Source organism: Ranitomeya variabilis, chromosome 6, assembly GCF_051348905.1.
Source record: "Ranitomeya variabilis isolate aRanVar5 chromosome 6, aRanVar5.hap1, whole genome shotgun sequence".
NCBI lineage: Eukaryota > Metazoa > Chordata > Amphibia > Anura > Dendrobatidae > Ranitomeya > Ranitomeya variabilis.
This window is the reverse complement of record NC_135237.1, coordinates 537554581-537626669: the sequence shown is the minus strand read 5'-3', so window position 1 is coordinate 537626669 and position 72089 is coordinate 537554581. Positions and strand designations below refer to the sequence as shown.

At 45.1% G+C, this 72089-nt stretch overlaps 1 protein-coding gene across 1 annotated transcript; it reads left to right on the top strand.

The window, feature by feature from the left end:
* Positions 1 to 56644: 56644 nt before the first annotated feature.
* Positions 56645 to 63798, top strand: CCN3 (cellular communication network factor 3). Its single transcript, XM_077271149.1, has 5 exons — positions 56645 to 56888; positions 58212 to 58431; positions 58530 to 58781; positions 61160 to 61365; positions 62076 to 63798. Exons 1-5 carry the CDS (start codon positions 56751 to 56753, stop codon positions 62370 to 62372), a joined length of 1113 nt encoding a protein of 370 aa, XP_077127264.1. The 5' UTR covers positions 56645 to 56750; the 3' UTR covers positions 62373 to 63798.
* Positions 63799 to 72089: the final 8291 nt, after the last annotated feature.

Genomic DNA, 72089 nt, shown 5'->3' with positions numbered 1-72089 from the left:
GGGTCCAGCTCTAATGAGAAGAGGCAGGAAAGGTCCTACTGTCAGAGGGGGCTGCTGACACAATATAGTAGGACCCAGCTCTGTTGATCTGGTGCAGGAAGGGTCCTACTGTCAGAAGTGACTGCTGGCACAATGAAGGAGGGCCCAGCTCTGATGAACAGTTGCAGTAAGGGTCTTACGGTCAGAGTGTATGACTGGCACAATGTAGGAGGGTCCAGCTCTAATGAGAAGAGGCAGGAAAGGTCCTACCGTCAGAGGGGGCTGCTGACACAATATAGTAGGACCCAGCTCTGATGAGCGGGTGCAGGAAGGGTCCTACTATCAGAGCTGATTGCTAGCACAATGTAAGAGGGCCCAGCTGTGGTGAGCAGGTGCAGAAAGGGCCTTACTGTCAGAGCAGGCTGCTGGCACAATGTAGGAGGGCCCAGCTTTAATGAGTGAGTGTAGGAAGGGTCTTACTGCCCCCCCCATAGAATATACTGAATCCCCATCTTACAGCATAATGCAGCCCCCCTCATATAGTATTATGTAGCCCCCCAGAATATAATGTAGCCCCCTGAGAGAATAATGAATCTCCCACACAGAATATAATGTAGCCCCCTCAAGGTATAATGCAGCTCCCCTCATAGGGTATAATGCAGCCCCCTCACCCACAACACATATCATTGCCCATTCCACCACCTCCATCATTGCTTTCTTCCCCATTACTCCCATCATTGCCCATTCCACCACCTCCATCATTGCCTCCTCCCCCACAACCACCATTGTCTTTTTCACCACTACCATCATTGTCCTTTCCACCACCCCCATCATTGCTGCTTGCTCCCCCTCCACCCCATCATTGCCCATTCCAACTCCTCCATCATTGCCTTCTCCCCCACCACCCCATCATTGCCCATTCCACCACCTCCATCATTGCCTCCTCCCCACCACCTCCATCATTCTTTCCACCACGACCAACATTGCCTTCTTCCCCACGATTCCCATCACTGCTCTCTTCATCACCCACACCATTGCCAATCTTCAATAAACACATCTCCAATATACAGAGCACCGCACCACTCTCACACACACAGCACCACACACACAAACGCAACACCACACATTACACACTAAACACAGACAGACAAACAGAGACCCAGCAACACTCACCTATCCACATGTTCCCCGCAGCCGCAGCACATCCAGGAAGCAGCATCTTTGGCGCTGGCAGCTTTCTCTCTGAAACCGCCACGCTGAATGATGATGTCATCCAGCCACGCTGTGTCAGACAGGAAGTGCCGGGCAGCGGATAGGAAGCAGGATGGCATCGGATCCCTGCAGCTCCGCTTCACTGCCAAGCTGCAGGCATTAGCTACCTGGCAGGAGCCCACCTCCGGGGCCCCAAAGCAGCCGCTCTAGATTTACATGCAGGCAGTGTTAGCCGCAGCCTGTGTCTAACACTGGCTGCTATGTGAAATGAATACTCACTCCTCTCCACGCCCATGTGGGCATGGGGAAGCATGAATATTCATTTCTTGTTAGCAGCGGGGACAGGCTCCTGTCTCCAGCTGCTGCTCAGCTGACACGTGACTCAGGGGCCCCATAGCTGCTGGGAGTATCGCTATTAGTAACACACCACTGGCTGGGGGCCCCTGGAGCAGTGGGGACCCTAGGCAGCTGCTGGCCAGTATGCCAGCAGCTGTCAGTGCCTGGTTCTCCGGTGGGCCAGTCCGACCCTGGACAGCACAATAGTTTTTAATGGAAAATAATCTCAAGTTTCCAAACGTCTGAACTTGCCCCTTCCCCCCGAATAAAAATGAAATACCCCAAAATGCACATATTTAACTGTGACTGCCTACCTCACAAAGTGTGTGTGTTGCAAACATTTTTTTTTAGTTTGCATCTCTATTAAAAATCAATTTTTTAATCTGTATAGCCACACTAATACAAAGCTCTATTGCAGCAGCTGGCTTTTTGGATCTGTCTAGCATTTCTTAGGGGTTGAATTTTGCTTAACAAAAATAGAAAAAAAAGTTTTAAAAATGTAGACATTTAACTTTGCATGTCTGTTTTTCGACACCTGTTTTACTAGTCCAGTTTCCTAACCATACATGCCACACCTATACTGCAGCCAGATGCCATACTTTGAGTGAAATGACTGGGGTTGAAAAGATTGTCAAAAGTTAATAACAGTTTGTACTAAAATGTGCGATAAAAGAAAAAATAACCATGAATGGTTTAGTGTAAAAGAAAAAAAGAAAAACACACCACACATAAGAATTGAGGAGACGCGAGCAGCAGATAAAGCACCACTGTCACCAACCATCCAATCAGTAATACTGGTAATTGCATGCCACAATTAGTCTGATTTGCCTCCGGCATGCATAGTAGTGGGGAGAAAGTGTAGCGTTATATAGAATATATGGCACAACCTTTATCTCATTCACACCAGGATGATGTTACCTCTGACAGCGACACTGTCAGTTTGAGTCAGTGTTCTGCAAGGAATGATCTGTCTGATCACAAATGATTAAGAGTGATAATTTGACAATGAAACCTCAATAAACTTAAAGGGGTATTCTCAAGTTTGAAAATTATCTACCATCCAAAAGGGTGGTGCACAACTTTCCGATCGCTGGGGGTCCAATTGCTATGGCCCCCATCAATCCCCAAAACTAGGGCTCTTCAGAACAGGGAAGAGGCCGACCATACACACTGCCTCTCCATTCTAACAGAAGCATTGAAATTTAACATTATTTTTCAAAATATTGTGCTGTCTTGCTGCTGCTTTCTAGTGTATTAGGAATGAAGACAAAAAACGCAAGCTAGACCATATCACTGCACTGATCAATCACATTGAGTCTGGCATTGCTACTGGAACCTCTCTCCCTATGAATGAAATCTCTGTTTCAAACACAGGCTACTACATTCACTGTTGCAGTTTATCACATTAGAGACTAGAATATTTGTCCAACGCTTTGGAGCTTTTTCTTCCTATCTCTGCTGCAAAGCTGTTAGCTATTTCATACTCCTATCCTAAATCACCATAAAATGGCTGCTGCTTTCCCTGCCTCTGCTTTTATACAGGCTATGATAGTCCATTCTGATTGGCTGCACTATACCACTTTACTATGACTGAAAGAATTAGAGCACATTTAGTGAACCACTTGTCGCAATAATTGTTTGTGCCAAGAGATATAAGAGCTACTGTCATTGCACACATGATACCCATAACATGGCACATGCATTATTTATTGCATTTTCGGTATGTGTACAGAACTGACAGCGTGGGAACCAATGTAAGCCAATGTTCCCATTTAGATGAATACTTTTTTTCACAAAGACCCACAGTCTGTATGAAAATAATCACAGCATGCCCCAGTCGTGTCCTAGTTACTCAATCACTGAACCCAATGGGTGCAGCAAAAATCAGAGAGACCATACGGACACTATCTATATGTCATCTGTTTTTCATGGATAAATTGTAAAGCAAATAGGGCGGCGTGATTCCAGTCCACAGCACCCCAAAGGCACAGCACTACAACAACAATGGCTGCGACACAGCACCAACACCAGGTGAATAGAGGAACAAAAACTCACCTTCTACAAACTCTTAGACTGTGAGCTGAGAGCAAAAATAGGTGGCGCCCCACTCGCAGTCTGTCGCTAATTTAGAAATACCTGAGTCAAATGGGAGACCAGCATGGTCCAAGTAAAACAAAAAGAAAGAGGAAGGGGAGGTTTTTTTTCCATCCATTCACTTGGTGTTGGTGCTGTGTGGTGGCCATTGTTGCTGTGGGTTTGTGCATCTGGGGTGGTGCGGCCTGGAGTCATGGGGATTCAGCCTCGCAGCATGGGGGCTGTACCAGGTTGTCAACCATGCCGATGCAATGTGAAGGTGGATTGTGCATGACGCCGCACCATTTAGGCTAGGGATCCACTGGTATTGCACTTCATACAGTTTGATCAGAATGTTAAACTAAGAACCTCATGTTCAGTTTTGTAATTTTTTGCCTAGCAGCATTAAGCATTATCATTGTATGATTTTTGGATATGCAGTCCAAGTCATTTTTCTACAATTCTCAGATCAAGAAGAACTTTGAATACTGAACCCTGCATAACCCCGCCCACACCACTGATTGGCAGATTTCTGTGTACACTGTGCATAGGCAGAAATCTGATAAAATCAGTGGTGAGGGAGTGGATGGACCAGGAGGCACGAAACACCTAGTCCTGTAGTGTAGTGTAATCTCCTGCTGATTTTATTAAAACAGCAACACAGCCAATAAAGAGACACATCGCTGGAATCAGAGTCTTAGCTCCTAGCTCATGCTGCTCTCAGATTACAGAGCAAAAACCTACTGATAGCTCGGGTCCAGTCACGTCTGCAAAATCCCATACACATCCCCTGGATAAAAGTGGTGCTATTTCTAGCTAGCCATATTTTAAAGTCATATAACTCCTTTCTACGGCATCAGGCAGTGAAGCCTTCACGTTTGTAGCCCTGTTTTTGCTATTCTCATACATCATATGGAAACACTGATAAATAGATGGAAAATTCCATGAATCTCTTCTTCATTCTCCGATGTGAGGTCATGACAGCAGCATCACAATAGCGTCAGCCCTCCGGTCTTTCTCCCTTGTACTTTTCCACCTCAAGTCTTAATAAATCAGCCCCCTAGGGATGTATAAAGGCGTCTTGTTTGAGGTGTTTGCAGAATGTTCTGTTTTTGGAACATTATTTTCACATTTTTTTTCCAGCTTTAGAAAGTCCCTTCTTCTGACATTCTCATCGACCAAGAGTTTAAGCAGCTACCGGGGGGAAAGGAAACATTTCTCTCATTGAGCAGGAATGTCTACAAGACACGGCGCTTCGTAGACTCGACCTTATCTGCAGCTGAATTTCCGGAAGAATACAGACATATAATATATGGACGCAGAGTGCACCACTCGCTAGGTCATCGCTCGGCCAAAAGTGTCATAATCTGGATCCTGGCGTTCCTGTGGGGATGGAACATTGTTTGCTGCCACATACCAGCATTTCGCCTTGTTCTTTGTTTCCACAAGTTATCACCAGTCCAGAACATGTGTTTCTACATAACACATGACAGAATACATTCATTATACCTAATAATGACATCACTACCAAAGGCACGGGAGCCTGAGACAGGGGGGCGCACACTTGTCCAATATAGGAATAAACAGTGCTAACCCAAGAATTGGAATACAAGACCAAGTCGCTGCCCATCCATGATACCTGAGGTGGCCTAAATCCCATCTGCCACATAAGAGGTATTGGCATTATAAACAACACACATTAGTTTTTGCATTGTGCCCCAGAAGCTTCTCTTTGTACCATTGGATTTCCATATGCTTTACCATTTTTTACATTACACCTTATAGCTGTGTACTCCTACCAAGGTTTCCAGCAACTTTTTGGGAGCTCTGGTCGGGATTTCACAGACCATAACACCAACCTGTCAATTTTTGCAATAGTGAACTCAAACTTATAGGGTTACTCTTAAAAGATGAGAAAGTTCTGGCGCCTTTGACTGTGAATGAATGAACAAAAATAAATCCACAGGTCTAAAGTAGAGATGAGCAGGACGCACAGATGACGTCCTGCCGGCCATGGCTAATGAAAAGCCACATTGGGGACACTGGAAGGTAAGAGATTTGAGGGTCTCCTGATGAGTCACCCTGGTACCACTGACTTGGACGCCGGACCTGAGTCCCGTGAATTGATCCCCTCATCTCTAATCCTAAGCATCCTAGACAGTCCCGGATTTAGGTCTACGCGCTGCAGTCTTGGGTGTCTACTGAATGTCCTGCACTGCCACCACCTCTTTGACATCTCTTCCTGCCAGGGTAGAATGAAATGGTAAATGGGCATGGATTTGGGTGTGGCCAGGGGCACGGCCAAAATTTGAAACAGCGCGTACTGCTTTCTGTTCTCGAAAAGATAGGAGGCATGTTAATAGCCATTTAACATTTGACCAGTCCTGCCACAGTGCCAGTACTCCTTGCAGATCATAGGCAGTCCAGTTTGTCACAGGTGGTTTTTCTCTTGTCCTTTTCCTTTTTGTCTACACACAAAAGACATCCTCCTTGGTGCTGCTGGGGTTTTTTTTGGCCTAAAAGGAGCTCCTGCATGATACTTAAGATTTCCTTAAGATTTCATTTATGCCCATTGTATTAATTAGAGATTCAAGCTGACACCTGTTTTTTGCTTCCCAACTGGAAATCTCTGTGAGAGGGAAGAAGGGATGGGGGGTGAGAGCCCGCTTCATTAGGCAGTTTATTCACCGACAATTTATTTCATGTTAATCCCCTTATCCTGCCTGAAGTGAATGATCCTAGACTCCTATCCATATCCAGAGGAATCTTATTGTGCTGCACAGTGTGACTGGCTAGATAGAGGAAAGATTTCCAAGATAGCTTGGAGCTGCACATCAAAGAAATTAGATTTCTCCATTCTGGCTATTTCTTCATATACTAGCCTCACCTTTTTACTGAACTAGGATAGAGCTGCCAACTACTTTCACAGTTGAGCACAGCTACAGTGACAGTAGACTGACTGCACATGCTCAGCTTAATGTCACCCAAAATCTGTATGAAGTTATTGGAGAAACAAACAAAAATCATTTTGACGAAGAAGAAAAAAATATAACAAAACTAGAATGGTAAATAGTGAGTTATCATTTAAAGTCTAACTGTTCTAGGAGGATCTTACTGACATTTTCTTAGTTGCATTTTACAATAGAAGCCATAGTCGATAAACAGCTTACAACACAGCAAAGGGATCTCATTGTTGAAAGTTACAAGGGTACAAAAACATTTCCAAGCCATTAAATGTACCATGGAACACTGTGAAGACTTCATCAAGAAGTGCCTTAAATTTGGCATCACAGTGACATTAGTTTAGAACTCGACGTCCCTCAAAAATTCATGAAAAGACAAAAAGAAAATTGGTTCAGGAGACTGCCCAAAGGCCTACAGCAACATTAAAGGAGCTGCAGGAATTTCTGGCAAATATTGGTTGTGTACTGCATGTGACAACAATCTCCTGTATTCTTCACATCTCTGGCCTGTGGGATAGTCTGGCAAGATGGAAGCCTTCCTTGCAGAGAAAAAAAATTAAGGCCTCGCTTAGTGATGAGTGAGCATGCTCGGATAAGCTTATCTCAGCATGCTCAAGTGCTAACAGAGTATCTTCGGCGTGCTCTAATGTTATGCTCAAGTCGCCATGGCTGCATGTCTCGCAGCTGTTCGACAGCCACAATACATGCAGTGATTGCCTGTTTGTTAGTCAATCTCTGTATGTGTTGTGGCTGTCGAACAGCTGAGAGACATGCAGCTACGTCTCAAACATAGAGCATGCTGAAGATACCCTATTAACACTCACTAGTGCTCAGACAACAGCTTATCCGAGCATGCTCGCGCATCACTACCGGCTATGTTTGCAGAAACCTACATAAAATCTGCCAAAACCATGTGGGAAAATGTGTTATGGTCTGATGAAACCAAGGGTGAACCTTTTGGCTATAATTCCACAAAGTATTTTGTCAAAAATCCAATTTTGCGCATCACCTAAAGAACACAAAGCATGGTGGAGGCAGAATTGTTCTTTGGGGCTGTTTTTCAGCAACTGGAATTGGGGCTTTGGTCAAGGTGATGGGAATTATGAACAGTTCGAAATATTAGATCATTTTGCAACAAAACCTTCAGGCCTCTGCTAAAAAGCTGTAGATGAAGCGGAGAACAAGAATCACCCAAAGCATACCTTCAAATCAACAAAATCAACAAAAAATGGTTGACCAAAGCAAAGATCAGAGTTTTGGAATGGCCCAGCCAGAGATCATACCCGAATCCAATAAAAAATCTATGGGTGACCTGATGAGGGCACTTTATATAGGAGATACCCACGAAATCTGACAGATTTGGAGTTAGCAAGGAAGAGTGGGCAAAGATTGTCAATTCTAGATAGACTCCTACCCAAAAAGACCAAATGCTGACATAAACTCATAGGGTACTTCAACAAAGCATCGTAATTCTTCTTTTTCCACCTAAACAAAATTTAGTATGTTTTCCAATTGAACAAATTATGGTCGACTTTAAAGGTGGAATAAAAAATCTGAAATGATTCTTCTTGGTATGATTTTTTTTACATGAAAAAAAGCCTGGCATTTTAACAGGGGTAAACTTTTAACTTTTTATATTCCCTGTATATATATTGAACATATGCAGTGCTCAGCATAACTGAGTACACCCCTTTTGAAAAGTATCAATATCTCAAAGAAAACAAGGACAATTTTCAAAATTTTTACAAGACTGAATATAATTTCAGAGAACATTTTTTCTTTTCTCGAATTAGTTGATGCAAAAATGAATACACCGTACATTAAATCTACAACTTCTAGTATTTTGTATGACCTCCATGATTTTTAAGGACAGCATGAAGTCTTCTAGGCCTAGAATGAACAAGTTGGCGACATTGCAACATATATCTTTTCCCATTCTTCAAGAAATCCTGGATGCTGGACGGAGAATGACGACTAGTGTTGAGCGATACCTTCCGATATCGGAAAGTATCGGTATCGGAAAGTATCGGCCGATACCGTCAAAGTATCGGATCTAATCCGATACCGATACCCGATCCCAATGCAAGTCAATGGGACGAAAATATCGGAATTAACCCCTTCCCGACATGTGACGGTATAGTACGTCACATGTCGGGACCCCCGCTTTGATGTGCGCTCCGGCGGTGAGCGCACATCAAAGTCGCGACATGTCAGCTGTTTTTTACAGCTGACATGTGCGCGCAATAGCGGCGGGTGAAATCGCGATCACCCGCCGCTATTAACTAGTTAAATGCCGCTGTCAAACTCAGACAGCGGCATTTAACTACCGCATCCGGCCGTGCGGCCGGATATGAGCGCATCGCCGACCCCCGTCACATGATCGGGGGTCGGCGATGTGTCAGGAAGGTAACCATAGAGGTCCTTGAGACCTCTATGGTTACTGATTGCCGGTGGCTGTGAGCGCCCCCCTGTGGTCGGCGCTCACAGCACACCTGCAAATCTGCTGTGTAGCAGCGATCTTATGATCACTGCTGCATAGCAGAGCCGATCGGGCTGTGCCTGCTTCTAGCCTCCCATGGAGGCTATAGAAGCATGGCAAAAGTAAAAAAAAAAAGTTTTTAAAAATGTGAAAAAAATAAAAAAAATATAAAAGTTTAAATCACCCCCCTTTCGCCCCAATCAAAATAAATCAATAAAAAAAAAACCCAACCTACACATATTTGGTATCGCCGCGTTCAGAATCGCCCGATCTATCAATTAAAAAAAAGCATTAACCTGATCGCTAAATGGCGTAATGAGAAAAAAATTCGAAACGCCAGATTTACGTTTTTTTGGTCGCCACGACATTGCATTAAAATGCAATAACGGGCGATCAAAAGAACGTATCTACACCAAAATGCTATCATTAAAAACGCCAGCTCGGCACGCAAAAAATAAGCCCTCACCTGACCCCAGATCACGAAAAATGGAGACGCTACGAGTATCGGAAAATGGCGCAATTTTGTTTTGTTTTGTTTTTTGCAAAGTTTGGAATTTTTTTTCACCACTTAGGTGAAAAATAACCTAGTCATGTTAGGTGTCTATAAACTCGTAGTGACCTGGAGAATCATAATGGCAGGTCAGTTTTAGCATTTAGTGAACCTAGCAAAATAGGCAAGCAAAAAACAAGTGTGGGATTGCACTTTTTTTGCAATTTCACTGCACTTGGAATTTTTTTCCCGTTTTCTAGTACACGACATGCTAAAACCAATGATGTCGTTCAAAAGTACAACTCGTCCCGCAAAAAATAAGCCCTCACATGGCCAAATTGACGGAAAAATAAAAAAGTTATGGCTCTGGGAAGGAGGGTAGCGAAAAACGAAAATGGAAAAACGGAAAAAGCTCCGGGGGTGAAGGGGTTAAAATAAACCCTTTCTTTCCTTGTAGGTTAATTCTACATGAAGGAAAACAACTAAGAATAATGTAGGATGTATTGGGGGAGGTGGCGGAGACATTAAAGGCACAGAGGTTTAGCCCAAACAAATAGAATAGCAGGTTTTTTTTTTTTTTTTTTATGACGGTCGGCGTTAGAAAGATTTTGACTATTTTTTTATTTTTATTTTGTCAGATATTGATGTTTCACTACTTCCACGTCCTTCACCTTCTTTTTTACTTCTCCCACACTTTCTTCTTCATTATCCTCATCATCAGCTTCTTTGACATCAACTATCTTCACCTTATTCATCTTCTTCTACCTCTAATTTTTTTTTTTTTACATTGTTCATATTCTTTTTATTTAACTATTATCTTTTTCATATTCAACTTCTTCATCATATTCTTATTTGTGACAGGCATTCCCGTAGTTGTTATCTATAAAAGTTTGAAGATTACACCTTCCGTTCTGCCTGTCACAAAAGAGTTACATTTGTCCGCGTTCAGTTTGGCCTGCAGCATCAGGCTTTATCCAGGGGCACCACGAGGAGGAACGGACTCACCCCCATACACTGCTTAGTCTTCTTCTGCTTATAATTTAGATAATATCTTTTGCTCTGATATTTAGTGTTATGCTTAATGTTCTTCTGCTCTTTGTTCTGCAGCCTCTTGTTCTTCTGCTTCTCGGTCTCCCATGTCGTCGTCGTCTCCAGGGTTGTCGTCTCCGGGGTCGTCGTCATCGGGGTCGTCGTCATTGGGGTCGTCTTCAGGGTCATCGTCTCCAGGGTCGTCGTCATCTCGGTGGTTGTCGTCTCTGGTGTCGTCATCATCTTAGGGGTGGTCTTCCGGGTCATCGTCTTTAGGGTCTTGAACTTGGAAATGTAGCAGAAGGTACAAGAAGGCTGAGAAAATGCCGAGAAACAGCTGATGGATCTGGAACTCGGATGGCTACCCGAAGGTCCAAGAGCCAATGGAACTACCGTGGACCAGCTGACTTTACTGGAACCCGGTTACTAAGCAGGAGGTACCCGTGCCTGAAAGCACTACCAAGGACCACCTGACGTTGGTGGAACTCGGATACCCAGAGGGAGGCACCTAAGCCAAAGGCTCTGCCCGGAACCAGCTGACGGTACTGGAACCAGGATGGGGAGCAGAAGGTACAAGAGCAAAAGACACTGCCGAGAACCAGCTGACGGTACTGGAACCCGGATGGGTAGCCGAAGGTCCAAGAGCCAATGGAACTACCGAGGACCAGCTGACGTTACTGGAACCCGGTTACTAAGCAGGAGGTACCCGTGCCTGAAAGCACTACCAAGGACCACCTGACGTTGGTGGAACTCGGATACCCAGAGGGAGGCACCTAAGCCAAAGGCTCTGCCCGGAACCAGCTGACGGTACTGGAACCAGGATGGGGAGCAGAAGGTACAAGAGCAAAAGACACTGCCGAGAACCAGCTGACGGTACTGGAACCCGGATGGGTAGCCGAAGGTCCAAGAGCCAATGGAACTACCGAGGACCAGCTGACATTACTGGAACCCGGTTACTAAGCAGGAGGTACCCGTGCCTGAAAGCACTACCAAGGACCACCTGACGTTGGTGGAACTCGGATACCCAGAGGGAGGCACCTAAGCCAAAGGCTCTGCCCGGAACCAGCTGACGGTACTGGAACCAGGATGGGGACCTATTCAAGCTTGTCTACCTAGAGCCCCAACTGGCGGTGTTAGAGCCCAGGGTCAGCAGAAGGAGGAGCAGGGGGAGGGGAGTGTAGGCCGAAGCCTGCACTGGCAGCAGCTTTGGGTCTGTTGTGCCTGCGTGGCGGTCGCAGGACACGTTGCCGGCTACACAGCAGGGGAACAGCTGGCGGTGCTGAACCCCACTGACACATTGGCGAGGTGTTTGGCTCTGTGCAGCCAGCACTTCCGGACAGCAACTAGCGTTGTTGGAGCCCGGGCTCTGCCGGTGGAGCAGAGTGTAGGCTGAAGCCTAATTGAACCGATTTCAAAGGTAACCTTTAACCCCCCCTCAGGGGTTACAAACTAGAAGAGCCACAGCTTATGCAGCAGTAGTGCCGCACAAGTCAAAGGTTGCTCTTTTAATTTTTCTCCTTGCACACGCCGAATGAAACACGTATAACATTTAGCCCTTTATACAGTCAAACTGTGTTGGAGGCGCGAGTTCCCTTCGTAATGAGACGCAGCACAGATGTCAAGAATCCCACCTTGGTGCTGGGTGCAGCCTCCTGAGCGTTGTTATTTGCTGTACAGGAGTCTGCGCTGTCGTGTTATCCCATGGCCTAGCGCTGTTAGCGCTGCCCATCTTCTGACATCATGTAATGTCGGCCGGTGCGTTTCGCGATGACCATGAATCCCAGCCCCGCAGTGTCTTAACATTGTTAAAACACTGCGGGTCTGGGATTCATGGCCTGGCGCAGCACATATGTTCGCCTCTCGCACTCGGGTCCTTACACCCGCTTCAGACTGTGCGGCGTCAGCTGATCCCTTATCGCATGCCACGGCCATGAAGCCGCACAGTCTGAAGAAGGCGGAAGGAGATGAGTGACAACAGGCGAAGATATGCACCGCTCATGCCCATCAATCACACCCTCGCAGTCCCAAGAAATAAGACACCGAGGGGCGTTGTGTGGGTCAGGGCGGCCGCAGAGGCGCAGGCAGCCAAACAATGATGCCAGAAGACGGGCAGCGCTACCAAGGGGGTTGCAGCGTGTCATTACAAAGGAAAGTCACACCACCGGGACGGTTAAATGGTCACACAGAGGACACATTTTAGACGTGTTTTCCGTTCCACATGTGCGAGGAGAATACGTTTATGAGCCACCTTGCACACATGCAGCATTACCGCTGTACAAGGTGGCCTTAAAAACGTACAAACGCCTGGGGGAGGGGGGACAGGTTCCCTTCAATTTCAGTTCTTGTGTCCGCGTGGCTTTTGCAGGACACGATGCCGGCTGCACAGCAGGGGAACAGCTGGCGGTGCTGAACCCCACTGACACATTGGCTGGTGTTTTTCTCTGTGCAGCTAGCAGTACCGGGCCCCAACTGGCGGTGTTAGAGCCCGGGGTCAGCAGGAGGAGGAGATGGAGCAGAGTGTAGGCCGAAGCCTGCACTGGCGGCAGCTTTGGGTCTGTTGTGCCTGCGTGGCAGTTGCAGGACACGTTGCCGGCTGCACAGCAGGGGAACAGCTGGCGGTGCTGAACCCCACTGACACATTGGCTGGTGTTTGGCTCTGTGCAGCTAGCAGTACCGGGCCCCAACTGGCGGTGTTGGAGCCCGGGCTCTGCAGGGGGAGCAGAGTGTAGGCCGAAGCCTACTTGAACCAATTTCAAAGGTAACCTTTAACCCCCCCTCAGGGGTTACAAAGTAGAAGAGCCACAGCTTAAGCAGCAGTAGTGCCGCACAAGTCAAAGGTTGCTCTTTTAATTTTTCTCCTTGCACACGCCGAATGAAACACGTATAACATTTAGCCCTTTATACAGTCAAACTGTGTTGGAGGCGCGAGTTCCCTTCGTAATGAGACGCAGCACAGATGTCAAGAATCCCACCTTGGTGCTGGGTGCAGCCTCCTGAGCGTTGTTATTTGCTGTACAGGAGTCTGCGCTGTCGTGTTATCCCCTGGCCTAGCGCTGTTAGCGCTGCCCATCTTCTGACCTCATTTAATGTCGGCCGGTGCGGTTCGCGATGACCATGAATCCCAGCCCCGCAGTGTCTTAACATTGTTAAAACACTGCGGGTCTGGGATTCATGGCCTGGCGCAGCACATATGTTCGCCTCTCGCACTCGGGTCCTTACACCCGCTTCAGACTGTGCGGCGTCAGCTGATCCCTTATCGCATGCCGCGGCCATGAAGCCGCACAGTCTGAAGAAGGCGGAAGGAGATGAGGGACAGGCGAAGTGATGCACCGCTCATGCCCATCAATCACACCCTCGCAGTCCCAAGAAATAAGACACCGAGGGGCGTTGTGTGGGTCAGGGCGGCCGCAGAGGCGCAGGCAGCCAAACAATGATGCCAGAAGACGGGCAGCGCTACCAAGGGGGTTGCAGCGTGTCATTACAAAGGAAAGTCACACCACCGGGACGGTTAAATGGTCACACAGAGGACACATTTTAGACGTGTTTTCAGTTCCACATGTGCGAGGAGAATACGTTTATGAGCCACCTTGCACACATGCAGCATTACCGCTGTACAAGGTGGCCTTAAAAACGTACAAACGCCTGGGGGAGGGGGGACAGGTTCCCTTCAATTTCAGTTCTTGTGTCCGCGTGGCTTTTGCAGGACACGATGCCGGCTGCACAGCAGGGGAACAGCTGGCGGTGCTGAACCCCACTGACACATTGGCTGGTGTTTTTCTCTGTGCAGCTAGCAGTACCGGGCCCCAACTGGCGGTGTTAGAGCCCGGGGTCAGCAGGAGGAGGAGATGGAGCAGAGTGTAGGCCGAAGCCTGCACTGGCGGCAGCTTTGGGTCTGTTGTGCCTGCGTGGCAGTTGCAGGACACGTTGCCGGCTGCACAGCAGGGGAACAGCTGGCGGTGCTGAACCCCACTGACACATTGGCTGGTGTTTGGCTCTGTGCAGCTAGCAGTACCGGGCCCCAACTGGCGGTGTTGGAGCCCGGGCTCTGCAGGGGGAGCAGAGTGTAGGCTGAAGCCTACTTGAACCAATTTCAAAGGTAACCTTTAACCCCCCCTCAGGTGTTCCAAACTAGAAGAGCCACAGCTTATGCAGCAGTAGTGCCGCACAAGTCAAAGGTTGCTCTTTTAATTTTTCTCCTTGCACACGCCGAATGAAACACGTATAACATTTAGCCCTTTATACAGTCAAACTGTGTTGGAGGCGCGAGTTCCCTTCGTAATGAGACGCAGCACAGATGTCAAGAATCCCACCTTGGTGCTGGGTGCAGCCTCCTGAGCGTTGTTATTTGCTGTACAGGAGTCTGCGCTGTCGTGTTATCCCCTGGCCTAGCGCTGTTAGCGCTGCCCATCTTCTGACATCATGTAATGTCGGCCGGTGCGTTTCGCGATGACCATGAATCCCAGCCCCGCAGTGTCTTAACATTGTTAAAACACTGCGGGTCTGGGATTCATGGCCTGGCGCAGCACATATGTTCGCCTCTCGCACTCGGGTCCTTACACCCGCTTCAGACTGTGCGGCGTCAGCTGATCCCTTATCGCATGCCACGGCCATGAAGCCGCACAGTCCGAAGAAGGCGGAAGGAGATGAGGGACAGGCGAAGAAATGCACCGTTCATGCCCATCAATCACACCCTTGCAGTTCAAATAAATAAGACACCGAGGGGCGTTGGGTGGGGCAAGGCGGCCGCAGAGGCGCAGGCAGCCAAACAATGATGCCAGAAGACGGGCAGCGCTACCAAGGAGCTTGTTGCGTGTCAATACAAAGGAAAATCACACCTGAGGGACGTTTTAATGGTCGCAGAGGACTCATTTTAGACGTGTTCAGTTCAACATGGGCAAGGAGAATAAGTTTCTGAGCCACCTTGCACACATGCAGCATTACTGTCGTACAAGGTGGCTGTAAAACGTAGAAACACCTGGGGGAGGGGGGACAGGTTTCCTTCAATTCCAGTTCTTGTGTCTGCGTGGCTGTTGCAGGACACGTTGCTGGCTGCACAGCAGGGGAACAGCTGGCGGTGCTGAACCCCACTGACACATTGGCTGGTGTTTTTCTCTGTGCAGCTAGCACATCTGGGCCCCAACTGGTGGTGTTAGAGCCCAGGGTCAGCAGGAGGAGGAGAGGGAGCAGAGTGTAGGCCGAAGCCTGCACTGGAGCAAGTTGAAAGGGAAACTTTAACCCCCCCCCCAGGCGTTTGTAGCTGAAAGAGCCATCGTGTACAGCACTAATGCTGGAAAAGGTAAACTTAGCTCTTTTAATTATGGTCCTTGCACATGCTGAACCTAACACTTATGAAAAGTGTCCCCTCCTACCGTGATACCGTACGGTTGGTGGAACTTTCCTTTGTGATGTGACGCAGCACAGCCGTCATTCTTACCCCCTTGGAGCCGTGCGCCGCCTCCTCAGCGTTGTTTGAATCAGTCCCGGAGCCTGCGCTGTTAGGTTAGCCCTTGGCCATGCACACATTTTGCGCTGCCCGTCTTCTGACATCATTTGGTGTCAGGCTGGCTGCGCCTGTGCGGCCGCGCTGGCCGAGATCCCGCCTCGTACTGTCTTCTGATTTAATCCCACTGGGGGCCTGAGATCCGTGGCCATGCGCAGTGCATATCCTCGCCTCTCACTCCCCTCCCTACGGCTTCTTCAGACTGTGCGGTGTCACGGCCGTGGCATGCTATTAGGGACCAGCTGACACCGCACAGTTTGAAGAAGCCGTAGGGAGATGAGTGAGAGGTGGAGGTTCAGATATGCACTGCGCATGTCCATGGATCTCAGGCCCCCAGTGGGATGAAATCAGAAGACAGTACGAGGCGGGATCTCGGCCAGCGCGGCCGCACAGGCGCAGCCAGCCTGACACCAAATGATGTCAGAAGACGGGCAGCGCAAAATGTGTGCATGGCCAAGGGCTAACCTAACAGCGCAGGCTCCGGGACTGATTCAAACAACGCTGAGGAGGCGGCGCACGGCTCCAAGGGGGTAAGAATGACGGCTGTGCTGCGTCACATCACAAAGGAAAGTTCCACCAACCGTACGGTATCACGGTAGGAGGGGACACTTTTCATAAGTGTTAGGATCAGCATGTGCAAGGAGCACCACGAAAAGAGGCACTTTTTCCCTTTGCATCATTACTGCTGCACAAGGTGGCTCCTTCAGTAACAAACGCCTGGGGGGGGGGACAGGTTCCCTTAAATTTAACTTGTTGTGCCTGCGTGGCGGTCGCAGTACACGATGCCGGCTGCACAGCAGGGGAACAGCTGGCGGTGCTGAACCCCACTAACACATTGGCGAGGTGTTTGGCTCTGTGTGGACAGCACTTCTGGACGGCAACTAGCGGTGTTGGAGCCCAGGGACAGGTGGAGGAGGAGGAGGTGGAGGAGGTAGGAGGGATTGCCACACACACAGCAGGGGAACAGCTGACGTTACTGAACCCCAATAACAGAGGAGGGACTGTTGGGACTGTGCGTACAGCACTACCAGGCAACAACTAGCGGTGTTGGAGCCCAGGGACAGGTGGAGGAGGTGGAGGAGGTAGGAGGAGGTAGGAGGGATTGCCACACACACAGCAGGGGAACAGCTGACATTACTGAACCCCAATAACAGAGGAGGGACTGTTGACTGTGCGTACAGCACTACCAGGCAACAACTAGCGGTGTTGGAGCCCAGGGACAGGTGGAGGAGGAGGTGGAGGAGATAGGAGGGATTGCCACACACACAGCAGGGGAACAGCTGACGTTACTGATCCCCAATAACAGAGGAGGGACTGTCGGGACTGCGCGTACAGCACTACCAGGCAACAACTAGCGGTGTTGGAGCCCAGGGACAGGTGGAGGAGGAGGTGGAGGAGATAGGAGGGATTGCCACACACACAGCAGGGGAACAGCTGACGTTACTGATCCCCAATAACAGAGGAGGGACTGTCGGGACTGCGCGTACAGCACTACCAGGCAACAACTAGCGGTGGTGGAGCCCAGGGACAGGTGGAAGAGGTGGAGGAGGTAGGAGGAGGTAGGAGGGATTGCCACACACACAGCAGGGGAACAGCTGACATTACTGAACCCCAATAACAGAGGAGGGACTGTTGACTGTGCGTACAGCACTACCAGGCAACAACTAGCGGTGTTGGAGCCCAGGGACAGGTGGAGGAGGAGGTGGAGGAGATAGGAGGGATTGCCACACACACAGCAGGGGAACAGCTGACGTTACTGAACCCCAATAACAGAGGAGGGACTGTCGGGACTGCGCGTACAGCACTACCAGGCAACAACTAGCGGTGTTGGAGCCCAGGGACAGGTGGAGGAGGAGGTGGAGGAGATAGGAGGGATTGCCACACACACAGCAGGGGAACAGCTGACGTTACTGAACCCCAATAACAGAGGAGGGACTGTCGGGACTGCGCGTACAGCACTACCAGGCAACAACTAGCGGTGTTGGAGCCCAGGGACAGGTGGAGGAGGTGGAGGAGGTAGGAGGAGGTAGGAGGGATTGCCACACACACAGCAGGGGAACAGCTGACATTACTGAACCCCAATAACAGAGGAGGGACTGTTGACTGTGCGTACAGCACTACCAGGCAACAACTAGCGGTGTTGGAGCCCAGGGACAGGTGGAGGAGGAGGTGGAGGAGATAGGAGGGATTGCCACACACACAGCAGGGGAACAGCTGACGTTACTGAACCCCAATAACAGAGGAGGGACTGTCAGGACTGCGCGTACAGCACTACCAGGCAACAACTAGCGGTGTTGGAGCCCAGGGACAGGTGGAGGAGGTAGGAGGAGGTAGGAGGGATTGCCACACACACAGCAGGGGAACAGCTGACGTTACTGAACCCCAATAACAGAGGAGGGACTGTCGGGACTGCGCGTACAGCACTACCAGGCAACAACTAGCGGTGTTGGAGCCCAGGGACAGGTGGAGGAGGAGGTGGAGGAGATAGGAGGGATTGCCACACACACAGCAGGGGAACAGCTGACGTTACTGAACCCCAATAACAGAGGAGGGACTGTTGGGACTGTGCGGACAGCACTTCTGGACGGCAACTAGCGGTGTTGGAGCCCAGGGACAGGTGGAAAAGCAGAGGAACACAATGTAGGCCGAAGCCTAAGAAAGTCGAAAGGGAACCTTTAACCCCCCCCCAAGGCGTTTGTAGCTGAAAGAGCCAGCTTGTGCAGCACAAAAGATGCAAAAGGAAAAGGTGGCTCTTTTCATCATGCTCCTTGCAAACACAGAACTAAACACTTATAAAATGTGTCCCCTGAAACCGTGAAACCGTCCCGGAGGTGGGACTTTCCTTCGTAATATGACGCAGCACAGCCGTCATTCCTCCCCCCCGGGCGCCGCGCCCCGGCTCCTCAGCGTAGTTTGATTCCGTCCCGGAGCCTGCGCTGTTATGTTATCCCTTGGCCAGGCACACTTAGCGCTGCCCATCTTCTGACATCATTTGGTGTCAGGCTGGCTGCGCCTGTGCGGCCGCGCTGGCCGAGAGCCCGCCTCGCAGTGTCTTCTGATTTTATCCCACTGGGGGCCTGGGATCCATGGCCATGCGCAGTGCATATCCTCGCCTCTCACTCCCCTCCCTACGGCTTCTTAAGACTGTGCGGTGTCACGGCCGTGGCATGCTATTAGGGACCAGCTGACACCGAACAGTCTGAAGAAGCCATAGGGAGATGAGTGAGAGGTGGAGGTTCAGATATGCACTGCGCATGTCCATGGATCCCAGGCCCCCAGTGGGATTAAATCAGAAGACACTGCGAGGCGGGCTCTCGGCCAGCGCGGCCGCACAGGCGCAGCCATCCTGACACCAAATGATGCCAGAAGACGGGCAGCGCTAAGTGTGCCTGGCCAAAGGATAACATAACAGCGCAGGCTCCGGGACGGAATCAAACAACGCTGAGGAGCCGGGGCGCGGCGCCGGGGGGGGGAGGAATGACGGCTGTGCTGCATCATATTACGAAGGAAAGTCCCACCTCCGGGACGGTTTTACGGTATCAGTGGACACATTTTATAAGTGTTAAGTTCTGCGTGTGCAAGGAGCTAAACCAAAATAGCTACCTTTTCCTTGTGCAGCATTACTGCTGCACAAGGAGGCTCTTTCAGTAACAAACGCCTTGGGGGGAGGGACAGATTCCCTTACATTTCAGTTGTTGTGTCAGCGTGGCGGTCGCATGACACATTGCCGGCTACACAGCTGGGGATCAGCTGACGTTACTGAAACCCAATAACACTGGGTCGTATGTTTTGACTGTGCAGACGGCACTTCTGAGCCTCAACTGGCGGTGTTGGAGCCCAGGAATTTAAGTTCAGGTGGTAGAAAGATGAACACAACAGGAGACCTGGATACTGTAGACAGTCACCTAATTATTTAATCAGGAAGAGGAGTGGCAAATTCCTGCGAGATCCAGGCCTTGTTCATTTTCAGGAAAGTAAGCCGGTCAACGTTATCGGAGGATAGTCGCATGCGACGGTCAGTTAGTACACCACCTGCAGCACTAAAGACACGTTCCGATAATACACTGGCCGCAGGGCAAGACAGCACCTCCAATGCATACTGGCTTAGCTCTGGCCATGTATCCAGCTTTGAGACCCAAAACTTGAAAGGGGAAGAGCCGTCTGGGAGTACAGCAAGAGGGCAAGACATGTAGTCTGTCACCATCTGACGGAACCGTTGCCTCCTGCTGACTGGAGCCGTCTGTGATGGTGTAGACTTTTGTGGCGGGCACAGAAAACTGTGCCACAGTTGGGCCATACTGGTCTTGCCTTGGGCAGAGGCACTGCTTCTGCTCCCTCTTTGTGCAGAGCCTCCACCACTGCCTGGACGCACTGAGCTGCTTTGGAATGCACTAGCAGCACTTCTCTCACTTGGAATGGAGAAGATGATGGAATTCACCAGTGTGTCTTGGTACTCCCGCACTTTTCGCTCCCGGTTCAACGGTGTGATGAGGCTTTCTACGTTGTCCCGGTAGCGAGGATCGAGGAGGGTGAACACCCAATATTCAGACATGTTGAGAATGTGGGCGATGCGGCGGTCGTTTCTCAGGCACTGCAGCATGTAATCCACCATGTGCTGCAGACTGCCAACTGCCCAAGAAACGCTGTCCCCTGCTGGAGGCGTGATCTCTGCCCGCTCGTCATCACCCCACCCTCGCTGTACACACTGACTACTGGACAATTGTGTAACTCCCTCCTCTGGACGGATGTCTTCCTCCTCCATTGACTCCTCCTCATCCTCCTCACAAACTGTCCCCTGCCTACGCGTTTGTGAGGAACCACGTGGCGCTGACTGTCCAGAAGATGATGGAAATGCTGAATCCTCATCCTCCACCTCTTCCACAACATCATCCCTTAGCGCTTGCAGTGATTTTTCAAGCAGGCAGATAAGGGGGACAGTCATGCTGACTAGTGCATCATCTGCACTCGCCATCCGCGTGGAATAATCGAAGGGACGCAAAACCTGGCAGACGTCCTTCATAGTGGCCCACTCTGTGGTTGTGAAGTCTGTACGGCGCTGACTGCGACTTTTTTGCGCCTGAAGCAGCTGGTACTCCATTACAGCTTGCTGCTGCTCACACAACCGCTCCAACATATGTAACGTGGAATTCCACCTGGTAGGTAGGTCACATATGATGCGATGTTCCGGCAGGCGGTGTCGGCGCTGCAGAGCCGCAATGCGCGCTTTTGCCGTGCTGGAACGCCGCAAGTGAGCACACTCTAGGCGGACCTTGTGCAGCAGTGCATCAAGATCCGGATAGTCCCTCAGAAAACTCTGCACGACCAAATTGAGCACATGTGCCAGACATGGGATGTGAGTGAGGTTGCCGAGGCCCAGAGCTGCCACCAGATTTCGGCCATTATCACACACTACCATGCCTGGCTGGAGATTCGCTGGCACAAACCACACATCGCTCTCCTGCTTGATGGCATTCCAGAGCTCCTGCGCTGTGTGGCTTCGATTCCCCAAAGAAATTAATTTCAAGACGGCCTGTTGACGTTTGGCCACGGCTGTGCTCATGTCGGTCGTAACAGGTACACGTTCATCACGGGTCCATGTGGAGGTGGACTGTGACGGCTCCTGCAGCGATGATTCTGAGGAACTGGTGTAGGAGGAGGAGTCAATGCGTACAGAATGGATTCCTGCAATCCTTGGAGTGGGCAGGACACGTCCTGCGCCACTCGCACGGTCTGTACCCGGCTCAACGACATTAACCCAATGGGCAGTGAGGGAAAGGTATCGCCCCTGTCCATGGTGACTGGTCCACGCATCGGTGGTGAGGTGGACCTTGCTACTGACGGCGTTCAGTAGCGCGTGTTTTATGTGTCCCTCCACATGCTTGTGCAGGGCAGGGATGGCTTGCCTGCTGAAGTAAAAGCGGCTGGGCACATTGTACTGGGGGACTGCCAATGACATCAAGTCATGGAAGCTGTCAGTCTCCACCAGCCTGAATGACAGCATTTCCAGTGACAGACGTTTGGCAATGCCTGCAGTCAGAGCCTGTGCTCGTGGGTGGTTTGACGAGAAAGGCCGCCTTTTCTCCCATGCCTGTACTACCGATGGCTGTAGACTGGGCTGGGAGTGTGTGATTGACTGGGAAAGTGGTGCTGCGGGTGGAATTACAGCGGGTCTCTGGACAACAGGGCCAGAGGTTCTTCCACGGGATCCTGGGAGGAAGCCAAACCAGCTGCGTGTGAGCTGGAGGAAGAGGCAACACGAGCTGAAGAGGTGGTAGCTGCCGCTGTTGGTTGGCCTAGCTCTTCAGTGTGTTTTTCTAACTCCGCCGGGTGCCTGGTGCGCACATGTTTCCACATGTTGGAGGTATTGAGGCTGCTGACATTTCGACCTCTTTTGACTTTCTGATGACACACCTTGCATTTGACATAGCAAATGTCAGCTGCAACTGTGTCAAAAAAGGACCAGGCACTGCAAGTCTTGGGAGCGCCCTTTTTGGCTTTTGGAAGAGACATGCTCCTAATGGCTGCCAAAGCGGAGGCTGCAGGATCCGCAGTCTTCCCCCTCCCTCTCCCTCTTTGGGCCGTACGGGGAATCTCTTCCTCAGAGCTGCTCCCACCACCTTCCTGTCCCTCACGCCAAGATGGGTCAAGGACCTCATCATCTACACTACCCTCTGCCCCCAACTGCTCCTCCTGGGTAGTCTCAGCAGCAGAGCACGCACCAGTAAGTGGCACCTGAGTGTCATCATCAGCTGATGCGGCCTGCGATGTGGTGACCGGAGCCACTGGCCCACCCGCCTCTTCAGAGGAAGAGAGAAAAAGCTGTTGGGCATCACTGCACCCTGCCTCTTCTTCCATTTCTCCAATGCTGCTTGGCTGGCCCCCTGTTTCCAAGCCAAGAGATTCAGAGAACAGAAGTAGAGACGGCTCCTGTCCTGGGCTCTCTGTCTGCCTGGGCAATTTGGCAGGTGGTGAAGAGACAGATGGCTGCTCTCCAGTGCTCTGTGTCTGAGAGGATGTGGCACTAATGGAAGTTGATGCATTAGCTGCCATCCATCCGACAACGGCTTCAATTTGTCCTTCACGCAGCAGCGGTGTACGGCGCTCTGACACAAAGCTGCGCATGAATGACTGTTGCCTGGTGAAAGTGGGTGCTGATGAGTCACCGGTGCCCGCAGCAGGCACAGAATCCCCACGTCCCCTCCCTGCTCCGCGCCCACGCCCACGTGCCTTACTCACTGCCTTCTTCATCTTGGTTGACTGATAAAGATAAGCAGAAAAGTACTAACGGCTTTGTGTGCTTATTCCTGAGCAACTCCTCCTAACAGGTATAAGAAACACTAATTTTCTAAAGTGTGGACTAGACTTTAATATGAGCTAATGTGGCCTACACAAATGTAAAGTGGTGTAACTGGTGTGTTTGGTGAACTTTATTATTTATTTATTTCTTGGGGGCTGAACTGACAACGGATAGAGCTGCAGTCACACGGAGACCGTGCAGACAGACGTAAACGGCGCTGCAAGGCCCAAAAACCCTCCTCTACGTTATCCTATGTAGTGTTTTTCCACAAATTAGCTGGAGACGGGTGGAAAGACACTAATAGGAATTTTTTGAAAAAATGTGCAGCAGCCTGCACTACTTAAAACAAAATGAAAATTGATTTGGCGGTATGACGCAGTGAACAACCCTGAGCTGGAGACAACCAGGCTATGGCTGCTCACAGACTACAGGGCGAGCTGCAGTCACACGGAGACCGTGCAGACAGCCGTAAACGGCGCTGCAAGGCCCAAAAACCCTCCTCTACGTTATCCTATGTAGTGTTTTTCCACAAATTAGCTGGAGACGGGTGGAAAGACACTAATAGGATTTTTTTGAATAAATTAGCAGCAGACTACACTACTTGAAAAAAAAAAAAAAAAGAACAGTATGAGGCAATGAACCACCCTCCCTGAACTGAATACAACCAGCTATGGATGGCCTATGTGGCTGCACTCAGACTAGAGAGTGGGCTGCACTCACACACACACACACACACAGACCTTGCAGATCGCTGTGAAAACAGCGCTACAAGGCAAAAGCAAGGTGAATAGTAGGTGAACACAGCGGTTGCTAAATTAGCCTTTGGAAAGCACAAAGAAGCAAATCGCTATCTCTAAACTGTCCCTCAGTCAGCAAACAGCGTCCTGTCACTAACTGAATTCACAGCAGAGTGATCGCAAAATGGCGCCAGCGACTTTTAAACTGCATCATGACATCATTTCAGCAGCCAATCACAGCCTTGCCAGTAGTTTCATGCCCTCCATGCTAAACAGGATGTGCCCACACTTGGAATCATTCTCATTGGCTGAATTTCTGCATTTTGAATCTGGGAACTTCCGATTCCGGTATCCGATACGCGGCAAGTATCGGAATCCCGGTATCGGAATTCCGATACCGCAAGTATCGGCCGATACCCGATACTTGCGGTATCGGAATGCTCAACACTAATGACGACTACTTGTCTGTTTAGAATTCCCCATAGGTGTTCGATTTACTTCAGATCAGGGGACACTTGGTTACTGAATCACTTTCACTCTGTTGTTCAGAAATGCAACAGCTGTGTGTTTTGGATCATTGTCATGTTCGAAAATGTCATGCAGTTTTGAAGTCATCAGTTCCAAAAACATTTATCTTGGTCTTATTACTGCAGATTATAGAGTCCCAAAAGTCTTCATAATTTTCAGCATGGACCCTAGCAAATTATAGATGGCGTTGTGTACATGGGCAGTAGAAGAGGCTTCCTTTATGGACAACATCCATGCATGCCATTCCTCTGCAGTGGATGCCATATTGTGTCACGGAAAAAACTCACCCTGGTTCAGTTTCTACTTCTTCAGCTAACTGCAGTAAACTTGTATGGTGAGTTTCTACAACTTTTCTCCCCAGAAGTCTCCCCTGATAAGGTATTAACTTCCACAGTTAGCCTGGATGTTTCTCTGAGATGGTTGCAGTTCCAGCTTTGTTCCATCTTTGTATCACTTTTGCTACAGTATTCTGACTATTAATAAAAGCTTTGCTGATCTTCTTGTAGCCTTCACATTTTTTGTGTAAATAATTTTTTTTCTTGCTCAGGTCATGTGACATTTCTCTTCCATGTGGTGCCATTGCTGAAAGCATGAAATGTGAAGGTTTTTTTTGTTAAGTAACACCCTTTTAAAGTCTGCTGGACACCCATTTAATGAATTATATATATATATATATATACAGTATATACACAATATATGGAACCATGACATTACTTAGAAGTCTATTACAGCTAAAAAAAAATGGAATTGTCTAATACACAAGAGAAGTAGGCAGTTCATAGAATATTATTATCATGGTGTAATACTCCAAGCCACAAGCTCCTTTAGTTGCTACAACTGGTGTTCTTGTTACTACAATAGTGTGTATTTGCTTATGTGCTAATTTTGAATAACTCAGACACAACATAAATATACTTTATGCTTTTATGAAGTCACAGTCTTTGCAGCTTGTAATTTATCCAGATGGTGGCCTTTTACTTCCAGACTGCATTATTTTAGGCTGTAGCTTAATGCAAATCATGAAAAAAAATGTTTTTAAAAGCTTAATTAGATGGACTTTGCTCTATTGCCCTACTGTAGCCAAATCAAGAATCCATAGTCAAAGACATTGTTTCAAGATTAAAATGTGTTTTTTTTTTCAGTAAAAGACCTACTCTAGCGCTCCAGAGAATGGGCAACAGCTACGCATTCTTTTTCAGAAAGGATCCTTCAAAAGTTTGAGTATTTTAAACTGTCCACATCATGGACTAGTGGCCGCAGAGCTGAACAAAACATTGTTTTACTGTTTATGTTTAATCTCTTTTATTAAAGTATTAAAATAGTACAACATATCACAAATACAAACATACATATAGACTAAAGTAGTTACAAAACTTTTGTTTTACTGTTTATATTCCACTCTGTTGAGGAGATATTGGTTTGTAAAGTTTAGGCTACAGGTACTTCTCACAAAATTAGAATATCATAAAAAAGTTAATTTATTTCAGTTCTTCAGTACAAAAAGTGAAACTCATATATTATATTGAGTCATTACAAACTGAGCGATCTATTTCAAGTGTTTATTTCTGTTGATGATTATGGCTTACAGCCAATGAAAACCCAAAGATTCATTATCTCAGTAAATTAAAATTATTAACAAAAAACACCTGCAAAGGCTTCCTAAGCATTTAAAAAGGTTCCTTAGTCTGTTCCAGTAGGCTCCACAATCATGGGGAAGACTGCTGACTTGGCAGATGTCCAGAAGGCCGTCATTGACACACTCCACAAGGAGGGAAAGCCACAAAAGGTCATTGCTAAAGAAGCCGGCTGTTCACAGAGTGCTGTATCCGAGCATATTGATGGAAAGTTGAGTTGCAAAAGCAACCGGGATAACCGCAGCCATGAAAGGATTGTTAAGAAAAGGCCATTCAAAATATTTTGTGAGATTCACAAGGAGTGGACTGCTGCCGAAGTAATTGCTTCAAGAGCCACCACACACAGATGTATCCAGGACATGGGTTACAAGTGTCACATTCCTTGTGTCAAGCCACTCATGACCAATAGACAACACCTGAAGCGTCTTACCTGGGCCAAGGAGAAAATAACTGGACTGTTGCTCAGTGGTCCAATGTGTTTTTTTCAGATGAAAGCAAATTTTGCATTTCAAGATAAATCAAGGTCCCAGAGTCTGGAAGAAGAGTGGAGAAGCCACAATCCAAGCTGCTGGAGGTCTAGTGTGAAGTCTCCACGCTCAGTGATGGTTTTGGGAGCCATGTCATCTGCTGGTGTAGGTCCACTGTGTTTTATCAAGACCAAAGTTACAGCAGCCATCTGCCAGGAAATTTTAGAGCACTTCATGCTTCCTTCGGCCGGCAAGCTTTTTGGATAAGGAAATTTCATTCTCCAGCAGGACTTGGCACTTGTCCACACTGCCAAAAGTACCAATACCTGGTTTACAGACAACAGTATCACTGTGCTTGATTGGCAGCAAGCTCACCTGACCTTAACCCCTTAGAAAATCTGTGGGGCATTGTCAAGAGGAAGATGAGAGACACCAGACCCAACAATGCAGATGAGCTGAAGGCTGCTATCAAAGCAACCTGGGCTTCCATAACCCCTCAGCAGTGCCACAGGCTGATCGTCTCCATGCCACGCCACATTGATGCAGAAATTGATGCAACAGGAGCCCCGACCAAGTATTGAGTGCATTTACTGAATATATATTTCAGTAGGCCAACATTTCTGATTTTAAAATCATTTTTTCAAGCTGGTGCTATAAAGTATTCTAATTTACTGAGATAATAACTTTGGGTTTTCATTGACTATAAGCCATAATCATCAACATTAACAGAAATAAACAAGTGAAATAGATCACTCTATTTGTAATGACCCTATATAACCCCTTTCTGACCTCGGACCGGATAGTACGTCCGAGGTCAGAAGCCCCGCTTTGATGCGGGCTCCAGCAGTGAGCCAGCTTCAAAGCCGGGACATGTCAGCTGTTTTGAACAGCTGACATGTGCCCGTAATAGGCGCGGGCAGAATCGCGATCTGCCCGCGCCTATTAACTAGTTAAATGCCGCTGTCAAACGCAGACAGCGGCATTTAACTACCGCTTCCGGCCGGGCGGCCGGAAATGATCGCATCGCCGACCCCCGTCACATGATCGGAGGCTGGCGATGCTTCAGAATAGTAACCATAGAGGTCCTTGAGACCTCTATGGTTACTGATCCCCCGCAGCTGTGAGCGCCACCCTGTGGTTGGCGCTCACAGCACACCTGATTTTCTGCTACATAGCAGCGAACATCAGATCGCTGCTATGTAGCAGAGGCGATCGTGCTGTGCCTGCTTCTAGCGTCCTATGGAGGCTATTGAAGCATGGCAAAAGTTAAAAAAAAGTAAAAAAAAATGTGAAAAAAATAAAAAAAATATAAAAGTTTAAATCACCCCCCTTTCGCCCCAATCAAAATAAATCAATTAAAAAAAAATCAGACCTATACATATTTGGTATCGCAGCGTTCAGAATCGCCCGATCTATCAATAAAAGAAAGCATTAACCTGATCGCTAAACGGCGTAGCGAGAAAAAAATTAGAAACGCCAGAATTATGTTTTTTTAGTCGCCGCGACATTGCATTAAAATGCAATAATGGGCGATCAAAAGAACGTATCTGCACCGAAATGGTATCATTAAAAATGCCAGCTCAGCATGCAAAAAATAAGCCCTCAACCGACCCCAGATCATGAAAAATGGAGACGCTACGAGTATCGGAAAATGGCGCAATTTTTTTTTTTTTTTTTTTTTTTTAGCAAAGTTTGGATTTTTTTTTCACCACTTAGATAAAAAATAATCTATTCAAGTTAGGTGTCTATGAACTCATAATGACCTGGAGAATCATAATGGCAGGTCAGTTTTAGCATTTAGTGAACCTAGCAAAAAAGCCAAACAAAAAACAAGTGTGGGATTGCACTTTTTTTTGCAATTTCACTGCACTTGGAATTTTTTTCCCATTTTCTAGTACACGACATGGTAAAACCAATGATGTTGTTCAAAAGTACAACTCGTCCCACAAAAAATAAGCTCTCACATGGCCAAATTGACGGAAAAATATAAAAGTTATGGCTCTGGGAAGGAGGGGAGTGAAAAGCGAACACGGAAAAACGGAAAATCCCAAGGTCGTGAAGGGGATAATATATGAGTTTCACTTTTTGTATTCAAGAACTGAAATAAATTAACTTTTTGAAGATATTCTAATTTTATGAGAAGCACCTGCATAATTTATGATATGCCCAACTGGGAGTTACCAGAGAGTTGTCTCTGGGGGTATGGGCATTGACCCATGCATGACGTTTATCAATCATGAGGAGGTCTAATACTGGTAAAAAAGATCACCCACCCAGAAGGTCAGAAAAGTACCGTATGCCTTATCCTGTAATGATAGATAGCAATAGTGACAACCCTGATCTATGCAGCTACTGTTTAGAGTAGAACAGGCCTGAGTGTGATTACAAACACTTTCCACTTTTATCTCATGGCAGTCAGTGTGGAGGGAGAGGTATACAGCAGAGTTGACACCGTTGTGAAAAGATCAAAACATATATTGGTGTTTGTAATCACACTCAGTTCAGCTTTACTCATTTCCCCTCTCCCACACACTGACTGCCATGATATGAAATTTAAAGGTGTTTGTAATAATACTCAGTTCTACTTTACTCTACACAGTAGCTGCATCAATCAGGGCTGAGAATCAATACAGCTCACAGAAGATGGCATGTTCTACTGATTTTCTGAAGGTGTGTTATTTTTTTCCCTAGCATGATGTCTCCTGCTTATGATTGGTCAATGTCATGCAGGGCAAATTCACTCCCAATGAAGAATCTCTGGTAATGCTCAGATGGGCTTATTATAAATTATACATTTTGCAAGATAATAACCCTACAACCAGGCCAGGTTAAAACTGGTGAAAGGTCCTTTTTAAGAAATGATCTTGGACATTTTACTCCCAGAAAACATTTATAGCAATGTCTTTTTTTGCATTTTCTTCATCTTTAAGCAGCCTATAGCTCTCGTCTTTCACTTGTGGGCTCTCTCTATAATTAATCCAGAATTTCCTTACTCAACAAAAACCTGTTGCAAGAAAGTGTGGCACCCCCGGAGTTCGGGTACCACAGTGGTACTGCCTTCCTCTCTGGGAGGGTGATGCCATGCCTGGAAACGAGGAGGATCCCTTTGACAGGTAACCTGTACATGCAACATCTTCTGACTCCAGGCCAGAAGGGGGAGCTCTAAACCCAATTTCAGGGGAACTTCCCGATATACATTCTGGTCTGGAGGAAGAGTTAGTTAAATTGTGTAAGACAGTGAAGGAGGAAGGAGCAGAGGAGAAGTCAGGAGCTAGAGGAGGGCTTCGATTGGGCCCCTCTAAGCTGAAGTGCAGAAACCGGGCACTGGGAGCCCGAGGCTGTGAGGAACTACATGTCCCACGGCGGAACCGGAGGGCAAGGAATTGAAAGTGACTTGTCCACACTACATCTGAGGTACAGCAAGAACCAAAGCCCGGAGTCCCCATGGATTGAGATCCCAAGGAAACGGCTTGTGTTGCCTACCGTGCAGGTACTGTCCCAGGACAGGGAGTAAGAGAGGACCTTGTAAGGAAGCCACAGGCAGCAAGGGACTAATAATCAGTGCATAGTGGATGGCTCCCAATCTAACCTGGCAAAGGGATTCAATTCGTTTCCAGGCTGCCTGCACTACACTGTGACCTGTTGCTAGTACCCTGGACTGAGACTGTCTTCCACCAGTAAACCAGGTAAAGAGACTGTAACCCAGTGTCTTCTGTTTATTTCTGGCACTACACCATCCTTGCCAAACACACCGGAAGCCCTGGGGACCCAGCTTCACCTGTGGGAAGCGACACTATCTTTGCTGCAGCACCATCACCTCCAGAAGACCCCTTTAAGCGGCGTCGGTCATCCCTGACCGAGTACCAGAGGTGGCGTCACAAACATTTCCTATTTTTACAAACTTTATTAAAACCACTTTAAAGACCGTCCCTTTTACTTTCACTCCCACGGCCATGGAATGGGTCGCTGCCACTGTGACCACCCCATTAATGACGACCGGACCCGGTACCGAGTACCCCACGGCCCTGGCGGGCGTTCCAAAAGCTTAAATTAAAGCTGGAGAACAAGTCATGAAGGGTTTGCAGCTACAGTAATCATTACAGTTAAAGATGAGCAAATACATTCAAGTGAAGTTTAATTCTCTTTGGTCGGTTCTGTCCTTGTGCATGCAAGGTCACAACACATATCGCAGTGTCATGATGCCATGACCTTTCATAAAAGGAAGAGAAAGCTGTAGACCACAAACAGGGGATCACCAAAGATAAATACTGAATATTTTTATTGAATACAAAAGGCAAACACACAATATAAAAACAATTAAAAGTCACACAAACATGACAGATGGAAAACCCAGAGTAGCTTATAATAAAGCTCAGAGCACCCCCTCCCTTAGCCTATGCACATAATATGGAAAGTGACAGCCCGTTGTTCACATACAGAGAAATGGTCTAAAAATATTAAACACCTGACTCAACATAAACCAGGCTAGAGAGCAGATAGCCAAATGAAAACAGTCACTGTATGGCTCATTGGCACACTGTATTGCATCGATACCCCTATAAAATACACAGCATTTACCAGCTAATCAGTAACTGCTCAGAGATTAATGCAGTGAGAAGGTAGCAACATTGAATAATACACCAAGGGGAACTTGTACCTAAACGGTAAAATAAACCAAAGGGTTAAATCCCTACTAACTGCTGAAAAGAAGTAAAGGGCAGTCAGTGCCGAATAAACCTGGTGCAGCAAAAATGCCAACTGAGACAATAAGATAGGAAATATACAGACCACAAAAGCCACCTAGAGTGCACAAACCCAAGGCATAGGGGAACCCGTGGAGATGCCCGACGCGTGTCGTCACCGCAAGGTGGCTTCGTCAGGGGCTGAGCGTGTACTCTGCCATGTATTCTTAAATACCTAAATACTGCAGAGAAAATAAACAACAGCTGCGGCGATTACCTTGTGGTATAAAGCATGCTTGTAGTAAACTTCCGGGACGCTGGAGAACACAATGCTAGGGATGACGCCGAAGTATGGATGGAAAGCACTTCCTGTCCGGAGTGCAGTACACTGCGCATGATCAGTCCCACGAAAATTGCGGCTGCGCAGAAGAGACCGTCCGTAGCCATAGAGATACATGACGCTCACAAAGCATTCCGCAGTACAAAGTTTAACCCATAGAGACTGCGGCTGCGCATAGAGAGCCGTCAGTTGATCATAATGATATAATGATATAAGGAGACTCACATCAGAGCTACGTATACGAGTCACCGTACAAAGGATCACTGCACAGTACAGCTGTTGTCGCTGTTAAATATTACATGCTAGGACACATACATGCCTTATGTACCTGAAAAAAACGCTGTGCTCAGCAAAGCTCAGTCACTGAAGGATTCGCTTTGTCATAGCCATTTTAAAAGACCTACCCAAAGGCTCGATAGGGGCACGCTCTTGAATGGGACCTTTGCATGTGGAGGATGTAGCATTTGCCATCTGACAGTCGGTAGCCAGGAGATATCGTTACCAGCTTTAACATCACCGGTCTCCTCTAGCACTTTCTTCAACTGTAAGTCCATGAACTTGATTTATGGCTTAGCATGTGGATGTCCTAAGATCTACATAGGTCAAACAAGCCAGGAACTAAGACGCAGAGTACAACAACATCTTTCTAATATTAAGATGGCTAAAAGTGATCAGGCGAAGGGCAAAATCTTAACGTCAGTGGCAGCCCATTTTCTATGGGTCCATAATGGTTCCAGTGTTGGTATGAGGGTTTTAGGCCTGGAATCTATACAGTCTAATATCAGGGGTGGTGACATCACCCTCGAATTATTAAGACAAGAATCCAAGTGGATTTTCAATCTTCGCAGTCTCTCACCCCAGGGACTTAATGAGGACCTGCTGTTCACGGGCTTTTATAAACAAGTCTGATGTACCTTTACCATTAACTAGAGGGTTAATTTGCCGTTGTTCTCTTTTCTTGGTTCTCAGGTCTCCAGAGTCGGATTGGACTTTTCTACCTCCTCTTTGACCTGACTGAGAAGATGTTCCATCTATTTGGCAGGATACAGGACAATATAATTCTGAGGTCCTTCACATCAAGCATCAGGCATTGGTTTTCAACATCAACTTCCTTGGACTATTTCTTCGAAAAGTGGACATTTTTTGAATTGTTAAACATCCAATCCTTTTCTCAGGGATATTATTATTGGCTGAGGCCTTAACCAGCTTTGACATGCAATGACCATCCTTTTTCCTGCACATAAGTTCTTAGGGCACCCGTGGAGATGGTGATACCGGATGAGTCTGGTTGACTCTTAGGTATCTACCTATATGCGGTAAAACCCCTTTGCCCCTAGCCCCCTTTATTGAGGGCTGGTCATATATGTTCAGGGTAGTCAACTCTAGTTATAAGGGTCTCTATTCTTTTGTGTCCATTTTTGTGACACATCTATATCTTTATTCTACCATCTTCTGTAGTGTTGGTCATATTGGCAGATCATATAGGTGGAACGTTATGGTTAATATATGGTATATGAGAAGAAAGAAGGTTGCAGCACTCACCATCGGCTCTTCATTTCTTTATTCGGTGAAACAAACCTTGATAGGTTGTGGCATTAGAAAAAGGCTTAGGCGTAACGAGGGGAGCGGGGAAGTGCAGGAACGAGACGGACGACGGCCGTTTCACGCTATTGCGCTTCTACGGGTCCATGGTGATGGTTTTTCTAATGCCACAACCTATCAAGGTTTGTTTCACCGAATAAAGAAATGAAGAGCCGATGGTGAGTGCTGCAACCTTCTTTCTTCTCATATACCTGTTTGGATCGTTACAATCGCATGCATAGCACCGCCTCAGTCTTCTTAGGATCGCTTTATCCCCGAAGCCTACAGAAAAATCTTCAAAGAAAAATCCCTTATAAGTGGGTGTCACTTCGGTGCCAAGTACATTTTCTGTCTGCATATGTTTTACAAATTAATATATGGAATACTCTCCTAGGGGAGTATTGTCTTTCTATCCTATATTTCATCTTCAGGGTTGGCTGCCAGTTCCCGGCTTTCAGGAATACCTTTGTTTTGGACATTACTTTATTCTTTTTAGGGACTCGTGGAGATTGGGTGTCCTGGGATCCAGCTGGTTCCCCTTTATAGTGTTAGATCACCTTTGAGTGTCTCTTTTGTGATCAACATGTTTCATGGACAATTCAATTCGACATGTAAAACAGCACTGCTTCAAAGGTTTTTCGAGGCGTATTAAACTTGCATCTCTTGGATTTAAGATGCTTACTTCAAAACTTGGATTAGCGCTTCACCGGGCATTACTATGTGCGTCGATTTCAATACCACTTGGTAATTACTGTCAAAAGTGGCAATTTCTAATAAATAGATGAGATCTATCGATCGGCATTTGGCTTTTTGTATTAAATCAGCCGCTTGATTGCGTGCTGTCTGGATGTTCGTCTATTCATCCCTCCTACTAAGGCTTATGGGTGGTGTGGTGCATCTTAGTGAGGATTCTACCACTATGCGCGGATGCAGCACCACTGCGATTTTCTGGGTTCTGGGTTCATTCATGATTGGTCTATTCTTGTAGTTACAGCCCCCTTTGAGGGATTGACCATGCGCAGCGAACTATTTCCTTGACTGAATGATGAGTTAACAATGGGTGGTATCGCGATTAACAGATGTTTTCTGTTGGAGTCTGCCGTACTTAGTAAACTCTTTTATTGATGCTCATTCTTTATGGGCAAAAACTTGTTATGCGGTCATCACTGTGACTTATACTATTCATTGCATTTTGATAACGACTACATTGTGGTATGCATACGAGGCTCAGATTTGAGTGTCATGCCCGTTGTTTGGACAACTTTAGTGCTTTAAGGTCTCAATATGCGCATTGATATGTGTATCAGACCCGGAATATTTTTCTGGGCACAGCGTTGTTTTCAGGTACATAAGGCATGTATGTGTCCTAGCATGTAATATTTAACAGCGACACCAGCTGTACTGTGCAGTGATCCTTTGTACGGTGACTCGTATACGTAGCTCTGATGTGAGTCTCCCTTTACTTTACGCCCTTTACTTCTTTTCAGCAGTTAGTAGGGATTTAACCCTTTGGTTTATTTTACCGTTTAGGTACAAGTTCCCCTTGGTGTATTATTCAATGTTGCTACCTTCTCACTGCATTAATCTCTGAGCAGTTACTGATTAGCTGGTAAATGCTGTGTATTTTATAGGGGTATCGATGCAATACAGTGTGCCAATGAGTCATACAGTGACTGTTTTCATTTGGCTATCTGCTCTCTAGCCTGGTTTATGTTGAGTCAGGTGTTTAATATTTTTAGACCATTTCTCTGTATGTGAACAACGGGCTGTCACTTTCCATATTATGTGCATAGGCTAAGGGAGGGGGTGCTCTGAGCTTTATTATAAGCTACTCTGGGTTTTCCATCTGTCATGTTTGTGTGACTTTTAATTGTTTTTATATTGTGTGTTTGCCTTTTGTATGTTTTCTCCACACATACTGCTTAAAATTATCACCAAAAAGGTCTATCTTCGTCTCATCAGAACAGAGAATCTTACTTCGCATAGTCTGGGAGTCCTTCATGTGTTTTTTTAGCAAACTCTATGCGGGCTTTCATACGTCTTGCACTGAGGAGAGGCTTCTGTCAGGCCAATCTGCCAAAAAGGCCCGACTGGTGGAGGGCTGCAGTGATAGTTGACTTTGTGGAACTTTCTCCCATCTCCCTACTGCATCTCTGGAGCTCAGCCACAGTGATCTTGGGGTTCTTCTTTACCTCTCTCACCAAGGCTCTTCTCCCACGATTGCTCAGTTTGGCTGGACGGCCAGGTCTAGGAAGACTTCTGGTGGTCCCAAACTCCTTCCATTTAAGGATTATAGAGGCCACTCTGCTCTTAGGAACCTTGAGTACTGCAGAAATTCTGTTTTAACCTTGGCCAGATCTGAGCCTTGCCACAATTCTGTCTCTGAGCTCCTTGTCCAGTTCCTTTGACCTCATGATTCTCATTTGGTCTGACATGCACTGTGAGCTGTGAGGTCTTATATAGACAGGTGTGCACCTTTCCAAATTAAGTCCCATTAGTTTAATTAAACACAGCTGGACTCCAATGAAGGAGTAGAACCATCTCAAGGAGGATCACAAGGAAATGGACAGCATGTGACTTAAATATGAGTGTCTGAGCAAAGGGTCTGAATACTTATGACCATGTGATATTTCAGTTTTTCTTTTTTATTGAATTTTCAAAAATTTCAACATTTTGTTTTTTTCAGTCAAGATGGGGTGCAGAGTGTACGATAATGAGAAAAAATGAACTTTTTTTAATTTACCAAATGGCTGCAATGAAACAAAAAGCAAAAAATTTAAAGGGGTCTGAATATACTCCTTACCCACTGTAATATGTCCCTCCTTCAGTTCTTGAAAAGTTGGCAGGTATGGTGAAGCTGCATGCAGAGATAGGCAGATATAAATGAAAAAGAACACAAGAGTTCAGGAAAGAAATGTTGTGTTGAGCTTTGTCAGTTGTGGTAGATCAGTTGACTCGGCTGCATACGAAGGTAGAGACGGGAACACTGCGGCTTTAAGAACTTCCTTTAGTTTATTACGAATAGCATAAACCAAGGTGTAGTAAAACAAATACAGCCCTCTGGGCAAGACAGGAAAACCAAACAAAATGGTAGCAAAAAGCATAGTCCTTCTGAGAGCGGGGTTACTCCCGCACACCGCTAGCAGAACACACACACGGTTCAGGTTGGTTCAACATAACAACTTCTCTGGAGTGTTCCTTTCTATACACTGAACACTGAATTCCTTTGGAGGCCAGTTACTTAAGCGCCAGAATACACCCTGGGGTGGAGATAAGGTGGACATCCTCCCACCCACCCACTGTATGGATGTCCACATAAAAGCCAGCCCATTATGCAACTTAGCTTAACCCCTCACAGCCCTTAGTGTGCTGGAGGAAAAACTCTGGGTTTTATATCACTGACGCCATTAGCGTAGTGAAACATATCTCCCCTCCAGCACTTTACCAGTGACTTTGTCACACAGTATATTAATAATTGGCATGCATTTACTGTTCTATTATGGAAATAATCTTTTATGTTTTTCTAGGGTCCAGAGTCGTAAGATTTGCAAACATAAAATCACACTCTACTATATAATTGAAATGTGATATCTCTTTATAATTGGTATTTGTACTATAGAACTTTACTATAGAGATCACATTTCAATGATACAGTATAGTGTGAATTTATGTTTGTGAATCTTATGACTCTGGACCCTGGGAAAACATAAAAGATTATGCATTATTCTTGGGAGATTAATCATACATATAAAATGTAACAGCAGACTATCATTAGCTGTGTTAGCATTTATAGCCTTATAGGCTGTGTTCAATTGTAATGCCATAACAGTGTATGATATAAATAAAGCAATTATGTGTAGTTACAGGCTTTGTTCTACTGCAATATAATGATATGTGAAGAACTTAGATATGGGGATAACCTACAGCAATAAGCGAATTCTCAAATTGTGAGTAAAGTTGAGGTTTAGCTTTTCCACTGGAATAATATGATTTACACACATGAAATTTTACTGTTACACTGGTCCCAATACAAGTTTTCGTCTTTGTGTTATGCCGTTTGCCTGCAATATTCTTGACAAAGATTAATCTGTGATTAAACAGTCTTCAGATACAATTTATTCTACACTGGAACATCGCGCACTATTCTCCGTTCCATTGCATTACCGCTGACATCCATTACCTAGAAAACAGCTACATGCCATGAATGGATGTTGTTTCTGAAACATTCTTCGGTGGAAATTGGTGGATTAAATGTCGTGTAATACAATGAGGGGAATTTCAAAGTGTAGGGAATGACCTCAAGATCAACAATGGAGCAGACACTGATGGCAGAACTGGAAATAATTATTGTGTTCCGATTATAAGATAATACAAGGGATCCTTTAAGAAATGAGTCATTAAGAAGAAACCTTATTGAAGACAGGCTCCGCGTCCTTTCCTTCTCAGTCCGCGAGTTAACATTTGTTAAGCAATCCACTGCTACTTCTAGTAAAATCCAATTATTCATCTTTCAATCCCTGAACCCCGCAACCATGTTTTCTTCTCAATGATCTCAGTGATAAGCTTTTACTTTTATACTTTTATTACTTAGTGATGTGTGAATGAATATTGGGTCCATTCACAGAAAATGTATTACGTTTGTTCCTGCCATTTACTGTGTGTCTTTATAGTATCAAATCCAAAGAGGCAGATATATTAGTATGACAAAAAAAATGCCAATATAATGACCTTACAAAGTAGTTGGCCACATTATGCCAAAAATAGCAATATACAGTATCACAGATCAATACCATTCAGGAGAGGAAGGTCCTCATGTACCCAAGTTCCGACTAGTCCAGTAGCGTAGCCACTTGGGGGGCAAACGGTGTGATTCACTCGTAGGAGCCCACCGGGAGAGATCATGACTTTAACAGTTAAACTCTATGGTAGAGCAGGGAGACTTGATCTCACATTACTACCGCCCTTTGTTCTATAGACCGCACATCGCTTTAGACTTGCCGCCTGCAGAACGGCAAGGTAATGTACTGCACAAGTCCCAGGTGCAGCAATGTGATGATGTCATCACGCCAGAACCCTGACCCCCCGTGTATGCCCCGGCAGGATGACATAACCATATTGCCACTGACTGCTGGCGCAATCACCAGGATCCGGGGTTAGGTGAGTATATGATTTTTATAGTACTTATTGGGTATCATACAGTGCAGGGGTTACTGTGGGGTCCCTCATAGAGTGTGGGGGCCCTCATACGGTGTAGGTGTTACGGTGAAAGCCCTAATACAGTGTGAGTCTACTGTGGGGGCCATCATATAGTGTGGGGACTAATGTTGGGCCCTCATTTAGTGTGGACTACTTTAAGGATCACTGTTTGGGGCCCTCATACATACATTGTGAGTGCTACTGTTGGGGCCCTCAAACACTGTGGGGACTGCTTTGGGGGAGCTTATACAGTGTGGAGACTACTGAGAGGGCCCTCATACAGTTTGGGGACCACTGTGTGGGCCCTCATAGAGTGTGGGGGCCCTCATACACTGTAGGAATCTTCATACAATATGGTGACTACAGCGGGGGCTACAACACAGTAGCCCAGTGCAGACACTACTGTGGAGACCCTCATACAGTGAGGACTACTGTGGAGACCATCATGGAGTGTCGTGACTACTGTGGGGGCGTCAAACAGTGTGAGGGCATTGTATTGAGTATAGGTTTCTATGGAGGGCATTATACTCTGTATAGGGGAGCTATGGGGGAATTATATTATGTATAGGAGAGCTGTATATATCGAGCTGTGGGGACATTAAACTGTGTATAGGGGAGATGTTAGTCCAATATACTATGTACACCGATGGGCAAAAGGGTAACAATGTTTTGTGCTTTTGACTTTCAGGCTCCATATCTCACCATCCACTACTGCTTCGAACGTGAGACCACCATCACTTTATAGATAATCATCTTGGATATCTCATACATAAAATTGACTTGCAACTATTTAGCATTCCCAGAGGAGCATTGCACGGCGAATAAGCCTCCTTACCTTGACAAGCCAGAGATGGTATGTCACTCTCCATAAGGAGAAACGTTACCCCTTAGACCCCACTCCAGAGCCTCTCACCTAGCCAAATCAGTTCTCATGCTTCGCACTGACGAGGGCCAACAGCCCGAAACACCGTGTCTGCGAATTAAGATACTGATTTGGCTTTTATCCTAAGTCATATTGCACGACTCGTTAAAGGGTTGATTGTGACTTGTAGGATCGCTACTTCCAATAGGTGGCGCTATAGAGTAAAGTCCTCTTTTTCTCAGAAGAGGCAATTTGCATAACTATTTAGCATATAATTAGTTAAACAGATTCTTGTCAGGTCACTGCATTGTTACTGTTTTGCTCCTATAAAACAACATTTTAATTTTTATTATTTTTTTTAGTATTTTATAAATCCATTTTTGGCTTTCAACACTGCCTGAATCCTTCTGGGCTGCTCTCGATCAGATTCACGCATGTCTCAACTGAAATCTGATCCCAGGTCTCTTCTACACTTTCCCAAAGTTGGTGCACACTGGTTGACGCACTTGAGTATACAGCTGCTTCTTCCACTATATCCACAAGTGTTCGATTGGGTTGAAGTCTGGGGACTGTGCGGGCCAATCCACCACATCTACTTCATTGTCATTGAACCATTTATTTGCCAATCTCGACGGTCAGTCATCGGCTAATGACTACTACTGTCATCAGCGTCACCTGCTCTTGCTGATAGCTGCCACATGGATGTGGAATCGGGATTACTTTATTGGAACATTTCAATAATAAATGAGTGTACGAGGTGTGGGGAGTCTTTATTCAAATAAATTATTTTTCTCTGTGTGTGGTTAATTATTTTTACTACTGGGTTAGTAATGGGGGTGTCTGACTGACACTTCGTTACCAAACCCAAAACAATTACCGCAATTGCCACCACACCATGGCAATCAGAAAGATCTGAGGCTAAGCGCTAGAGTTGATATGATGCGCCACTTTCGGGCTGATGCAGGCTGATATTTGTAGGTTGGGAATGACCCAATAACCATGGGCATTCCCAACCTAATAGTATAAGACGAACATCTGTCTGCTTTCACGTAGCTGGTTATTAAAAATAGGGTGGCCTCTCACCTTTCCATTTTTTTATTTATTTATAAATAAATGAAAAATACTAATAAATAAATAAATAAATAAAACGTGGGGGTCCCCCCTATTTGTTTGTAACCAGCCATGGGAAAGCAAACAGCTGTGAGCTGGTTTTACTATTCTGGGAATGAGTCAATATCCATTGCTCTTCCCAGCCTATTAACCCTTTAACCCCCGGAGGTATTTTCGTTTTTGTTTTTTGCTCCCTTTTTTCTCAGAGCCATAACATTTTTATTTTTTATCAATATGGCCATGTGAGGGCTTGTTTTTTGCGGGATGAGTTGCACTTTTGAACAACACCATTGGTTTTACCATATGATGTACTAAAAAACAGGAAAAAAATTCCAAGCGCGGTGAAATTGCAAAAAATGTGCAATCCCACACTTGTTTGGCTTTTTACCAGGTTCACTAAATGCTAAAACTGACCTGCCATTATGATTCTCCAGGTCATTATGAAATTCTTTTGAAAGAAAATTCCAAACTTCGTTAAAAAAAAAATGCACAATTTTCCGATACCCGCAGCATCTCTATTTTTCGTGATCTTGGGTTGAGTGAGGGCTTATTTTTTGCGTGCCGAGCTGACAGTTTTAATTATACCATTTTGGTGCAGATACGATCTTTTGATCGCCTATTATTGCATTTAAATGCATTGTTGCAGCGACCAAAAAAAGTAGTTCTGGCGTTTTTTTTACCTTTTTTCTCTCTATGCCGTTTAGTGATCAGGTTAATCTTGGCGATACCAAATATGTGTATGCACTGCATAAGAAAGGAAGGAAGGGCACTCACCGATCTGAAGCTTGACTTTGCTTTATTAAATGTTCATTAAAACATCATGGCCGGGAGAGTAAACAAGGAGCTCCTGTGAGCAGTGTGAAGATGACGGCCGTTTCGCGCTCTCACTGCGCTTCCATGGGCCTGTATCTGTATTGATACAGACCCGTGGAAGCGCAATGAGAGCGCGAAACGGCCGTCGTCTTCACGCTGCTCACAGGGGCTCCATGTTTACTCTCCCGGCCATGATGTTTTAATGAACATTTAATAAAGCAAAGTCTAGCTTCAGATCGATGAGTGCCCTCCTTCCTTTCTTATGCAGTGCATTGATTTTCATGTGATTTCTGGAGGAGCACCCGGTAGCTTGTGGTGGAACTTGGACTGCTTTTCTGCATGAAAGAGGCTGAAGGTCTCCAAGTGGAAGGTAGTGCCGTCCCCCTTTTTTTTCTTTTTCTTTTGCCAAATATGTGTATGTTTGTTTTTTTGTTTTATTTTGAATGGGTCGAAAGGGGGGTGATTTGAACTTTTATATATATTTTTTATATATTTTTAAAAGCTTTTTTTACTTTTGGCATGTTTCAATAGTCTCTATGGGAGATTAGAAGCTGCCATAACTCGATCGGCTCTGCTACATAGAGGCGATGATCAGATCACCTCTATGTAGTAGAATTACTCACTTGCAATGAGTGCCGACCACTGGGTGGCGCTGACAGCAATCCAGCAGTGACAACCATAGAGGTCTCCGGGAGACCTCTAGTTGTGATGCGAATGAACCGGTGACCCGCGATCAGGTGACGAAGGTCACCAGAGGGTGGTTTCCGGCCTGATGGCCGGAAGTTCAATTTAAATGCCGCTGTCAGCGTTTGACAGCAGCATTTAACGGGTTAATAGCTGCAGGTGGATCGCGATTCCACTCGTGGCTATTCCGGGCACATGTCAGCTGTTCAAAACAGCTGACATGTGCCGGAAAAGATGTGGGGTCACCGCCGGAGCCCACATCAAACGGAGGGAGTCTGACATCTGCATACTATTACGCCCGATGTCGGAAATAACAGCTCATAACTGTCTCTGTAGCCTTTACTGGTTTTTAAAAAGGGAGGGTCACAAAAAATGACCTTGGTACCCATCTATTTTTTAATAACCAGCAAAGGCTAAGCAGACAGCTGCAGGCTGAAAGGGGCCATGGATATTGGCCCCCTCCCAGACTAATAACACCAGCCCAAATTTCTCACGCTGCAAATAGTTACGTCAGTAAGTTTACTGCAGTTTATTGGCGGTGAACTGCGATAATCTTGCTGACATCACCGCTTGTCATATAAGCCAGATTCACACGCTTCTTGGTGTGTTCCGGCAGCAGTGCTGAGCGGTCACATTACTGATGACACCGCTCAGCACTGCATCAGGATGTAGCAGAGTCAGGGATTGCCATGGGATGGATTTATGGTAGACCCCTTTGGATTATTTTATATTTTTAAAGCTGGGTCACCGTATATCAATTCTTAGGTACCAAGAAAAAGAATATTCACCGAAAAGCACCAAATTATATCTCTTAATAAGACTTAACTTTTAATAGATTAATAAAATCCGTATAATAACATCACAAAATTAAAAAAAAACACAAAAAAGAGAGATCTGGTTTTAAATTTTGAAGGAAGAGAAGTCAGTCCCTTCTATACAGCTATTGTCTCCCTTCCTATCAGTGGAGGTTGGCACCCTAGGTCCTACGCAGTGGTGCCCCCACTCCTCGATGGCTATGCCTCCCTCTCCCTAGTCAACCCTATAGGATACATAGGGTGAAAAAGAGCTGTCCGTATGGTACCATATGTGTTTTAGGTCAATAGATATTGCAATTTTTGATACACCATATGGTACGTGAAGTGTATCAGGAGGGTTTTTTGCCAAAAAGAAAGAAGAAGCAGATCTCACATTCAAATAGAGATTAAATTAGGCAGATACTATATAGTCCCAAAAGTGTCTAGGGGAATAAAGACTTTTGAGAAGGGGGTTATATTTATTCACGAGAAATTAATAGGGATTATATATAGGTCCCCATAAACTTCAAAAATATTCCCCCACAATATATTTAACAGGGTTCCTATGGTATCCGGGGTATTCCTATATATTCAACGGTATAACATTTGATTTTTTGTCTCCCCATCAAATACAGTCATACAGATTTTTTGTGCTATATCAGTGGTAAGATTCCACTTATATTTATAGTATATGTTTCCAATGGTTATTATCCCATTGCCACTTTTGGCAGATTATTGCACATATTCCCTAGGCAGTAAACAAAACACAAATGTATCACATGTAGATAGCTTCAAATTGCATAATATTAGCCCTATATCATATTTCACAGGGTACCACTCGTGAAAAAGATTTACACATATCCCTATAAACGCTCCCAGTTCAAAATGTTTCCCCATTAATTGGTTCCTCAGGAGAACATACTGATATATAGTCCTACATCAAAAAGGACTTATCTTAGAGTTTTGATGAAAGGAGCTTGAGTATAATGCCCATCTGCCTCCAAAACGGGAATACGGATTTTATTCATCTATTAAAAGTTAAGTCTTATTAAGAATGAATATATTTTTAAGGCTAATGAATGGGTAAAAGAGGTTCGGGGAGCGCTTTTTCAATTAAATTACTTTTCTCTGTGTGTGTTTATTTCTTTTGAGTATGGGGTTAGTAATGGGGGTGTCTTATAGACCCTTGCGCTTGATGTCAGTGGACTATACACAGCTGACATCAACCCCAAAATATTACCCTGCTTGCCAACACACTAGGGCAAAATATCCATGGAACTTCCCAGCCTGAGAATGCCAGCCTCCAGCTGTCTGCTTTACCTTGGCTGGTTATCAAAAATAAAGGCGACCCTGTGCTGTTTTTTAAAATGATTAATATTTAATATATATATTTTTTTTAAATGGCATGGTGGCCCCCTTTATTTTTGATAACCAGCCAAGATAAACCAGACAGTTGAGGTCTGCAGCCCGCAGTAATCTGTTATTCCTGCTCTTATTATAAAAAATAGATGGAACCCCACGTCTTTTTTTTGGCTATGATGGAGCCAAAAGAGCCCACACCGGAAAAGCTTGTTTGATTGGCTTTCAACAAGCTTTGTTCGGGCTGCCGAACCTGAACAGTAATACAGACTTCAGTGAGATGTCCTTGTTCGGAGTCCATGCACAGACACTAGGTGTCAGGTATGGATCCCGACCTTTAATGTTCGGGTTCGCCGATCCCGACGCAACATTGAAATTGCAACAAAAAGGAAAAGTTGTGGAATGATTGAAATGACAGGATAGATAGACATGTTAATGATCTGTAAGTGATGAATAATTAATAGCTCCTTGCATTACCGCCCAAGAATAAACACTATAATTCTATACGCTCGTACCTTAAAAAGGTATTATTAATTTATATCTCTCATCCTAGGAAGACAAGTTTTTTTATGTATGGAAATTGAAAAATGAAAAGTTATATCTGACAAATACAAAACTATAAAAAAACCTTCATCGCCAAGACTAAAAATGTATTGTGGTCTAAAATGCAAATTATACATGTACCGATGATGGAGGTCTAATGAACATCCATAAGGTAAAGTTAGAGTTAGTTTGTACATCGGGAGCTTTTCCTGGCGTATTCAATTATTCAAGCATGTTACAATTTAGTTATGGAGTACAGCAATTATTAATAGAAATTATCCAATTTCCTTATGGGGTACAGCCATAGGCGGTGTCACCACCCGGCAAGTGACAGGGCCCTGGGCAATCAGATGGGGCATGCTTTGGGGCCTATGAGTCGTGGTGCCCCAGTGTCAGCGCAGGAGCTGCCCATGGGTACCCCCATCGTGCTTTAAACTGTTTGAAATATTTACCTCTCCCTGTTCCTCCTCCGCTCCGGTCTCTAATGCATTTTCTGACTCTGTGCAGCCAGCAAGGAACAAGGAAAGGTATTTGATTATTTATTTTTTTTATGTGTGGAGTATTATATGGGGCCCATTCTGTAAAGATCATTATATGGGGTCCATTCTGTATAGAGCAGTATATGGGGCCCATTATTCTGTATGAAGCATTCTATGAAACCATTATTCTGTATGGAGCAATATATGGGGTCCATTATTCAGGATGGAGCATTATGTGGGGTCCATTTGTCTGTATAGTGCTATATATGGGGCCCATTATTCTGTATAGAGCAATATATGAGGTCCATTATTCTGTATGTAGCAATATATAGGGTCCATTCTGTATGGAGCATTATATATGATCCATTATTCTGTATTGAGTATTATATGGGGTCCATTATTCTGTATGGACTATTATATGGGGCTCATTATACTGTAAGGAGCACTATATGGGCCTCATTATACTGTATGGAGCATTATATGGGGTGCATTATTTTGCATGGAACATTATATGGGGTCCTTAATTCTGTATGGAGCAATATATGGGGCTCATTATACTTTTAGGAGCAATATATGGGGCCCATTATACCGTATGGAGGACTATGTGGTGCTCATGATACTGTATGGAAAACTATGTGGTGCCCATAATACTGTATGGAGGACTATTCTGTCTAAAATAAAACATTCTTGTCTAAAATAAAAAGTCTGCAGTCAATCTGTGTGACTGCAGACTTTTGAATGCCCCCAGCGCACACACAGTGCGCTGCAAGGATTCGCCGGTTTCTGAGCTATTGTAGAATTTACAGTAGATATCACTCATGTAATGTAATTAGTAAGTGAAATCTTTGACATTGTACTATACCTATAGTTCTCTGCCATATCTGTGCATCATGAATTGTGGAATGTGTTAAAGGGGCCCACTGAGACATGTTCGCTCAGGGCCCACAAAAACCTGGAGCCGGCCCTGGGTGCAGTCTTCATTGGTAAATGTTCTGCAACTGGAACCTTAGATGAGGTGTCTCCATGGAATATCCCTTGTTGAGATTATTTATGTGACACGCCCACAAGGGCCGTGGGGTACTCGGGCCGGGTCCAAAGGTTCTTCGGGGGTTGTCACGGCAGCAGTGACCCGGTCCGTGGCCCTGGGCGTCCAATAAAAAGTGATGTAAAGGGGAATAAAGTTTATAGGGAATCCTGTTCGTGATGCCAAAATGACATGCCCACCAGGGCCGTGGGGTACTCGGAACCGGACAGTTCTTTGGGGATGTCACGGGCCATGACCCGACTCCGTGGCCCTGGCTGTGCCGCAAAATGGGGAATATGTACATGGGACTCAACATAACACCACCTGTGGTGTTTGGCAATGGATGGCCAACACCGCTAGAGGAGAAAGCTGGGGCTGATGGTGACGCATCTGGGATGGTTCTGCTCCCCACAGGTGGAGCTGGTCCCCAGGGCTACCGGTTCCGTTTATGTCAGGCTTGTGGTGCAGGACTCAGGGCACAAGAGATCACTGGAGGACACAAGGGCTGTAGTTTTCTTTTCCTTTACTTGATGGTTAATAGTACAGACCAGGACACTGGTAACTGATTGTAATGGAGAGCTGGGCAGCCTGGAAGCAATTTGGGATACACCTGGCCAGATAGGTAAGGAGGCCTTCCTTTTGCGCTGTCCTCCCTTTTTCCTTGCTGCCTTACAGCTCACCCTCCTGCTGCTAACTGTCTCTTAGCGCTATGCTCTGGGGTGAGTTTAATCACAGCTGCACTCCCCAGGTTCTGCTCGACTTCTCTCCTGACACCTGGTTAGGGGACCACTCCTTGCTTCCAGGCATGACATTACTCCCTGTGAGGGAGGCAATGCCACTGTGGCCAGGGCTGGCGTTTGGCACAGGCAGACCAGGCAGACGCCTGGGGCCCTCACCTAGAAAGGGGGCCCCCTGCCTCTGCAGCCCCTGTATGAAGTGCCCAGAGGGTGTACAGCAGTGAAGCAGCAGTCCCAGAGTGTCTCTCCCAAACCCCCCTGGAGACCCCCTCAGTGCAGTGATTTACTCATGTGGTCCTGGAGCTCTGTGCTGTTTGCTGTAGGATCAGGTTTCACAGTCACATACAGCAGGGATCAGCATAAGCTCTGACCACAGTCACTGCTGGTAATCTGGCAGGGCGACCTGCTGTCACTACTGTCTGGATGACACCAGACAGGAATATTGTCTGCTGAATCAGGGCATTTATTATATAGAAATAAATGAATTCCCACGTGAAATAATAAGGGTACATCATACACATATATAGTACAGGTGTGTGCATAGGAATCAGCGTTTTTGGTGCATTTTTTTTTTGCAGCCAAAGCCTGCTCTCTTGGCAGTAAAAACACTGCTTTCAAAGCACCCATTTTTTAGGGTATGTGCAGAGGAACCGGAAATGGCAGCCCTTTGGATGCAGCGGACATGTGCTGCGTCCAAAGTGCTGCCATCTTTTGAACACAGGTGATTCCGCGTGTGTTCATTGATCTGTGCGGAATTTCCTGCGTCCTATACATTGCAGGGGTGAGATTTCTCTGGTGGAGACTCGCGTCTGTGCCAGATAAAGTGGCATGCTGCAGCCTGGACAGACGCGCCGCATGTCCGTCTCTGCGGGTGAGGTACGGGTGTCGGTGCGTGCATAGTAGAGATGGAATTTCTTGAAATCCCATCCACTATACTGTAACATGTGGCTGCTGCGGGTTGGACGCTGTACAAGTACACAGCAGCCGAAGCGCAGCGTTTACTGATTGTGGACACACACCCTTAGAGCTTAGTATGCATTTTGTCTACAGTACATGTTTAATAAAGTTAGTGTTATTCACAAAAAACGCAGCGAAAAACAATTTGCAGCATTTTAAAAACTTTTTCATTGCTTTCTACGGGTGAAAAAAATTGCTGAAAGTAGTGATATGCTGCAGATTTTAAAAAAACGCTGCCGTTGTGAAATTCAGTCAACGGAAAATAAAAGGGTGTGCAGGAGATTTCTGAAAATCTCAGTTTTTGCTTGTGCTGTAAAATGCTGTAAACTTCTTATTTGCAGAAGAAAAAGCTGCAAAAATTCTGCATATGAACATGGCGAAAAGCTGCTTACAGCTAATAGTGGCAGACCCGTTGGCTGATATAAGGCCCCTAAATATGGGGGCCACAGTGCAATGTTATCATTTGGGGCCCCCACTTTAAATTTTTGCCTAGGGCCCCACTTTGTCTAAAACCGGCCCTGACTGTGGCAACCAGACTCCTGGGGTGCCACATTTGCACCAAGGCTTAAAAAAAATTCCAAGGCAATGATGGATTTGCTATCTCCCTCCCTCCCAAAAAGATTTATAAACGTTAATCAACAAATTATTTGAAACCCAGAAATACTTGACATATCAACTTACGCCACCACACACTTTCATCAACTGGAAAATAAGACAAGGCGGAACACGTCCGTGGCATGCAGCAGCCAAAAAGACAAAAATTGTAGATCTGTCACCAATATAAGGGACAATCATTTGTATTTAAAAGCCAATAACCACCCCCAAAAATAAAGGGAGTAAATAAAGGGAATCAGACAAGGCAGGTGGAAAGAGTAGGAATTTACTTGGAAAGAAACACAAGTTCTTGCTGTTGCACATGCTCCATAAACCTTAATAATAATCCCCTCTCTCCCCTCTTTCCCTCTCATTTATAAGCATTTCTCACCTTACAGGTGGTATGGTCTTCCTCCACTCGAGACTGGACATAGGGACCCTTCCAGTCTTCTTTCTTGCCTTCTATGGCCCCTTTACACGTAGCATTTTGTTAATGCCACTCGTCCCGCTCCTTCTTATTCACTTTACAAAAGAGTTGGAGGTACAGCAGTGACCAATTGGTAGGTGTGCAGTTTTAAAGAAGGCAGTGTAAATTGGTTCTATAATTTATTATTAATTCAAATTTTTTATTGTTCTTTATTTATTACCAGAAATGAGAGAATCGATTTGAAGTGAATTGAATTTGCATCTAATCCCACTAAATATTTGAATATTTGGGTTCTCTAAAATCTGAATTCTTGGGAGATTCGATTCACTCAAATTTAGCAAAATTTGAATATTGTTGAAATCATTTTACGGCTGAGAAGAGGTAATATATATATATATATATACAGTGGGTGCGGAAAGTATTTAGACCCCTTTACATTTTTCATTCTTTGTTTCATTGCAGCCATTTGGTAAATTCAAAAAAGTTCATTTTTTTCTCAATAATGTACTCTCTGCACCCCATCTTAACTGGAAAAACAGAAATGTAGAAATTTTTGCAAATTTATTATAAAAGAAAAACTGAAATATCACATGGTCATAAGTATTCAGACTAGTGATGAGCGAATATACTCGTTACTCGAGATTTCTCGAGCACGCTCGGGTGACCTCCGAGTATTTTTTAGTGCTCGGAAATTTAGTTTTTATTGCCGCAACTGAATGATTTACATCTGCTAGCCAGCATAAGTACATGTGGGGGTTGCCTGGTTGCTAGGGAATCCCCACATTTAATCAAGCTGGCTATCAGATGTAAATCATTCAGCTGCGGCAATAAAAACTTCGCTCATCACTAATTCAGACCCTTTGCTCAGACACTCATATTTAAGTCACATGCTGTCCATTTCCTTGTGATCCTCCTTGAGATGGTTCTATTCCTTCATTGGAGTCCAGCTGTGTCGAATTAAATTGATAGGACTTGATTTGGAAAGGCGCACACCTGTCTATATAAGACCTCACAGCTCACAGTGCATGTCAGACCAAATGAGAATCATGAGGTCAAAGGAACTGGCCAAGGAGCTCAGAGACAGAATTTTGGCAAGGCTCAGATCTGGCCAAGGTTACAAAAGAATTTCTGCAGTACTCAAGGATCCTAAGAGCACAGTGGCCTCCATAATCCTTAATTGGGAGAAGTTTGGGACCACCAGAAGTCTTCCTAGACCTGACCGTCCAGCCAAACTGAGCAATCGTGAGAGAGGAGCCTTGAGGAAAGAGGTGAAGAAGAATCCCAAGATCACTGTGGCTGAGCTCCAAAGATGCAGTAAGGAGATGGGGAAAGTTCCACAAAGTCAACTATCACTGCAGCTCTCCACCAGTCGAGCCTTTACGGCAGAGTGGCCCGGCGGAAGCCTCTCCTCAGTGCCAGACATATGAAAGCCCGCATAGAGTTTGCTAAAAAAAACACATGAAGGACTCCCAGACTATGAGAAATAAGATTCTATGGTCTGATGAGACGAAGATAGACCTTTTTGGTGATACTTCTAAGAGGTAAGTGTGAAGAAAAATATAATACTCATCTGTTCCTCAGTCCTCCCCTCTTCTGCCACGCAGTTACTTCCGACTCTGGTCTCTCTTTCGGGAACTCTTTAGGACTCTTCGGCACTGACTAGAGCTAGGTTTCTGTCCTGCGATGCCATGATGTTGTCAGGCCTTGTCAGCACCGGAGTTACCAAAGAGCCCTGAAGAGTTATGGGAAGAGTAGCCAAAGCTCGAGGGAACTGCTTGGCAGAAGTCCATGGAGAGGTGATGAATGTTTTTTATTCATTTTTTTTGTAACTCTTCTTTTATTCTTTATTTATTTATCTGAGATCTGTAGAAACTTCAGAACATACTACACATCATTAAATGGTAATTTCCCATAATTTGATCCTAAACAAATGTCCCTACCAAATTCGAAGAAGTCATCTGAATTAATTTCTACAGATTCGATAATCGCTACTTACTGCTTTCTTCTTTTTTTTCTGCTGCTGCCTCTAATTAATATATCGAGCAAATTATGAATCAACACGTTTATAAAATCTGCTAAACGTATTGTTTCCGTTATTGAAAAGCTTATTGTGACTAGATGTCAGTCACTCCTGGATCTGAAGTCTGGAAGCCAAGTTAATTGCGATTGCTGATCTGGAAAGTCGGCGTACGGGGCTTCTGGACAAGCTAACTGCTGTCTGCTTTACTAAGGGGGGTTATAATTTCTACTTAGAGTAATGGAAAAGTCAAAGCAACCAAAATATTTCACTTTGAAGGTATTTGTTATCCCTGGCATGCAAGTCTTATAGAATGGGAAGTATGATTAAACCGCTAAGGGGAACTGCTCAGTACACGGCCCAAGCGGCGATGACATCAGTCACCGTGGAATGCTGAGTAAAACTGGAGAAATCCTCCAAAGCAAGAATTCTGAGCTCGGTTACAGACGTTTGGATGAATAATCACTGTACATAACAAATTCAAAAGCTCGAGTCAATAGCCCGGGAGCGAGGATGCTGGGAAGTCGGCACAAGTGGTCTTGTTAGCTAGTACGGGAACTCAAAAGTGTTGGCAAAAAACAGAGAATGTCCGGACATTTGCCGAGAGGTCGTCACAAGCTGGTACGTAGCAGCCCAAGCAAGACAATGTGGTTCTATCGCCTGAAATATCACACATTTCATCTTACTTAGGCCTCATTCACACGCCGATGTGTCACCTCCATTATTTTTAATGGACACATTATAGTCTATGACCCATTTTGTTCTGGGGCGACGATATTGATAACATGTCAACGTTTGGTGCAGCTTGCAGACCATGCTCACGTGAAAAGATGTCGACCGCTGAGAACTCTTCATTTTTTATTTTTCTGTAAGGGATAATAATTCTGACTCGATTCATTTTGACAGCGATACTTTCGCATTGGGCAGCTCGTACATGCAAAACTGTGTCAGGAGTGCCCTGAAGGGCAGGTGCAGACGACCGTAGAGTCTCTCCTCAGAGAGAATCCGACTGATTATGCGTATCATAGCATGATCCGATTTTCTCAGATGAGGAGCATATATCTCCGGCTTCTCCATTGTGTCAATGTGCAGAAATTGGACTGCACTCAGATGTCATCAGAGTGCAACATAATGTTTTCCATGGACTCATTGACTTGCATGGTCAAGATCCGATTGTTGGATCTATCTTAATCATGCTGAGATGTTTTCCTTGGACAGACTCAATCTGATGGAAAAATCAGACATTTGCACAACCCTGTAGAATAACAGTGGTACGAGTGTGATCTGATGTTTTGTCAGATCGCGCCTGGACCAAAAGTACGGTCATCTGCTCCAGCACTTTTCACCTCTAAATTAGGTGAAAAAAAACCCTTAAATTTTGGCATTTCTTTTTCCATTCTTTACCATATAGGTTATAGGTGTGAACAGGATCTTACACATTGCATATATACCAGCTCATGCTCCGGCTCATTTCTTTGGTTTTGCTGTAGTTTCTTGCACATTGTACAAATGGGCGTGGTCCCCTTTCTATATGGCTTCCCATAGGCAGGTGTCTAAACAGTTGGGTCATGCCCTGCTCTGCCCTTATTCACATTGAGGTCAGCTGACGAAAGGTGAGGTTTTAATATTAGAGACAGAACAGGATCATCTCAATTGGCTATACCTTGTCGCGGTGGGACGGCTTTTATGCCTTTTTGATCAAAATATTGTTAACTAAGTTCCCTCTGCTATTTACATGTACTATTACTATTTACTTACTATAGGGTATAGGCTCATTTTGTTACTTTTTTTTCCTTGGGTTTTGACATATAAGTCAATTAGCTTGATATTTTGATAGAACAGACTTTAATGGATACGGCGATACTGAATAAGTTTATTTTTTTCCATTTTTTTATATTTATTGTGGGAGAAAGTGAGTGATTAGAATATTTCTAATTTTAAAAACTTTTAAAAATTATTTTTAACTTTATTTTTTAGTCCTCTTAATGGACCTGGACCTGCCATCATCCAATTTCTTATACTAAATACAGTTTTGCAGGATATAGGACAAATCACTATCTCCTATATGGTCAGCCTGTAGGTGATCTTTACAGGAGAGTCAAAATGGTAGCAATGGGGGTCTGTCAGCAGCCCACCGACTGGCATGGCAAACTTAGAAATTTACAGCAGCATCTAAATGGTTAACAGCAGCGTTCAAGGCTTAGCTCCAGGCTATCTGAGACATATGCCAGCTCTTAACCCCACTGCACACACTCTGAGGCCGGTTTCACACGTCAGTGGCTCCGGTACGTGTAGTGACAGTTTTCTCATGTACCGGAGACACTGACACACGTAGACCCATTCAAATGAATGGGTCTATGCACGTGCCTGCGTGTTTTCACAGACCGTGTGTCCGTGTGCAAAACACGGAGACATGTCCGTTTTTCTCCGGTAGCACGGTCCGCAATACGTCCCGCACACGTGCACACGGAGAACAGTGTGCACTCTCCTCCGTGTGCACGTACCGCCGCAGGAGAAACAGCGCTACAGTTAAGCGCTGTCCCCTGCATGTGGTGCCGAAGCCGGCATTCATCCCTTCTGTCCTGCTCGGCTGAAAGCAGCGCTTGCAGGAGAGAAGGGATGAAAGATCAAGTTTCAAGGAGGCATCGCGGGAGCTGGGTGAGTATTTCTCTGCTAGCGGGCGGGCGCACAGGGGGTGGGAGGCGTTTGGTGACCCCCAAACTTTATTTTTAATAATAAAAAAAAATTATTTTTCATCTCTTTTCTCCTGCAGGCGAGAAGAGATGAATGCCGCCTTCAGCACCACACGCTGGGGACAGCGCTTAACTCTGCACGTGTGTCACACTGATGTGCCACGTGAGCACACAGACACACGGACACGGATAACTCCGGTACCGTTTTCTCCGGTGCCGGAATTATCTGGACGTGTGAGACTGGCCTGACACACACACTGATGAGTTTTAAGACTGGGATCTCAGGGGGTGATGTGATAACACAAAAAAACAAATGAAATAACGAATATAAAAAAAAACTAGACGTCCGAATGAGGCCTTAGATCTGCTCTATCTCGATCTCTTCTGACCCCCGGTTTGCTCTACTTTTACTTGAGCTCCAGACGTTGCTTCACCAAAACAGAACCAAACCATGGGTGGAACTTATTTAGCAAAAATGTTCATTTAGAACGCATTGTTCCAAAAAGTAGAACACACAATGTGGCAAATTTATTGTGTTTTTACAGAAAATTGTTGTACCTTCGTCACAGTTTTTAGAAGTTTATGGAAATTGAGTATTTCTAAGACTTGTAAAAATGACAAATTTATTAATGATGGTGCAAAATGGAAGTGAAAGTGAAAAAATGTGGAGTTTTATTCACCTATTTAGGTGCAAAGTTTTAGCTTCCCAACCAAAGCTTATATCATGTTTAAAGATAACCTGTCAGCAATTTTTTTCTATAATATAACAGCAGCGGCATGTTGTAGGGACAAAGACCCTGATTCCAGTGATGTGTCTCTTACTAGTCTGTGTCTGTGTGTTTCATTAAAATCAGTTGTTTATCAGCACAAGATTATAACTACAGGACTAGGTGTCTCGTGACTCCCAGTCCAGCCACACCCCGAACACTGATTGGCAGCTTTCCGTCAATATACAGTGTACACAGAAAACAGCCAATCAGTGGTGTGGGCAGGATTATACACAGCTCTGCATTCAGAGCTCTGCTAGATCTGCAGCAGAAAAAAGTGTGATTCTATTACAACTGCTTCACCTAGCAAACTGACACATCACTGGAATCAGTGTATCTGTCCCTACATCATGCTGCTGTCATATTTCTTACCTGCTAATAGATTCCCTTTAGTAAAGGCTTCAGTTGGGAAGCGTTGCACCTCGATAGGTGACTAAAACTCCATATTTTTCACTTGGACCCCTTGAGTTCTATCTCCATTTTGTTTGTTTCTTTGTATATCCAAAGGATGTTCTTGTCTTTTGCCCTAGGAGGGATGGATTTTACCACTTTCTGAAGACCGAGCTGCTAGTTTTTGTTTACTGTTAATGGTGGTCAATATTTATTTGATGCAAAATGTGTATGTGAAGTATGACAGCCATGGAGTTGTGTGAGGTCTCATGCAGAAGTCTAACACGCAGCCCGGCATTACACTTTCAACAATATCGGCATCCTGGATGGCCATGCAGTTGAAAGCAATAAGGGAATGGGGAGCCCTCCTCCATCATTCTCCCTCTCCGACTTAGTACCGACATCTCAGCGCAGCAGGGGTGGTGACATCACTACATCGCGCCCACTGTGACAAGCAGTGCAGACCGTCAGAACACTCACTGCAGAGACCGGAGCAATGGGGGAGTGATGAAAAAAAAAATTTTTTTTTTTTATCAAATAGTATATTATGGGGGCCATTACACTACATGAAAGGCAATGTGGGGCCTATTATACTATATGAAAGGCTATGTGGGAGCCATTATACTATTTGGAGGTTTAGTGGGGTCCATTATACAGTTTCGAGGGTGGTGTTGGGGCCATTATACAGTGTAGAGGGTTGTGTTGGGGCCATCATACTGTGTGGAGGTTTAGTGGGGCCATTATACTGTGTGGAGGTATAGTGGGGGCCATTAAAGTATGGAGGGTTGTGTTGGGGTCATCATACTGTGTGGAGGCTTAGTGGGGCCATTATACAGTTTGGAGGGTTGTGTTTGGGCCATTTTACAGTGTAGATGGTTGTGTTGGGGCCATCATACTGTGTGGAGGTTAAGTGGGGGCCATTATACAGTGTTGAGGGTTGTGTTGGGGCCATCATACTGTGTGGAGGTATAGTGGGGGCCATTATACTGTGTGGAGGGTTGTGTTGGGGCTATCATACTGTGTGGAGGCTTAGTGGGGCCATTATACAGTTTGGAGGGTTGTGTTTGGGCCATTATATAGTGTAGAGGGTTGTGTTGGGGCCATTATACTGTATGGAAGGCCATTACACTTGTGTGGATGGCTGTGTTCGAGTCACTGTTGTGTTGGGGGTCACCATTCTTTGTGGTGGGGTACAGTAGAGTATCATATTGTGCATGTGGAGGGTACTGTGGAGGATTTCGCTGTGGGGAGAGCATACTGTGTTTGGGGGCATCATACTTTCTGGGGGCAAAGAAAGGGGAATCTATGGAATAAACAGGAGGAAAATTACTTTGCAAGGGCTTCAAAGTTGTGAGATAAGCTCTTCTGTGACCCCTCCATATATTATTTTTTCTGGGGGGTGAGGGCAATGGGAACTTCTGCTATGGGGCCTCATGATTTCTATGTACGCCTCAGCCTATGATATAAAAAATGTCTAACGACTAGAACAGATGGGCCTAGGGGCCAGAGAGTTCTCTGTACCATCAGCAGTCCACGTTTCAATGTCCTTAGATGAGAACATTTCCCTGGACACGAGGCTGAATGTCCTTGTGTAATTGGGGTTATATAACAGTATCATCCACTAATGTGAGTACAGTAGATTCCGCCCGCACGTCCCCAGACTGTACGAGACGTCTGGACCTGTGGTTTTAGAAGGCATTCCTCATGTTCAGATGAGTAATCAGTTCCTCCGACACAAATCAGTTCCATGAGCTGGGATGGAAAACGCATTCCATCTCACAAAAATTACGTGTTCCTTTCCTCGGGAAAAACTCTCACATTGCCATCTAGTGTCCATATCCAGGGATTCTTCTAGGGAAAGGTAAAGAAAGCAAAGTGTGTTTTGTTTTTTTTAAATAAATCGTCATTTTCTTAGCTACTTCCCACTCCAAAAAGTGTAACCAATAGGATAGCGGCGAGCGTAGCAGCGCCCTATAAATGGAGAGCGTGAAGGCGAATGAAAAGCACAGAATTCTGATCCGTACGAGTTGGAAGTCAGCAAAAATCTCCCGGGACGTGATGATGTGCGGACGGAGCCTGCTGCCTGCCCTGTGCACATTCCTCCTCATCCGTACTGTAAGTCCTTATTCTATGGCTGTCACCGCTGACCAGAAATGTCCTTCTCATTCCCACTTGTCTCATGTGATTAGTGATATTCTCCCATCTACACCGGGATGTGGACACCTCCATTCCGAGGTTTTCCAGTTTTATGCACATAGAGCAGAATTTACCAATTTTTCTACAATAGTTTGTGTTTAATTCATTTTTTTAAGAACTCTGAAATACATTTCTGAACGCTGAGTCTACGCGCCCACGATCAGGAATAATAGTGTGATGGAAGCAGCATATGATCCAAATCGCGGCGTTCTACATTACAAGCACAGTGGATGGGATTTATCGAAATCTCCCACCCACAGTGATTCTTTTTCCGAGCATGTACATTTCTGTAGCTGTCTGTATTTCCCCTAATAGACTGTCATTAGATAATTCCAGAACACGTGCGTTTTATGTAGAACGTAAAAATACGCTGCGTCCAAAACTGCACTATTCCTGATCGTGGGCACGGACCCTCAAGGTGACGCCCAGCGGCTACATCATTTGGCTTCGAAATCTTGTGGCCCCTGGACATCACAGCAGGCGAAGACTTGGCTGCATGATATGACACTTACTTTCATACTGCTGTTTCTTGTTACAAAGCCTTATAAATGGGTTGATTATGCAAATGACACGCTAATTAAACTCTTATAAGACTTTGATCTTTGTGTGCTCTGACTCCCTCAGATGAGGAGTAGATGTAGAAAACATTTCTCCATCTTCCCCATTCTTTGAGGCCGCAGACTGCACTCAGATGTCATCCGAGTGCAGTCCGACGTTTCGCACGCACTCATTGACTTGCATGGCAGAGTACGATCTGAATATCAGCTCTAATTCGGGCACAAGGTGATTTTTTTTTTCCTTGGACCAACTTTGCACGGCCCCATACTTTAATTATTCATATTATTTATTTAATTACTATAATTATTAATTATTTTACAAGTTAAAGTTTTGCAACTTTTTCTTATACTATGTTTCGGTTCTGATTAAAAAATATAAAAAATAAAAACATAATAATAACTAATGTTTTGTAATTTGGATCAAAACTTGACTAAACACTGTCTTTTTTTTAAATGATAAAATTCTGGATTCCCCTGTCGGCCACTAGAGGGCGCTCAATGAATAAGGAATTATATGATTTAAAAAATGGACAAGTGGGCGGTCCTGCACTGGAGATCTGAAAATGCTTGAAAACAACTCTACTGTTAATGTGCAGTAGCTGGCAAACTTTTTCTGTACATATTTGTGAGGACATAAGGGTTGACCATTACTGGTATATATCATTTCTCTATGTTCATCCTCCAGGTGATCTCTCAGAAATGTCCGGCACAGTGTGGACCTTGTCCGGAGGAACCGCCAAACTGTGCTCCCCACGTGCCCGTCGTGTTAGATGGTTGTGCCTGCTGTCCAGTGTGTGCCAGGCAGCAGGGCGAGGTCTGCTCCGAGGTGCTGCCATGTCAGGAGGAGCTGGGCTTATACTGTGACTTCAGTGCAGAGCCGAGAAGTGACGTGGGCGTATGCGCGGGTGAGTGCGCCACTAAGGCTGGCAGCATACACATGCACCATAGCTCTTACATCTCCACCTTAACATTGTTTTTCCTTTTTCTTATTTTTTTATCTTAGAGCTGGAAGGAGGTAAATGTATGTTTAATGGCGCCATATACAGCAACGGCGAAAGCTTCCAGCCCAGCTGTAAATACCACTGCTCCTGTCAGGACGGACAGATCGGATGCGTCCCAAGATGTAACCTGGACCTGCAGCTGCCGGGACCTGACTGCCCCTTCCCAAGAAAAGTCTCCATCCCCGGGGAATGCTGTGAGAAGTGGGTGTGCGACGCAAAAGAACAAGTGCTGTTCGGAGGCTTCGCTATGGCTGGTGAGAAAGCACTTCAAAATAAATAAATTGGGGTGGACCAAGTATCCAGGAATATTTCCCCATGGGCAGAAGGATGATCTACAGACGATCCATCCATACTCCGCCTATCACTGAATATTAATTCATAGATAGTAATTCTAGAGGGAAAATTAATGAGCGCAGCTCTGGAGTATAGTACAGTCTGTAACTGAGGATTAGTGCATGATGGAGAAATGTAATGTATGTACACAGTGACTGCACCAGCAGAATAGTGAGTGCAGCTCTGGGGTATAATACAGGATGTAACTCAGGATCAGTAATGTAATGTATGTACACAGTGACTGCACCAGCAGAATAGTGAGTGCAGCTCTGGGGTATAATACAGGATGTAACTCAGGATCAGTACAGGATCAGTAATGTAATGTATGTACACAGTGACTCCACCAGCAGAATAGTGAGTGCAGCTCTGGGGGATAATATAGGATGTAACTCAGGATCAGTACAGGATCAGTAATGTATGTACACAGTGACTGCACCAGCAGAATAGTGAGTGCAGCTCTGGAGTATAACACATGATGTAACTCAGGATCAGTAATGTAATGTATGTACACAGTGACTGCACCAGCAGAATAGTGAGTGCAGCTCTGGAGTATAACACATGATGTAACTCAGGATCAGTAATGTAATGTATGTACACAGTGACTGCACCAGCAGAATAGTGAGTGCAGCTCTGGGGTATAATACAGGAGGTAACTCAGGATCAGTAATATAATGTATGTACACAGTGACTGCACCAGCAGAATAGTGAGTGCAGCTCTGGGGTATAATACAGGATGTAACTCAGGATCAGGATCACTGTGTGTACACAGTGACTCCACCAGCAGAATAGTGAGTGCAGCTCTGGGGGATATAGTGTTGAGCATTCCGATACCGCAAGTATCGGGTATCGGCCAATATTTGCGGTATCGGAATTCCGATACCGAGTTCCGATATTTTTGTGATATCGGAAATCGGAATCGGAAGTTCCCAGTGTATGGTTCCCAGGGTCTGGAGGAGAGGAGACTCTCCTTCAGGCCCTGGGATCCATATTCATGTAAAAAATAAAGAATTAAAATAAAAAATATGGATATACTCACCCGTCCGGCGGCCTCTGGACCTTAGCGATGTAACCGGCAGCCTCCGTTCCTAAGAATGCAGTGAGTTTAGGACCTGCGATGACGTCGAGGCTTGTGATTGTTCGCGTGAGCGGTCACATGAGCGGTCACGCGACCAATCACGAGCCGCGACATCATCGAAGGTCCTTAACGCTGCATTCTTAAGAACGGAGGCACCGCTAAGAGCAGGGGCCGCCGGAGGGGTGAGTATATCAATATTTTTTATTTTTATTCTTTATTTTATACATGAATATGGATCCCAGGGCCTGAAGGAGTTTCCTCTCCTTCAGACCCTGGGAACCATTCCGATATTTTGTGTCCCATTGATATGCATTGGTATCGGGTATCGACGAGATCCGATATTTTGCCGGTATCGGCCGATCCACTCCGATACCGATACCTTTGCATATCGGAAGATATCGCTCAATAGAATGTAAGTCAGGATCAGTACAGGATCAGTAATGTAATGTATGCACACAGTGACTGCACCAGCAGAATAGTGAGTGCAGCTCTGGAGTATAATGCAGGATGTAACTCAGGATCAGTAATGTAATTTATGTACACACTGACTGCACCAGCAGAATAGTGAGTGCAGCTCTGGGGTATAATACAGGATGTAACTCAGGATCAGTACAGGATCAGTAATGTAATGTATGTACACAGTGACTGCACCAGCAGAATAGTGAGTGCAGCTCTGGGGTATAATACAGGATGTAACTCAGGATCAGTAATGTAATGTATGTACACAGTGACTGCACCAGCAGAATAGTGAATGCAGCTCTAGGGTATACTACAGGATGTAACTCAGGTTCAGTACAGGATCAGTAATGTAATGTATGCACACAGTGACTGCAGCAACAGAATAGTGAGTGCAGCTCTGGAGTATAACACATGATGTAACTCAGGATCAGTAATGTAATGTAATGTATGCACACAGTGACTGCACCAGCAGAATAGTGAGTGCAGCTCTGGAGTATAATACAGGATGTAACTCAGGATCAGTACAGGATCAGTAATGTAATGTATGTACACAGTCACTGCACCAGCAGAATAGTGAGTGCAGCTCTGGGGTATAATACAGGATATAACTCAGGATCAGTAATGTAATGTATGCACACAGGGACTGCACCAGCAGAATAGTGAGTGCTGCTCTGGAGTATAATGCAGGATGTAACTCAGGATCAGTGCAGGATATATAGTAATCAGCACGGGATACTAAATATACATTTTTTTCTATTTCTGCAGCTTATAGACCCGAGGCCACGTTTGGAGTAGACATGGGCACCAATTGTATCGAGCAGACGACAGAGTGGAGTGCTTGCTCTAAGACATGCGGCATGGGCCACTCCTACAGGGTGTCGAATCGTAATCGACGCTGCGAAATGCAGAAACAGATCCGCCTGTGCATGGTGCGACCTTGTGATGAAGAGACGGAGGGGCTCATAGAAAAGGTATGCATGCATTTACTCGCCCTGACATGGAGATGGGTGAGGATCATAGTTGACTCCATCACACGAGAGAGCAATTTTAGGTCATACATGATGCTTTGTTGCAATGTCAGATACATAGTATTCACAGAAGACAGGCTCCTGATAGTGATTTGATGGTAGAAAGATCGATCTTCTGCAAGCCTAGATAGGTCATCCAGGGTCTTCTCCACCGTTATCTGGATGGTATCAAGCCATTGGGCTCCTGGTCTTCCTCTTCGTCTTGTTCCTTCCATTCTTCCGACCATGATGTCCTTCTCCGGTGATGGGTCATCTTCATATGATGTGTCCAATGCAGGAAAGTCATAGCTTGGTGATCCTTATACAGGATATATAAGGGTGATAAATGTCAGATTGCTGGAGGCCAAACTTCTGGGACTCCTATCTATCAAGAGAACCCTTCATGGTGGGAGCAGTGAGGTCGCGCATGCACCCTGCTATCCATTTTTGTAAGAGCGATGATACAGCCGAGTGCTACAAAGACATCGAGGAGTGGAAAGGAACGGGGGACGAGGAACCACCGTTCAAGTGTTCAGTGGGAGGGTAACCACTAAGCCCGTGGATAAGGGATTTGTTCTTTGGTGGGGGGGGGGGGGGTAACTCTGTTAATATGGTGATGGCCTACTTTATACAGTTGGCATAACTAAAGTTTTTATTCTTTCGTTCTCTTCCAGAAAGGGAAAAAGTGCATGCGAGTGAGGAAATCCGAGAATGCCGTCCATTTTGAATACAATAAATGTGTCAGCATGCACAGCTATAAGCCCAAGTTCTGTGGTGAATGCACCGATGGGCGATGCTGTACCCCCCATAGCACCAGGACCGCCCACGTGGAGTTTCTCTGTCCTAATAACAGAGTAATGAAGAAGCAAGTAATGTTCATCAACACATGTGTCTGCCATAATAACTGCCCCCGGGACACCAGCCTCCTCCAGACTGACAACGCCAAGTTCCCCAACCTGAGAATATACTAGTGTGTGTGTAAGGAGACCTAAAGGCCATACTGCACCACCCATAATGTATTTAGTATTACAGACTTCTGCAGAATCACTTCCACTGTCAATGTGGTACTTCAGTTTACCTATGAACTATGTGACTTTACCTGTTGGTCACAGGAAGTTTCATCACCTGTACAGTACACTGCCTCTCTCTGCTGCACAGACTTGTTTTAAATCCCTTGCTCATAGGCAGCAGGAAGCATAAGAAAATAGGATAAGAAATAAGGATAAGAAATAATGAAAAACATCAAAGACAAGTGGTAAAGGAGGCAAAAACAAGACATAATTCTGTCCCAAGTGTGTCCTGAGAAGTAGAAATGTCGGCTTTCTGATCTCAAGGAGACAAATGAACTTCTAATTGTGTTTCTTGCACATTTGTGACTTTTGTACAATATTTTATAAGATAGATGATTTTACCTGTAAATATTGTAAATTATTATATATTGGCGAATATCTCTGGATAGTTACAACATGAAATATTATTATCCACGAATTGTATATCCTCTACTCTGTGGATTATACTGAATTTCCACCTAAGATCAAAGCAGTCACCTGTATATATTAGATCCTAAGATGTCCTGTCCAGGTGGATGACAACCAATATCGCTGTCCTGTCCAGCTGGATGACAACCAATATCACTGTCCTGTCCAGCTGGATGACAACCAATATCGCTGTCCTGTCCAGCTGGATGACAACCAATAACACTTTCCTGTCCAGCTGGATGACAACCAATAACACTTTCCTGTCCAGCTGGATGACAATCAATATGGTCTGTTCTTACAGCTCATATTGGGGATGTTATGCTCTGGGTATGTTCACATTTAGCGATGTTTTTAGCACAGTTTTTTTTTTTTTTTAAATCCATGTTAAATTCTACAAACCAATTTTTGGGAAACAGTGTTTTGTGTAAACCTGTTCACATGCTTTAATATACTTCTACGCAGATTTCCAGCTGCGGAGACAAAAAAAAAAAATAACCCAATGAAAATAAGTGACATAAATCCAAGGATGATCGCTGATTTTTGCTCCGACGTGTGAACATGATCTTACATGAGAGAATCCTAGAGCCATATAACAATACATTTATGCTGTCATATCGGACCTAGGAATACCTAATCAGATTTGCCAAGATGCTGGGAAACATGGATCTACAATTTGGGGATATAACCAAATACACCAGGGAACTATGAAATAATATACTATTAGATTTACAGGTGGGGTTGTCACTGTGGGCGCAGATATTCATCAATGCTGATTTTTCTAGTTTATATCTTCTTCTGTCCCTTGTGTATAGTTTTGTATATTGAACGGCGTCTTGTTGGGGAAATAATTTGTTTTTATATTTCTAAATATTATGTGAAACAAATTTTTATTTTTCTAATAAATCAGACATTATATGTGATACTGTTGTTTGACTGTATTTACTTTTATAGTCCCTTATATCATGTGTGTGATGTGAACCAAAACAAATGAATTACAACATGGGTGGGCAATTCATTTTCCCAAGGTGCCATATGAGATACCGTGACTGATGTGGAGGGCAGAACAAATTGGTCGAAAATAATTCTGCTCAATATTAACATTCTAATTACCTTTTTATGTTTATATTGATTATATCAATATTGAGCAGAATTAAGTATGCTGACACCCCACTATATACTGTATGAGCCCGCACACAGCCTCCTTGTATACAGTATAAACCCCACACAGCCCCCATATACAGCATGAGCCCACACAGAGCCCCCATATACAGCATGAGCCCACACAGAGCCCCCTTACATACAGTATGAGCCCACACACAGCCCCCATATACAGTATGAGTCCACACACTGCCACTTATATAAAATATGGGCCCCTACATAGCCCCCTACATACAGTATGAGCCCCCACACTACCTCCTTATATGCAGTAAGAGCCCCCACACAGCCCCAACATACAGTATGAGCCCACACATATCTCCCTATATAAAGTATGAGCCACCACACAGCCCCATTAAATACAGTATGATCCCTCACACAGTTCCCTATATACAGTATGAGCCCACACACAGTCCCCCTATATATAGCATAAACCCACACAAAGCCCACCATATACAGTATGATCCCACACACAGTTCCCTATATGCAGTATGAGCCGAAACACAGCCCCCATATATAGCATGAGCCCACTGTATACAGCATGAGCACACACACTGTCCCCAGATATATAGTATGAGCCCACATACAGTTCCCCTATATACAGTGGTAGATCATCTCACTTAGTTGCTCATAGAGGTAGACACAGAAATAAAAAATAAAAAATTAAATTTTCTACTGGTTTATTGAGGTACAGCATAAACCAGGGCAGGGTTAGCAACATAAACATGGCCTTTCTGGCCCAACAGGAGAGCAAAACAAAAACAAATGGCACAGTCCACATTGCTGCCAGGATCCGCCACTGAGTAAGCAAACATAAACAAAGGATCAATTTCCTTATCCTCAAAAACGGCTTTGGAGCTCTCATCCCCAGGCACACCCAACACTGAGTGAGCCAGAAGGCTGTGTAGTTATCGTCTGGACTCCACCCTGGGGTGGAGACATGGTGAGCAGCCTCCCATCCACACTTCAGCTGGTCACTAAATCTAGATCTAGCACTTAACATGGCTGATTACCCTCTCAGCACTTAGTTTGCTGGAGCATTTTCCTAGGTTCATATAGCTGAAGTTAATTACCTCAGTGATACATATCTCCCCTCCAGTACTTTGCCAGTGACTTTGTCACAACAGTATGAGTTCACACACTACCCCTGTATATACAGTATGAGCCCTGACATAGTCCCCTATATACTGTATGAATCCCCACATAGCCCTCCTATATACAGTATGAGCCCCCACATAGCCTCCCTATGCAAAGTATGAGCCCCCACATAGTCTCCTATACACAGTAGTAGCCCCTACATAGCCTCATATACAGTATGAACTCCCACATAGCCCTCATTTATACAGTATAAGTCCCCACATAGCCTCCACATATACAGTATGAGCCCGACATAGTCCCCTGTTATGACCCCAATGGCAGAGGGTCTCAGAAGTTATTACCAAGTCTGCAAACACAAAAACCAGCTCATAGGGCAGTGGTAACTAGGCTGACCGTATACCTGATCCTAGCACCACAAATAGCAGCAGCCGGGGAACGTACCTACGTTGGTTCTAGACGTCTCGCGCCAGCCGGAGAACTAACTAACCCTAGAAGGGAAAAGATAGACCTTTCTTGGCTCCAGAGAAAAGACCCCAAAAGTTGGATACAAGCCCCCAACAAATAATAACGGTAAGGTAAGAAGAAAAGACAAACGTAAGAATGAACTAGGTTTTTAGCAAAGAGAGGCCCACTGACTAATAGCAGAATATAGGAAGATGACTTATACGGTCAGCAAAAACCCTATCAAAATTTCCACGCTGAATATTCAAGAACCCCCGAACCGTCTAACGGCCCGGGGGGAGAATATCAGCCCCCTAGAGCTTCCAGCAAAATCAGGAATCACATTTAGTACAAGCTGGACAAAAATAAGAGCAATGCAAATAACCAAAAAATAAGGAAGCAGGTCTTAGCTTATTTTGCAAGAACCAGGACCAGCAGACAGGAGCAAACAGAAAGGAACTGATTACAACGATGCCAGGCACCAGACTGAAAATCCAGGAAGCTTAAATAGCAACACCCCTGGACTAACGAGCCAGGTGGGTACCAAGCTGAGGAAAGAAACTCAAAGTGTCATGTCGCTAGTGACCACAAGAGGGAGCCAAAAATCCAATTCACAACAGTCCCCCATATACTGTATGAATCCCCACATAGCCCTCCTATATACAGTATGAGCCCCCACATAGCCTCCCTATGTACAGTATGAGCCCCACATAATCTCCTATACACAGTATTAGCCCCTACATTGCCTCCTATGTAAAGTATGAGTTCCCGCATAGCTCTCCTATTTACAGTATGAGCCCCCACATAGCCTCCCTATGCAAAGTATGAGCCCCCACATAATTTCCTATACACCGTATTAGCCTCTACATAGCCTCCTATATACAATATGAATTCCCACATAGCCCTCATATATACAGTATAAGCCCCCACATAGCCTCCACATATACAGTAGAGCCCCCACATAGCCCTCCTATATTCCTATATACAGTATAAGCCCCCACATAGCCCTCCTATATACAGTATGAGCCCACATATAGTCTCCCTATATACAGGATGAGCCCTCGCATAGCCTTCCTATATACAATATGCACCTCACACACAGCTCCCTATCTACAGTATGAGCTCTCATATTTGTAGATTGTAAGCCCTCGTAGGCAGGGTCCTATCTCCTTCTGCACCAGTCATGACTTGTATTGTTTAAGATTATTGTACTTGTTTTTATTATGTATACCCCTCCCCACATGTAAAGCGCCATGAAATAAATGGCGCTATAACAATAAATAATAATAATAATAATAATAATGGAATAAATGGCGCTATAACAATAAATAATAATAATAATGGAATAAATGGCGCTATAATAATAAATAATAATAATACTCCCTATAAACAGCATGAGCTCCCACATAGCCCTCTCATGTGCAGTATAAGACCCCACACATTCTTCCTATATAAAGTTTGAACCCTCACATAGCCTCCTATATACAGTATGAGCCCCTACATAGCCTCCTATATATAGTATGAGCCCCTACATAGCCTCCTATATACAGTATGGGCCTCCAATGCCTCCTATATACTTTATGAGACCTACATAGCTCCCTATATATAGTACGAGCCCCCACATAGAGTGGGGAAAAAGGTATTTAGTCAGCCACCAATTGTGCAAGTTCTCCCACCTAAAAAGATGAGAGAGGCCTGTAATTGACATAATAAGTAGACCACAACTGTGAGAGACAAAATGAGAAAACAAATCCAGAAAATCACCTTGTCTGATTTCGCAAGATTTATTTCGCAAATTATGAGGGAAAATAACTATTTAGTCACCAAAAAACAATCAAGATTTCTGGCTCTCACAGACCTGTAACTTCTTCTTTAAGAGTCTCCTCTTTCCTCCACTCATTACCTGTAGTAATGGCACCTGTTTAAACTTGTTATCAGTATAAAAAGACACCTGTGCACACCCTCAAACAGTCTGACTCCAAACTCCACTATGGTGAAGACCAAAGAGCTGTCAAAGGACACCAGAAACAAAATTGTAGCCCTGCACCAGGCTGGGAAGACTGAATCTGCAATAGCCAACCAGCTTGGAGTGAAGAAATCAACAGTGGGAGCAATAATTAGAAAATGGAAGACATACAAGACCACTGATAATCTCCCTCGATCTGGGGCTCCACGCAAAAACCCACCCCGTGGGGTCAGAATGATCACAAGATCCGTGAGCAAAAATAGTGTCTGAGTATTACGCCACTTTTACGGACTGACAATAAAACATCCAAAACCGAAGATGAAATGGATTTTACAGGAAAAAATGTTAGGAAACATGGATAGCCAAAAAATATCAAGCAGCAAATAGATAATAAAATGCCTTTATTAGGTAGAAATGGCAAGATAATAAAATTAAAGATAAAAATTGTGCGCGTATCAGGACAAGAATCACAACATTAAGATTACATATATACCGTATATACTCGAGTATAAGCCGAGATTTTCTGCCCATTTTTTTAGACTAAAAGTGCCCCTCTCGGCTTATACTCGAGTCATTCTCCCAGAGGGTCGGTCAATTCTTAGGCCACGTTCACATGTTCAGTATTTTACATCATGAATGGGTGAAAAATACAGAAGTGGTGACGTGTTTCTATTAAACTTTTCTTCTGATTGTTCCACTCCTGATTTTGGCTTACAAATACTGATGTAAAATACTGACCAAATGTGAACTTGACCTTCGAATCATAAACTCCAATTAATTAAATTTACGTTCATTATCATCACACCTGCACTTCTATTAGACTTAGCACTAGGGGGCACTGTTGCTTCGTATGTGGTTTATAGGAGCGTGGGCTCACAATGGATCTATGATGATAGATGATATAGCCATGTTTCTGTAGAACTTGCAGGAAGAAAAGATCCAGCTTCAAAAACAGACACATAAAAGTTAAGTCTCTTCTTCCTTTATTTGATAATTAAAAATATGTGTATACAGTGGGGAAAAAAAGTATTTAGTCAGCCACCAATTGTGCAAGTTCTCCCACTTAAACAGATGAGAGAGGCCTGTAATTGACATCATAGGTAGACCACAACTATGAGAGTCAAAATGAGAAAACAAATCCAGTAAATCACCTTGTCTGATTTGCCAAGATTTATTTTGCAAATTCTGGTGGAAAATAAGTATTTGGTCATTTTTTGGAGAAAATAAATTAACTTTTAGTAATATATTTTCACTGGAAATGGATGCATTCAAGAAATCCTAAGGTCATTAGCGCCACATTCAGTTGAAGTTTCTTTTCTCTTAGAACTGTGTGTGTGGGAGGGCTGCACTATACTGTGTGTGTGTGTTTGTGAGGGGGGCTGCATTATACTTGAGGGGGCTGCATTATATTGTATCAAGGACCATGGGGAGTGCATTCTACTATAAGTACTATATGGGACCTGCATTATACTGTATCAAGGACTATCTGCCCCCATCATTCTTCCTTAACCAGAGTAAAGAAGCCGGGAAACAAGCTTCGAACTACTTCAATATTGTCGATCACGCTCGTTTAGTGGCCTGAACACAGCGCATGTAAATACAACAGAAATGCTTCTATGTGATCGTGCAATATGTTATGTTATGTTGTTTGGGGCCCCACTTTAAACTATTGCCCAGGGCCCCACTTTGCCCAAAACCGGCCCTGACTGTAGAAAGTTATTGCAGGTGACCTAAGAGAATGCAAAAGTGGTGAAAAGCTGTCATCAGAGTAAAAGGGGGCCTGTAAGGAATGAATCACACATCTTTTTACTCCTTGTTTCCATATGTTCCCCTTCATGATTTTTCTGCCTTTAGTCTGAATCTACAATATGCACTTTCCAATAAGAACAAGGAAAACCAGCGCATGAAGCGGTGTGTCCAAACTATTGATCGGTACGGGACTGTATGTTGTTCTCTGATACTAAGTTTCTCAAAGTGAAGTCCAGAGAACCACCGGGTTCAATCAGGGGGTCTAAAGCCTATTTTTACACTTTGCGGTTTTACTGCATTTTTTTCTGCTGGCAAAACTTACAAAAAATTAGATTTTGCTAATTTTTTTTTTGTCTTTTGTGCATGCGGATAAAGTTTAGTACCCACTCAAAAAACATGATGCAAATTCCTTATGTTTTTTGCATTTTTGCAAAATTGCACCTGCATCTTTTTGCTGTGTTTTTGCACTTACTCATTGCTTTCTTTGGGTGAAAAAAGAAGTGACATGCGGCAATTTTCCAATTTAGTCAGGAGAAAAAAACAATGTGTGCATGAGATTTCTAAAATTCTCATAGCTTTTCCTAGTACTGTAAAACGAAGATTAAAATTTGCATTAAAAAACGGAACAAAAACGTAATGTGTGAACGTTTTTTGTTCTATATATATGTCAATCAGTACTTTGTGGGGCCATCATACTATATATGGAGGATTACAGGGGTGGAGCAATCATACTATATGTGTGGGGCTATCATACTATATATGGGGGTTTTACAGGTGTGGAACCATCATACTATATAAATGTCATAATTAAATGATAACTATGCACTAAACTACAACTCCATCCATAACCCCGCTCCCATATGACCAAAGTCCCGCCCCTTCCCTATCTCTACCCCGCCCTGCCATGGAAGAATGATCTTGCTTGAAGGCGGTCCCTGGTGCAAAAAAGGTTGGGGACCACTGTTATAAAGGATACAATCAGAGGCTCCTAATTATAATGTCCTCCTCTTTGGTAGAGGGGCTCCCACAGACCAGATTTAAGGAGTGTCTTGCATGGAAGATATGACATGAGCCCCCATACCCATCACCTCTTAGACACAGTATTCGAAGACCTCAGCTACGTTCTTCTCTGGTTCTGTCCCATGACCCAGCCAATGGCTCTAAATGGAGTGCCCGCCAGGGTTGTATCATGGCAGCAGTGACCCAGTCCGTGGCCCTGGGCATCCAATAAAAGCCAGTTGAAGGGGAAAATAAAGTTTATAGGGAAAAGGGGAATTGTTCGTGATGCCACCTGTGGTATTTGGCAAATAGAAGATGTTAGCCGACGCTGCTTGAAGAGATCGCTGGGGCTGATGGTGATGCAGCAGTGTTGTTACAGCTCTCCACAGGTAGAGCTACACCCCAGGGCAGTGATGGTGTTAAAGGTGATGATGGTGGTTGTGGTGCAGGGCAGGTTATGCAGTAATAATTCAGAGGACACAGCAGGGTGCAGTTTCCATGCGTTTACTCACAGTTCTTAGATGTAGTCCCCAGCCGGGGTGCTGTGTCCTTCGGGTCTGTGGTCCAGCCAGCTCTCAGGTAAATTGGGTGCACCTTCTAGAACCCCCTTTCTATGTTCCTTTTCTGGCCGTCTCGCTGCGCTGGCTCTCACCCTCCTTCCTTGCGGCTTCACACACAGTGTCCAAATCCAGCAGCCTCGGACCTTGTCGGGTGACGTTCTCTGAGTGTCCTGGATCCCATCTGGCTGCCTTTTTAGCGAATGTGTTGGATGTGGCTGCAGCACGTGCAGATGCTGCAGCCACCGGGTAGCTAGCTGAGTCCTTAGTTTCCCCACTAGTTTGAGGGCCGGTCCCCCACTGCGACCTGGTCCCTCCACCCAACTATGGTCGGTGTGGATGCGGGCCCCACAGGTGGATTCCTTACTACCCATGCCCCTAGGACCCCTTCTTTCTGTAGCTTCTCCTTTCTCTAGCTCCCTCTGACAGAGAGCTCCTTTCTCCACGTCTCACTTCATCTCTTCCACCCCACTGACTGACTACTTTCTCCCCTAATTAGCTCCTCGCCTAACTACTGGCTCCACCCACACCCTCTACTTAGTAACCCTCTCCAGACTGGGATGAGGCCATCCTCCATTAGGGTACACCCAGGTGCCCTGACTGGAGTGTTGTGGTGTTAGATGCTGGTGTGGAGTCCCAGTTAGTGCCCCCTCCTAACTCGAGAGCCGAGTCCCACACCTCTGGATGAGGTGCAGTACCTCTGTGGCGACCAGACCTCAGAGGCACCACATAAATGCCATAAAGTGTCTTCCTATGTTGCAAAACCCTATTTCTTATCCATAGATCGGTACAGCGTGCTGTGTGAGTCCATTACCAATAACAATTTTGATGCATCCAGATGAAATTTCCTCTCCGCAATGTGGATTTTTTTTAAATCCACTTCCTCTATAGACCACAAATTTTGCTTTTAAATTAGTCTGACGGCTGCAGCGACTCGTAGGACACAGATTTTCTGTAAAATAGCAAATAGATTCTCATCTATATAAACTAGGGGTCAGATTTTACTATTTGATCTTAGATGAGAAGAAAGTGTTACTTTGGCATCTTAAAGTGGATCTCTAGTTTTAGGTAAATGAAGCTTAAAGAGAACCGGTCAACTGATTCCCCATGATTGTGGAGCCTATACTGAAACACATTAAGGGACCTTTTTAAACACTTAGGAAGCCTTTGCAGATGAATTTTTGTTAATTATTAGTGATGAGCGAATATACTCGTTGCTCGGGTTTTCCCGAGCACGCTCGTGTG

Coding starts and splice junctions, on each gene's coding strand:
- CCN3 (XM_077271149.1), top strand. CDS start 56,751: ATGGAGAGCGTGAAGGCGAATGAAAAGCACAGAATTCTGATCCGTACG. Junction 56,889..58,211: donor CATTCCTCCTCATCCGTACT/GTAAGTCCTTAT, acceptor TTCATCCTCCAG/GTGATCTCTCAGAAATGTCC. Junction 61,366..62,075: donor CGGAGGGGCTCATAGAAAAG/GTATGCATGCAT, acceptor GTTCTCTTCCAG/AAAGGGAAAAAGTGCATGCG.